This window comes from Dermacentor silvarum, chromosome 2 (genome assembly GCF_013339745.2).
Source record: "Dermacentor silvarum isolate Dsil-2018 chromosome 2, BIME_Dsil_1.4, whole genome shotgun sequence".
Lineage (NCBI taxonomy): Eukaryota > Metazoa > Arthropoda > Arachnida > Ixodida > Ixodidae > Dermacentor > Dermacentor silvarum.
The window spans coordinates 200,919,188-200,990,514 of record NC_051155.1 but is presented as its reverse complement, the minus strand read 5'-3'; the positions used below and the strand labels follow the sequence as shown (position 1 = coordinate 200,990,514).

The window sequence follows — 71,327 nt, the reverse complement described above, 5'->3', positions numbered from 1 at the left end:
AACCAACGTATTGTTGCCCTGATAGACAACTTTGTTGGCGCTCGAGTTTGTTTTCTAATGGTTCTCTCCTACGCACTTATCAGCTCGAGCTATTAGTAAACGTATTTCCACCAAAATAAGGCATCGAGATAAGAAGCGTATATAGCGAGGAACAAAATTCATATCGATGCAGTATATAACAATATTCTTACATTAAGCGTCTAATAACATTCTTACATTAAGCAAGACACGCTCACGTGGGGGCAAATGTACTAAGAAAGACACGAGTGTGTTCCCTTCCAGTACAAACGGTAAGTTGGCTTCCTAACATCACAGAACTTACCTGCGTGGGCTGGAAATAGGACCACTTAAATAATACAATCACCGATTAAACATAAGCCGACTGTTGCACAAGAAGTTCGATGACTACGTGCAGTCATAGCTAAAGTTTCATTTCCAGAATATATGTTAGCGACCATGTTCTGGACACTTCTCAACCACAGGAAAGCCACTCTAGCATTAATAAAAAAAAAGACACCGCCCAAGCACTCCGTACAGATGGTTAACCAGCGAAGCTGAAACATGCGGCCCCGGTGTTTAGCAGTGGGTTAATCCCGACGCTGTATTGAAGCGTTTCTCAATTATTGGTTACATGTTTGTGTTTCTAGTGGAACGCAAGCGCCAATGGCGGGCGGATGCTGCTAACCACGACGCCGAGCTAACTCGAGATATCGAACGCATGCGACAACGGTGAGCCGAGGAGCCGGCGTTGCGGGCAGAGCCGGTACGACGCAGAGAACGACGTCACTAACGGCGCTGCCAGTGGCGCGCGCGCTTGGGTGCTACGCAGAGAACGACGTAACTGACCGCACAGCCAATGGAGACGTTTAGCGAAACATTGGACGAACGGTTTTTCATTTCGCCTAGCCATTTACAGCTTTCGCTGTAAAAATACATCAGCATAGCTCTTCACATCGTTAAACGAGGATTGTCGTTACCCGAGGTTTTTACCAACCTCGGGTAACTTGAGAAGAAAGGCTTTACCTCCTTCGTTCCTTTTAGTGAACTTTGAAGTAAGCTATGCATAGCGTCTTGATAACGCAGTTCTTTTCATCTTTCAGTGCTATATTTAGGGAATTTTTTTTTGTAAAGCTTCTATACGGTATATTTCAGTTAGTTGTGCGGCCGAAAGCGAAATGCTTTAAAGGTGGGCATATTAACTCGGTAATAGTAAGGTGAAAACGTGCGTGCATTCCCCCATCCTCTTTAGTTCAATTGAAGTTCTTGTTATGTTTTTATAATTTTTGTACAGCCAGGAAAGCGCTGAATTGGAACATTTATGGCAGTGCGCAACTTCTGCTGAATACAGATCATATAGTGACGTACATAGCTTTTATTAAAAAATGCGACTCATGTAAGGAACATGTATTTTTAAAACAAAGCTAATATATGGACAAGACAAGGACACAATACACAGTGCAGGATATCACGTGCTGCCTAATCGGGCTTCTGAAAAGACGTTTGTGATGCGCAATGCTAACGTGCATCGTGCTGCGATGTATGGCGGTGTGCCACTGCCGTAGCCCGGGTGTCCTGTCATCGAAATTGAGTCAATGACGATTCAAGTAGCTAATTGATGGTTTTCGAAAGTATACCTTAAGAACGTCGCTGATATATTGGGCCCTATGATAGGAGACACTTTGCATCATTTTTGTCTGTACAAAGAAGGCACACCCAGCATCCATTGTGGATCCTCCAAAGCTTCCAAAGCATTGGAACGCACCTACACCCACTTCACGTTACTTCGAGCTATCGTCAACGTGACATCCTGTTTACCACCAAGGTGAGATTTAACGCAGCCTCAGCGAAAAACAAGTTAGGTCTTTAAAGAAAACGTGATCCAAAGTCAACGTTCTACATCGTTGATTTACTGGTCGTTCGTACAAAGCCATTTCATATCTTAGTATTTGCAGCCTCTTGCATTCTTTGAACGGTGCAAATTTTCCCGACCTGTTTTAATGCTAGATGTCAGCTTTATAGGGAACTCGCCGGCGAGCTATCTTTTTCCAGTCTGTGCACCGTAGAGTGAACGCGAGAGATGGCAAGCACGTATTTTTTTTTTTTTCGCGGCATTTCTGCCACATCCAGCTGTATAAGCCTGCATCGTGTACACAGCACTTCGATTAAAGCGCATATATAGCAGCTGTGATATTGCAGGACATCCTGTTTCCTTCAAGCCAGTGACCTGACCATGGAAGTTATCAATCTCGAAAGGTGTTGACCGATTGAAGGAAGACTTCAGGTTCAACGTAGATATCGTACGTCTAGATTGCTCGCTATTTTTGGGTTCCTTTAAGATATAATGCGTATAATGCGTATGTATAATGAAGTGTAAGTTGTCGTTTCAGTCACATACCCAGTGGTCCACTCGGTAAGCACACCAGCATGTACCTCGGGGCCCCGAGCTAGTCGACAACTTCAGTCGCTGGGAACAGCGAATATCGGCGCAAAAATAGATAGATAGATAGATAGATAGATAGATAGATAGATAGATAGATAGATAGATAGATAGATAGATAGATAGATAGATAGATAGATAGATAGATAGATAGATAGATAGATAGATAGATAGATAGATAGATAGATAGATAGATAGATAGACAGACAGATAGATAGATAGATAGATAGATAGATAGATAGATAGATAGATAGATAGATAGATAGATAGATAGATAGATAGATAGATAGATAGATAGATAGATAGATAGATAGATAGATAGATAGATAGATAGATAGATAGATAGATAGATAGATAGATAGATACTGAAGTAGGCTAAAAATGCTAATCGAATTTAAGAACCGATGGCCGTTCGAAAATCTCGTTACCTGTCCCATGCATACCTTGGCGTCTCAACGGCACAAAAATCAAACGACGGGCACGCTCTTTTTTATTATTATTCACTGCACTGTTTTATTATTCATTCACTGTTGAACTGTACTAAATCTATCAATATGGACAAACAGTAGAAGGCTGGACACTCACTTGAACACCATAATCCGGCTTCAGCGGGCGTAAGCTTACCAAAGTGCCGACGGGAGGGCACAACTCTCGGAACAAGGCCGGAAGTCGCACAGATGCCTATATATAGGCTGCATCGCCGCACTCGCAGCAGCACTTGCCTTGCATAGTGCAAGCTGAAGAGACTGTGCAGCGCATACGAACGCGAGAACCATGCCTGCAAAGCGTGTCGTACTTTGGAAAAACGAATCCGTTCATGCTCCTTCCAGCGAAATATCTGCGACGGGTTCGTTCCGGCCAAGCTTGTCGGACAGTGGTGATGAACACGTGCGAAGGTGTTCCATAATCACGGACTTCAGTACGCGTCGGCGGTTTTTCACGCTCCCATCACATCATAGACGGCGATGCTACGCTCTCGACTCCCCTGAATCATCGACGACGCTCTCGCGGGTTCCTCGGTACGAGTGTCGCCTCTCCGCGGCCAACATTGCGAATTCTGACTGTTCCTCGTCAATATGCAGCGACTCGTCCATATCACTGCAAGTTCCCAGCGACGCGAGCGAGCTTCTAGAGGAAGACGAGACGGCCCGTTTGCGGCAGGCGTTCGAGCTGTTCGACCACAACTGCGACGGCCTCATCACCGCCCAAGAGCTGGGCGCCGTCATGCTCACCCTCGGCTACGAAGAGTCCAGTGTAGAAGTCGAACGCATGGTTACCGAGGCAAACACATCCGGAAAGGACAACGTCGACTTCTCGGAGTTCCTGGCGGTGCTGGTCCAACAGCCCGACGCTCCCATTGAAACTATTCAGGCAGAAATCGAAGTAGCTCTTCAAGGTGAGTGGTACAGCGCGCTCTGTTGCTGTTGTCTCATAATGTAGTATTCGGTATATATACAAGTTTACAACGTGGTGGCATCTCTAAAGCCGTTCGTACAGCCCAGTGGCTTGTAGAAAGACTATAGCGGCACCGGTTATCAGGGCTGCGCTGTTTGCATTGGGCATTGTATATACACACCTCCTCCTCTTATCATCATCATCATAATCATTCATTAACCCTTTTCCTCCCCGTCCCTTTTCCCCAGTGTAGAGTATAGCAGGCCAGAGCAAGTTACAGCTCAGGCCGACCTCTCTGCCTTTCTGTAAATACATTTTTCTCTCTGTAATCTTCGAAAGCTTCAAATGCATGTTCTTATTTTTTTTTACAGAATATAAGCTCTACATCAATATAGTCAGCCTTTCTGTCACGGTGCTTTGTGTGTCCCATTCTCACTTTTCTCTCTCTTTCTGTGTCCTGTGTCGGTAGCGCTGTTTCTAAATAATATGGAAAAACACCAACTCGCCCAATCTGCCGTTCTTCTTCAGTTCAATACTAAGCTACTTGAGCATTCATGTTGTTTTATGACAAGGAAGTATGATTTCCTGTCCGTCATGACTCTTTTTGTGTTTGAGCTTTACAAATAAACATTTCAGCAACCATCTTTCTTCCTTATTTCTTTTTCCTTTCCCGCCAGGTTTTTGACAAGTATGGGCGCGGCTACATTACAGCTACAGACCTTCGACATGTCATGTCTTCCTTGAACGAGTCTGTCACGGACAGAGAGTTGGACTCCATGATGATCGCAGCCGACAAGGATGGGGATGGACTCATCAGCTACGAGGAGTTCGTAGCTCTTTTCTCACCGGATCAAGTCGTTGAAGAACCAGCATAAACGAACATGGACATTCTCTCAGTGTCATTTAACAGTAGTGAGATACACATATAAGCCTGAATTGATCTTGAGGTATTTGATCAAATCTAACAACGGGGGTGTCTCTATAACGTATCTTTTGAGCTAAGTTGTGCGACGAGTGATCATCTTAGCTAGCAAAATGGCGTTTACTGTACATAATTGAACCACGGCCATTTATTTTGAACGATGTACGCATCGTTTCCTAGGGCTGCAGAAAAATAAATTGCTTCAGAAGTGCATACGCTCTTTTCTGTCCTAGCGAAAACAGATATCTGCATATCTGCTTAGAAGCTCAAAGAGCTAAACCTATCCTGCAGATTATGCTTATGACGTCTCATTTCCACCTGTGCAATCATAACGGCGTATACTGTTCAATTTTCTGACGTTATTGTTGCGGTCCGCCGAGAACGAGCCGCTTGTTCAACATGACCGTACAAATATTGTGCCTAATATATACTATATTAATCGTACATATATTAATATATTAATCGCAAGCGCCATGTAACTTAACCTTTTTCTCATCGCTTACATTGCGCCAATGTTAGAATTTTAATCGTTGTTAATATTGAGGATTATCCGCTCGACTCTTTGTCACTCCGCCTAGTGGGTGTTAGTCAAGAGTTTCCATGAAAATGACAACTTTCGGGGTTTCTGTGCCGTATCACTCCCACAGGCACGTATGCACCGCCATCAATAAATTCATTTGCGAATTCCATCAATTTTAATGCTTTAATAATAATTTATTGTTAATACTATTGGTCATTTATTTCTTCGCTCCTATTTTCTTTTTAATTATCCTTATTACTGCCCATTCGGGCTGACCGTTCAAGTAAAATCTATGTCTGCTCTTTTCGCCTTTAATTTATTTATTCCTACTACCATGTTTTTTTATTCATCATTCTAGTCATGAGATCAGCCTAACTCTTAGCCACTAAGTGCTACTCATCATCATCAAGCCCCCTCGCGTGTAGGTGCCATGATTTAGGCGCTTCAACGTCCCCAAGAACAACATGCAGACCGTCGAAAACTACCGCGGTCAGCCCTTCGCCGCCGCCAAGTCAGCCACGCGGGAGCCGCAGAGGCAGCAGCCGGGGCCGTTGAAAGAGCTTCGAGGGAGCGGCTGGCTTACTTCGTCGTGGCGCTGTGGTGGCGACGGCGACTTACTAGCCTGCGGCACGGTGTGTGCGCTGATCGTGGTCGTGTGTCTGGTGCTGTCGGTCACGCTGGGCTTTCTGATCACGATGGCCGTCATGAGCGGGGGCGTCGTCAACGGGGTCGACGTCGGCGCGACCGCAGTTGCCGCCGTCGACGACGTGATAACACGGCAGCCTTTCGCCAGCGCGACAGGGCAGGCGCCCAACGGAGAATCGTACACTCGAATCAAAGGCGCCGCACTCCAGAGCATCGGTGCAAAATACGGTAAAGTATGGTAAGAATAGGGCGCTTGGTTTAAAGTTCATTCAAGTGAAGCGTACATCTAGCAGCTCAGCGTCGTGAGAAAAATTATGTAGAGTTAGGTTGCGTCTGAAGACATTTATTGGTTAAAGAGCAGTGTCCTTTCAGGTTGTAGTCGTGGCGAGATCCAAACGGGTACGCCAGGTTGTTCTAGATGTGGCTACAAGCTGAGGCAAGCTATCCCGTTCACGGTCAACATGGCGGCCACTACACGTAAACCGCAGCTGGTCCTTGTGGTGGAGTTTCAAGTGCACTTCTAAGTGGTAACACGACATAAACAACGACGACAATTATGTTTTTTTTTCTTTATTTTCTTACATAACAATGACAACAATGACCCTGGAAATGCCGAGTAATTTCAGGCGACAGGTATGGAAAACTAATAGTATAACTGACTGTATTCTGCTGCGTAATATTTTTTTAATTACAAAAGCGCTTCGACAAGTTATATGGTGCATACGTGACAAAAATTCATTCAGATGGATTGTTCGCTTACTTAATGTTCGCTCAGAACGGTATCGCATATCAGTGACCCTAATGAAAACGGAAGATCCTGCACTTAAGGGATACTTTTCTGCTCTACCGTGCCGAATTATTCTAATCATTAGAATAGAAAGCTGGCCGAGTCGTGAATAGAGACCAAATTTTTAGGCACTAGAAATGCGAGTCCTATCGCCCAAAACAGGCACTTAATCTAATTTTAGGCACGATAAGAGCCGAAATAGGCACTATGAAATGTTCCCAAAAGTACGGCGTGTTTTATCTATTGACAGGGTGAAGCCCAGTTGTACGGTAAAAAAAAAAGACGGATGTAGCGGTCACTTCTGAAGTCTGAAAAGCAGCAACCATATTTTGCAAGCCATCGCTTCACAAGGCATTGCTGAGCGCATGAGATGCTGCTTTTCTGTAAATCCACATACTGCAGACAACACGTTCTGGCACAATGAGCAGGTAGTGTATACTTAATAGCCAAACTTTTCTGCTTACAATGGTGTATCAAGTGGAGCAAGCACGAAAAACCAATCATGCGCCAGGAAAGCTTCTAAACGGTTTATGAAAGAAGCTAAAATCCGTGCCTAATGGACTGAAGTCAACAAATGTTCAAGTAACAAAGGAAACGTTAAATAATATAAGTTTACAAATCTTTGTAACAGTTATAATAGTAACGTATGATTATCATCTGTAGGTTTTTGCTTTCATGATCATGCCTCCTATCACTCAGAATAAGCTCGTAAGCTCAAAAAGAGCGTTAAATATTGACAAAGGTGAATGGAGCCATTGTGTCTTTCCGTATGTTGTGACGGCTTCCCGCACTCTGGAATTCTTGAGTGTTCACCTGTAAGAACCTTCGAAATAGCTTAGACTAGAAAAAAATGCATACGTATTTCTTGTCTAAGACAAACTGCATCTTTGCACAAACCGTTTTCGAAATCTGCTGCCACACACTAGGAATTCATTTAACTCGTGTTTTGGTGGGGTAGCTGCATCACGAATCGTGTACTGTTCACAAGAACTATTCCCAAGCCACGTTTTGGAAATCAATATAACTTAATTCTTCGCGCAGTGTTTCTCTTTTCATCACACGTTGGGACACAGGAGCGTGTATCTCCATACACACACTCACTTAAATTTAAGAAAATCTGGAGATGGTGTCGTAAGGGACGGAGTTTATTGCTTTAAGTAGGCTATCATCTGTCGGTTGTCTCTACACAATCACAAAAGGAGCGGAGGCGCCAAAAAAAGTGGACCGCGTTAACAGCAGTCAACAGTATATTTCTAGTGGACTCAGCACGCCTCCGCCTAACACACGCCATCTACAGTCAACAATATTCCCAACCTTCAGTCTGCAGTACAACTTTCTCAAAATGCTGCGCCTTTCTCCCTCAATTATCTCCTGAAGTGTAACACGGAGTTGCGAGTCCACTGCCAGAGGAGGAAACTTTTGCTTAAAATCTTCCTGGCATTGCTAACCAGTGTTTCGCATGTTTGTGCACCTAAAATAAATAGTGTCACACAGATGGCGAAAGGGTCTCCAAAGGTTGACTAATATTGACAAAGCAAGCGCTAATTTGCTAGATCACAATTCCGGGTTTGTTGCTATCAGCAACAGCATCGGCCGGTGCTGCCATCCCTCGTGGAAGCAAGTAACTGAATAAGCTTTCGAAACGTCAAAATCGCCCCCAAAAATATTCTCATGAGGTAAAAGCAGGAATAGACATATCAAGGCACAAAGGACAGGAAAAGTTATAGGCACGATAAAGCCAGTGCTAAACGACTTCTTAACACGTAATATGTGCTCATACAACAAAAAGATAAGGTATTTACGCGTGGGAGAAAATGTGCATTTGCTTATAATTTGGACTCTAGTCATAAGTGATTTATATTTGACGCTGCGCAGCCTGAGACAAGGACGAAAGGGAGGACGACACACTCAGACGCAGACTCACGCCTAACGTTTCCTGAAGAGAAAAAACGCGAGAAAGTGCCTCTTAATTTCACGTTAAGCTAACACAATAATTATTAACATGTACTACAATGCTAGGAGCATTGGTAAACCATATCAATCCGTTTAAGCGGCACGTGCTTCTCAAGTATGCAAACACTGTGAGCGATGAGGATGCTTGACCAACGCATGCGCCGCCTAGTCATCTTATGTGGAGCGGTTATGCGGAGCCTCCCCATCCTATAGCGCCCCCACTGCCACTGCTCCCCTTCGAGATCTATCGCTTCTACGATATATAGAATATATAATTGCACTTTCAACTTATTCTCTTCGTCACCCCGAGCTAACGAGTGTACTTCACGCCGTCCACTTTTGCTACGTAAAATTAATACTAATTATGGTCGCCAAACTATTGAATTCAGCGGAACTATAATATAGCTTTACTATTAATTTAAAGGTAGCCCCGTCTCCTCACTCTTTCCTGGCACATATAAAGAATTCACTCCATATAAATTTATTCATTCCATAATAATTTTGTAGCTTACCTTCATACAACGCTTGACTGATTCCCCACCTATAATGAACTCCTTCTGTATTAGCGTCATCAACTTATCGCATCACTTATGCTTATATTGTTAGATAACAGCGACCATTTTATAATATGCCATATTACTTGTTTATGTCTGACCATACTTGCGATTTTATTAATAATCTTGAAATATCCTTGTTACCCCTTGTTGCCGTTTAAAGTGTTTCTTCGTGGTACTAATATCGTTCGGGACCCTTTAACAATTTTGTTGGGTCCAGAAGAGTGTAAAACTGCAATGTACTCTAAAAATACTACAATAAACTTCAAACTTCTAGCTTAGTGCCTTCATCGCTGGATAAAACTTTAGCATCCTGCCGCACAAGCGAACTGCAGCTATCATCACTCGTTACGCCGGCAGTAACAGCGATTACTTGCCTTGAAAAAGAAATTCTTTAATTGGCTATTTTTACAATGATCCGAAGCCATTGTTGCGCATATGTACGATCATGTGATGAATACGCGTATTACAAATTAATATTCTGAATTTTATTTGTCCGGGAAATGCTAGGTAAATTCCAGCGTTCTGAAGTCTAAATTGGCTTTTTTGCAATACTGTTAATGCTGCGTTGAAGCAAACTTCGAAAGATGGTCTTATCTCTGTCGCTATCACGCAAAAATTGCGCTGTATATAATAGTATAGTAATGTCCATCTACCAAGCCTTGGCACGCCTTTCATCATTCTGCATCTTATCAACATTCTGCCATTTGCGACTGCCACAGTACGAGTTTACAACTGGAAATATTGTGTTGGTCTTCAACGTTATTGAGTTACCTGAAGAAAATGCGTGCATTGCGTCCTGGTGTGCCAGCAGCGTCTGCTAGGCTATTCCAATGAATTCGGCAAAGCTGTTTGTCACCACATCTGTACTTTGAAACCGCTTATTTTAACCATTGTGCGCTCAGGAGCCCGTGTGCGCATTTCTGTTTGCGTTGGAAGCGGATGAGCAGCGGCGGCTATGTAAAGCTTACCAAAATATAGCCCAACACAATCTGCAAGGACTATAGTGTGCTCTATGCGCATGCGCCTGCCATCGCTAGTTTCATAGCAGCGCTCCGCGACACGAAGCGCTGCTATCTTAAATAATCTTACTCCCGTAAGATTATTTAACCTTAAGGAGAAAATAATGCAAAATGTTATTAAGCCTAATAATAAAGATTAGGCTTCTGTAATAACGAATTCGTCGTTCGTAGCGAGAACACATCTTTTGTAAGCGAGAAAGTGAAAATGAGAATAGGAGTGGCACCACCAATTTTGGACTATGGTATCTCTCATGTGACGTCAGCACAAGCTGATTCGTCGTCAAAATCAAGCAGCGTGAAACGGACCAAGGGCAATGACTCAGACAACACGGACGCTCAATTGGAACTAAATGTTTAATTACACTGACCAGATTATACACACACATACAAAGGAATGTGTTGCATACAAGACATGCGAGGCGCATCAGCAAATGAATGGCATGAATGGCACTTCTATGTTGTGCAAGGTATTTAGACGTTCGGCTTACACACGAGGCAGAATCCTTATGCATGTGGTATGCCTCAACTAATTCGCGTGTCATTTAGTTACTATTTTGAAACAAAAGCTTGGTTTCCTGAAACAGGGCATCTCAATAGCAACGTTTACAATGCGCGGTCAGATTTGAACACGCGGGGAATTTTTTACAGCAACGCAGTGCTCTCAAAAGCACACATTAATGTAGTTCACTTTCCCGCACGATAAAGGTATGGCCTATACGATACCCACAGAACATGAAACAAATTGCCGGTTTTACTCGATCCGCATGTGGGTGCCGCACGGCGGCGGCACGCTGGCGTTCCGCCGCGCTGGTGCGGGCCGCACGAAGTTCACCGTGAAAGTTCGCTCCGTGTGGGCCGGGATTTACTCTGGAGCCAGTGAGCTCTTGCCGAACGCACACTTGATATCTTGATTGTACACCACCTATACCTTCCGCGAAGCAATCACTATTGTTTTGTTGTATCTGCTAAGAATATTTAAAGTGGTACGTTCTGTGTCTTGCATCTTACTCTATTTCTTCTCAGTATTTTCGTGCTTTTTTTTCAGAACTGCAACGGAGGGCTATCATGCACGGGGCAGGGGCAGCACCGCCAGTGAAAGTCTTCAGCAGAGGCAAGCTCTACTACCGTGCCGCCTACCTGGATGAAGATAACGGGTACCTCTACGTGGGAGCCATGTATGTACTAAATGTTGCTCTATAATATAGCAAACTGTCACCACATGCATCCTAAAATAAACCGTACCAATGCAGATACAGTCATATGAATTCGCTGCAGGGGTAAATGTATATCAACTGCTGCTGCACTGACACGAAGCCGTTTGTTTGTTGCTTGACTATAAATTCCACTTTCAAACAAAGTTTTGCGCCGCTCGCAGGGATTATTTGTTCAAGCTCCAGCTAGAGGACATCAACATTGGCGTCCTCAAGGTGGGTTTTTTATGCGCAGATTGTGAGGTATGTGCAGCACACTATAGTTGCGTCTCATGGAGCTAAAGCGGACAGTGTTTCTACGCCCACAATGCGTTGGCTGAAAGAATCTTTCTTGAGAATTATAAGCCTAGCATAGCAAACACAAAGTAAGTAGCGGCCTACAACATTTAGTTCGATCAGATCTGTTGCCTAGAAAAAAATGAAGTTTATCGCCTTTCATGCGCAACTTTGTGTGAAGAAGAAATATGTGTTGAAATTTTACTCAAAGGCAAGATATACTTCCGGCTATTGCTTTTCAAGCAATAGATCAAAATTACAGCTACAGATCATATCTGCCATAATTTTGTGTGTGAACTTCACAACCGCGCTCTTGAGCCAGCGGGGCAAAGCTTATAGTTTTTGGAGTTTAGCCGGGCTCAAACATTAAAGAACACTGCTTCCAACGTTCCAACTCCTGGTAAAATCGACCTTTTTGACAAGCTAAAGCCACAGTGCCTCTTTTCTTTTCGCTCTCTAAATTACTTAGAACAGATAGTTGGGTGGCTGCAATAATTTTGAGTGAGTGGCATCACAACCGTATGCTTCGACATGGCGTGGAGGCCTCTCGCCTGTTGGGCTGTAACGGTGAAGTAACACAAGGAGCGCTTAATTTCAACTGGTGGGTTCACAGAGAGTCTCGGCCTCTCGCCTGTTGGGCTGTAACGGTGAAGTAACACAAGGAGCGCTTAATTTCAACTGGTGGGTTCACAGAGGTCTCCCTTCATCTTTGAACAGCGAAACGGGAAACAGGTATACCGTACTTACTCGTGTAACGCCTGCCCTCAGGGAAAACCTGCCCTTCCACATCCATGCCCACTTCGTACAAGCATATGCACACAATTTCAGGTCCACAGTTGCAGGTCCAAAAAGCCTGCTATGCAGCCAGGAATATTTGTATGCTATCACGTTCCACAGGCAAAGCTTAAGCGTCCTCCAATTCTGATGGCGTTTCGCTGTACTTTGGCTCTAGGCAACATTGAGGCGAATGTTCAAAACCAAGCCCTTCTAAATTTTGGACACGCGCGCGCCTCGGGGCAACAGCAAACAATTAATAAAATGAAAAAAGGTGCTAGGGCCTTCACACTTTGATATAAGACGGCTTAAATTTCTTCTGTAAACATGTCTTCCCTGCAATTCAATTGTGTTTAAAAGTGAAGCCGACTATAAAGGGATCAGTGTAAGCTTGGTCGTTGTAAGCTGGCTTTCCCACGTTCTGTGTTGCAGTGAAGCCTATTCATGAAGCCTATTCGTATGATGCGAACAGAGCCCAACAACGCTATCGCGTTCCACTCTTAAAGGCGAAGCTTAAGCGTCTTCCAATTTTTGAACAACGGTACGAGCATATTTACTGTCCTGATGGGTGGTCATTGTGACGGTGGGTATGAACAAATTCTCGTATCACCTCTGTTATTAAATACGTCCCTCACCTAAGACAATGAATGGCTCATACCCCTGTAAATAAAATAAAAATTTTGACGCGGCCTCCCCATTGCGACGACAGAAGAGAAGTGAAATTCTACACTGGAATGATGAGCGGCAACGGAGTCAGTGGTTGAAGAAGACGACGCTCGAGCCATTGCTGATGGTGATAGTTTTTGTCAACGGACATGACAAATGCACGGAACCCTAGCCAAAACACCTTCGCTCTAAAACATTTGGAACACGTTCATGTCTGTTTCACGTTGAAGAAAGGGGTACGTCTCAGTTAATCTGTCAGTTCAGAATCAACGCGTTGTGTCGCATAATCTTTGTCCTTGTGTCCTTGTATTATCGTTAGTGTTGCACCCTGTGATGTTACACAACGATCGCGAAGCCTACCTTTCCCTATCAACTGTACTATCAGAAAGGGTGTCCGTGAATAAGTACTAGTATTTATTCGGCATAACAGTGAGCCCAGTATAGTATCAAACACTGCTCGGATAAAGCAACCTAATTTATCATTTATAATTAAGGTGCGATGATTAGACGCTAAACTGCGCGTTCTTGCGCGGATGCGATTCTACAGGAGTTGTACCTGCCCGCGCGACAAGACTGGGTGCGACGCTGTAAGACCAAAGGGGTGCATCCGGTGAGTAAGACAATGACGCACCAAGGAAACCTTTTAGACTGCTATGCAATCGCCGTGTTGTGTGTTTCTGACCTTCAAACGATAACGAAGTCGGGTGCCAGAAATAATACTAGTGTACCGATAACAAGCTCAACTTCGTGCCGCTTAATTAGCATTGGCCTAGATTTCGCCATCCTGTGCGAAAACAAAATTAAGGTGCCATATATTGGCTGCCATGACTGTTCGTGGTAACAGTTATTACTCACCGTTTTATATGTCGTTATTGCAAAGACGGGAAGTCAATTTTGCGCATGCACGAATGTGTCGCGAATATGCGTTGAAATTTCTTTTGCAATTTTTTAATTTCTTTTCCATTTCTTTTAAATAAATTCGGGAAATTCTTACTGCATTTCAGCGTTGTGCTGTCCAAATTAGCTTTTTCGCAGTACTCGAATGTTGCAGTGAAGCAAACTTTGAAAAATTGTTTTACGTGTCGTTTTCTTTATTTTCTTTGTTTCTTTTTTTTCTTTTGCGTGAAGCTTACATACATGAATACGAAAATACATGTACGGAAAAAATACCAGAATAATAAAACAGCAGGACAAGTGCTGTCGTCGTGTCGTAAGTTGTAATTGTGCCCAACATGGTATAACCTGATGTAATACAAGAAAACAGGTTCACTCCAGGGGACATTGCAATGACCTGCTGAAAAGTTAATACGCTTCTTGAAAAGCGACCTCCCGATGCAGATTGATAAGGCCGAGCTAGAAGGCACATCTTTCCTTGAGCACCATCAAACAACTTATTCGTACTTGAATGCATAAATTTGAGCTACTATACGTTAACTCAACCAGCTGAATTAACTCGTGTGAACTGCAAAAACTTGTACTTTAATGATCCTTTTCAGTCTCGAATCACTAGTGCACGGTTGTCTTTCGACATAAAGTTACCCTAGGTCAAATATAGAAAAAATACCGAACAGACACTTCAAGCTAATATGCGAGAGATTTTATTGCGTGATTGTTATTTTAATACTGTTGTTATTAGACGTCGTCACAAGACCTACGCTTGTTCGTTTCTAACATAGTTCGCATTGGGCTGCCTTTTTTCAGGCTCAATAAACTATTTTAAAAAATATTCGAAAAGTATTTTTCTACCTGAAATTTTTGAATAGCGTCAAGTGTTCTGATGACCCTAAAAGTGAAGTTTTTGAGATATTACACACAAAGCAAAATTTGTATGGTGCGAGCAGCATTGTGATCATATGGAAATAAAGGTGTGGGCTTTGTATTTATAGCAGTATTGCTATGCAAAATTTTTATTGGTACATTTTTGCGGACTCTTAAAATGTGATTCTGAATGAAATCGCATGGGCCTGAAACGTTTAGTTGTACTCGTTAACTATGTCAGTAGTAACGACCCACGAATTATCGACCCTTTCGCGTGAAAACCTTGTCATACGATTAACTCGTCTGCAACTGCTTTCATCGTAACGTCAGCCGACGAGGCCTTCTTCCAGTGCTTAACTGAGAACGTGGTCAAACTGAGCAGCACGATCAGTGGCGCAGATGGGCACGGAAGTGGACTGCCGCAACCACATACGCGAGGTGCACCCGATCCTCGGTGGCAGCGCCCTGTACATCTGTGGGACCAACTCCTTGGCTCCCACCAACTGGCAAGTGCAAGTAAGTGCGCCTCACGACGGCGGAGCCGTAAAGAAAAATTCAGTAAACACCTTCACAATTCTAGGTTATGGACGAAGTTTCATAACAAATAGCGCCAACAAATACTGGACGAAGTATACAGTCGGGTCAAGGCAATTCAAGCTGAAATTTTCTAGCAAGGTGATGCCTTAATTTCTCTTTCCTTGTTTTCTTTATTTTTATTTTTATTTATTCCTTAGCAGTCGTTGACCTGGATTCCTTTACGCTCTCATTCACGGCGTGTAGGCGTTCGATTCAAACTTTCCTTTAGAAACGAAGACAAAAAAACCTTGCTCATCTGCAGCGACCCAACTCAATTTTCTTCTTCAACTGCCCGTGAACAAATTTCACCTTGCAACTTGCGGTTTCCTTTACTGGAATCCAGAGGGTAACATGTATGTCGAAGCGCTTGGGAGTGACACTTGAGACTAACCTAGAAAACACGTACGCGGTTTTCAGGAATGTTACAGTCACTGTTTTGAAGTATTTTCTATTTTGGGGGGTTACAAAATAGCAAAGTTGGGAAGTATTGTGGCAATGCATATACAAGTGGCATCACTCAAGATACAATTCAGCAGGTTGAATTCGAGCGCATTACATCTTGGGCCCTTCATTTTCGGTTTGCGTATAAGTTGATACGCGAAAGGTACAAATCAACTCAAAAAATAATGTACTGTGAAAAACTCAACAATAAGGACAGAAAAAGCGATAGGATAGAGCGCAGATAAACGAAATTTCTTGCACAAAACGCCAGAAAGGCAATATAAAGGCATACTTATCGCATTCGCTATCTGTAAGAAGCGTTTCATGCAATTAAAGTTGGTAGTCGGCGCCCTAAACTACCTCTCTTTTTGTTCTTCTTGGTGATTATTGCGCACTACGTTACTTTTTCCGTATGAACCAGCTAGTCCGCAACAGAGTACTTGTACAAATCAAGCATTGCTTTTATGGTTTATTATAGGGCAGAGGTCAAGTTCTCTAGAAAAGAAACCTGTCCGGAATGCGCGTTCTTAACAGCTGTTAGAGCGATGAAATAGTTGGCAATAATCAGAAACCATTTACTGCGACACATCACTTGCTTAATTTCACAAACAAGCCATGAAGCGGTGCTTAACCTTTTTGTTTCAAATGACCCGTTTCCTTTGTATTCTAGCTTTTGTTAGTCGATATGTTAGCCTTCTAGTTCATTTTGGCCTGGTGAAAGGAACAAAACGCGGTGACGCAGTATGAGTCGCAGTGAATTGCAAAAATTTTTTAATATTGGTCAGTCGAATGGTAAGCTTGCTACTCAAAGCTTTATGCACCAAAATGCGTTGAAACATACTAAAAGTGCAATATCTCAACTGCGGCTCGCTGAAGTGTATGCTGCATTCGTAAGAGTGGGCTCAGGCACATATTTCACCAGTATTATCCTTTGGATGCTAAAGGGCTTCCATTGTGCATGTATCTAATTATACATATTGGTAGCTTGGCATACAGGCATCTTTTTTGACGAAATCGACTTTAAGGCAAACTGTTGGAAAGCCGCCTGGGCTCACATAAATTAGGAAAGTTAGACTCTGCCTGAAATCGAAGGTGTTTACCTATATTCCGTGTTTAGCAAATCAGGAAGCAGAACTAATAAACACCTTGTCCGCGGCTAACCACCTTATCTACTGAATGTAAGGATCGCAGAAGAATTAACGGCACACATTCGGCAAGCCTTTCTTCTTGCTCTGCTATTCCTCGTTCCTAGTTGGCTGACGGGAGCCCGAGTCTGTGAATTGCCAGAGCATGACCAGATTTTTAGCCCGCCACGGGTTAAGTATGACATGCAGCGTCATGTGACGTGCGGTTCGCAGGCTGACGACCTGACACTGCTTCCAGTGGAGAAGCAGGTACGCATCGAGCAAGACAACAACACAGGCAAGGCCATCGGGTGTCCTTACAACATCCGTCAGAACACCTCGGCATTGTGGGTTGGTGAGTCGGTCGCCGTTCAGATGTATACGAGCGCTTCTTTGAAGAAAGCGTGTTTTACTGTGTTAAGCCCAAACGCCCACTACCAGCGCTGATATTAACTATAAGCTGCCCTTACCTGAGCCGTCGCCATCCGCACACACCCCCGATCTAAACCGAAGTCATCCCCATTCCTAATAAAGATTATTTATTCATTCATGCAGCTCTTGTACACATCAACAGTAGTCAAAGGAGTGATTGAAAGTACCGGATTTTATCGTCTATTTGGAATATTAGACTTCATCAGTGAGAAAGTGTGCCATCTTCAAAATGAAAAATTATTTCTGTGACCAAAGGCAAGAGAAATGAAAATCAAAAACAAAAAAATTGCTCAAGGCGTTGGTTTTCTTAATTTTAAGGGCCAGAAGTATATGGTCGCTGAAGCAAGCAATACGTGGCCGTTACTTCAGTTACTCGTTACATGTGGCAATGATTAACTGAAGACAGCAACGTCACACATCGCTAGCTGCCCCCTCTAACGTGTCGTCTAAATTTGACGAAATTGGTATCCTGACATCAGTGGTTCTTTCTTCCTTTAGGATTAGACTCTTTACAGGCGAAACCAACCAACGTTGCAGGGTTAGGTGGTGCGAGCTGGCTACTCAAACCGCTGTGACAAGATATTCATCAAAGTTTCGTAGTCTCTCTTCGTCAGACCACCGAGTGACTGTGCGGATGACGAAGGAAGAACGATGTGTAAATGATAGTACCTTAAGGCCGATTATAAGTAAAGATGCCAAAAAATTAAACCTTCACGCACACTTTGTAGCACTTACATAGTTCCATCTTGTTAAAAACACTATTGCCGACCTAGTGCCAATAGGGACCCAATCACCGTTTGTGTTGAAGGTTTTCAGTCTAAACCGCGCCTTGTATCTCTAGGGCTACCGGGGTTATATAGAAGATAAACATCCGTTTATTAATGCGATTAGCATTCTTAGGGTACTTCACCCACTTTTCGAGGGCTGTCTGTCTATTTATATATCTACCTATTTATATACATATGTGTGTGTTAGTATGTGCCACTGGGTACGGGCCGCTCTTCAGTGGCAAAAAAAAGATATTTGATATTCCTCCGGTGCTAGGGCGGAATCTAACCCGTGTATTATCTTATATACTAATACCCGCGTATTATATATATATATGGGTTCTGCCGCAATATTCTTTTAAATAAGAACACTCTGGAAACAAAACATTTTCTGAATTATTTAGGGTGTCAAGAAAGCGTAGACAGAACTACTAAAAATTGTGACTGTACTTTGAAAGAGTAAACTTTACTTAATCGCTTGTGCGAATAAGATTGCCCTTGGTTTATAATTACTTTTAATGGGTTTGCTTGCCCGAGTTCTAGAACATGTAACATGGGCGTCGCTGAGAACGTATAACAATATGACACGATTTCCGTGCGTTGCTTTTATAAGGGCATAAAGCAATCACTAAGGGTGCACCTTATGCCCCGAGTGGACGAACGCATAAAGCAGCACACACGTGGCAACAGTGCTCTTCATGCTCTGCTTTCGGCGTACCAGTCGCGGTCCTGAAAGCTTTCTTCGTATTCCTTTTTAAATTCTTTAACAACTCAAGAATGGGTTCGTAGTGTCGAGGCCGTTCACACTCTGTATGTGTGTCCCTTCGTGCAGAAGACGAGCCCGAGAGAGGTACTTCGTTCGTGGTCGCCCTAAGAGCACTGGACGAGTACGGCAACACCTACGTGCTCGCGAGGACGGAAATCTTCGACTCGAGAAAAGGCTCGCGCGTTCACCGCGACCTGAGCACCCAACTGGGTGACATCAATATACTGAACGGTAAGTTTACCCCCGCACCCCACCGCGCTGCTTACTCCGCGATGCGCTGACGTCAGCTCGCCGGGGTCCCGTCGTTGTCTGTCAGGAAGGTTTAAAGTATGGTGTACCAGTAGAGTTGAATGTCACTATTACAATCCCTTATTTCGCAAAAACCAATATGCATAAAAACCCCTGAATGATTGATTGATTGATTGATTGATTGGGTTTAACGTCACAAAGCAACACCGTGGCTATCAGGAATGCCGTAGCGTAGGGCTCCGGATCAAGTTTGACCACCTGGGGTTCTTTAACGTGCACCAAAAGCACGGTACATCAGCGTCTTTTGTAGGATGCCTCGATGCGCGCGCCTCCGCTAGTATTTTGCATTTCGCTCCCATTGAAACGCGGTCGCAAATGGGACGGAAGAGGCTCAGTGACAAACTGCACAATCATTATATCAGTATGACACACACGTTCAACTTAGCAGGAACTAACAAAACACACACAATCTCAAGAGCACGTGACTTTTGTTTTACGTTCTGTTTTCACGAATCAAAAACAGGCTAGCCCAAGTTTGCGTACAGAATTTAAAGGCTAACGTCATGTTAGCTAACGTCGTGTCTCAAATATACATTTATTTAACATCTTGAGAACTTCGGTACTTATTTAATTATTCATTTCCTATTTATTTATTTTATATATACTATCACTTACAGTGCAGATTATTACAAAAAAGGAGTGACATAACTAGAGCACACTGCAGGAAAAGTGACAACAAAACTCGTAATTTTATACAAAAATGATTTGGCTTATACCTACGCGGTTATATTATAGAAAAAAACGTATTATTGGTAACAGTAATTATACAAGACAGAGGATCACAGGGAGACACAGACGAAGTGACGAACACTGGTAGAACAAGAAACGTCGCTGCAGCAAACGTTTCGACGAGTAGACCTTTCTTCGTCACGGTGACAAGTAGTCCTGGCGAAGACAAGTCCACTTGTCGAACGGTTGACTCCAGTGAAATTCCTTGATCGACCACTGCTGATAGTAGTAAGAATGCGTCGCACTAGCACAGAGCATCATGTAAAATCAGCGCAGCTTCACTTACTTAATGTCGCGAAGACTGTTGAAACAGCGAAGCTGGTGGCTTCAACTTGGCTTTTACTTCCCGATGAGTGTATTCGTACCTTTGCCGCGACGTCGCCTCCCTCACTCGAAACTCGGGGTCTTTGGATCTTCGCCTTCTCTTAGCCTCGGCTTCCTTTGCTCGGAACTCTGGGTCGGCACGTCATCATTGGGCCCAGGCTCGAGCAGCTTCCCGTCGTCTTTCCTGCCGCGCCGCTTCTTCTTCCGGAGACAGTTGCTTCTTCGTCGTCGCCATACTCGTCGCCGAACGTCGGAATGCTCTGCGCCGACAGTGCACGCTTTTATACTGCTCGGTAGACCCCCTCCCCCATATCTCTCCCCGGAAAGCGTCGCGCCACCGCTACGACGCCGTCTCTCTCTCCTTGGCTCCACCCACCTGTCGCTCGGCGCGTGCTCTCCCTCTCTCATCCTCGCCACTCTCCGACCACCTGAAGCTGGCGCGCGCTTCGCAAAACTGATCAACGCTGGGCAGGGTTCAACTTCGGCCTTAAACATCTCCGCTGTTAATATGTTACGCAAAAGAGCGAGCTATTAAAGTGTATATACATTAATGAAATCAATCAAAGTTGACATATTAAAGTGTATATACATTAATGAAATCAATCAAAGTTGACATTAAGAGAAAATAATGGAGCTGGGCAGGCCATGTACTGCGTAGGGTAGATAACCGGTGGACCATTATAGTTAAAGAATGGGTGCCAAGGGAAGGGAAGCGCAGTCGAGAATGACAGAAAACAAGGTGGGGTGATGAAATTAGGAAATCTGCAAGCGCAACTTGGAATCAGCTAGCGCAAGACAGGGGTAATTGGAGATCGCAAGGAGAGGCTTTCGTCCTGCAGTGGACAAAAACATAGGAAGATAGTGATGATGATGATTAATGAAATACTCTTCATATGTGACAGGCAGGTAGATTTCTTTCAAGTAGCGAAAGAAAATTATGCTAGATAGATAGATAGATAGATAGATAGATAGATAGATAGATAGATAGATAGATAGATAGATAGATAGATAGATAGATAGATAGATAGATAGATAGATAGATAGATAGATAGATAGATAGATAGATAGATAGATAGATAGATAGATAGATAGATAGATAGATAGATAGATAGATAGATAGATAGATAGATAGATAGATAGATAGATAGATAGATAGATAGATAGATAGATAGATAGATAGATAGATAGATAGATAGATAGATAGATCCCCATGGTCAATGGCCAGGCAAGACATGTTTCGGAAGGAATATTCAATCCGTGTCGTCCCTGCTACTCGAATGCCGCAGATGTCACAACCGAAGTTGGAAACGCGCACGTGTCGTTCGCGATTTATTGAGGTCAGTTACGGTGAAATGGCAACACTCATCGCTGAGCCTCACCGCTATACAGCTCCCATCTTGTTGCTTGCAGAGCCCAGCTCCGCTGGCGCGTTCACACTGCGGGAGCACGTGTATTTCGTGTTCCGCGAACAAGCCGTGGAGCGCATGGCCTGCGGCACCCGCACCGTCTCAACTCTGGCACGACTCTGCAAGGTACTGTACGTGCATTGACTCCGGTATCGAGCTCGAGGTCTGTGCCTCCCCTTGTACCGGAGGCAGCCGTGTTAATTGAATCAGCTTAGTGTGCATGCCACGTTTAGATGGAACTGACACAGTCTCCCCGAAAATCGGTACTTCTTGATAGGTACTAGAGTCTGTTACACGGTCATGTGACACTTCAGCATAAGCTCAAACAATACAGAATGTCACGGTAGGACTTTAAGTGATCAAACTTTATGTGGTCAACGGAGGTCGAAAAAGAAATGTCGCTCTAGCCACCGTTTCACAAGAAGACTTGTCTTTGACAGGGCAGCAACCACTGTTGATCGCTTGAGTGGAAGCTGCAAGACCAGCACTGGCCAAAACTGCTCGGGACTCGGTGCACGAGACTTGAAAGACGCGTTTCGCAATAACGCGTTCGTTCTCATGGCTGCGCTCTCGACTTGGTGGCGCCACCTATACACCTTCGACCACAGTGCCACCTTAGAATGAAAGTGACTATACAGAGAAACGAAGAGGCACAGACCTCATCGGCTGTTGTTTTGGTTACTTCCATTACTGGCAGATGTGAAAGAGGTATCATAACCTTGACGAACGAAACAAGGCGCCCAAAAGGACACGAGGAGACATGCAGAAATAACACCATGGTGCTACGCTCCTGTCCCCGTTATGGTGTGTTCGCGGTTTTTAATTCGTCGCAGACGAACCAACAATTCTAAGCCTCTACTTTACTAATGTGATAGCTAGAGCGTCGAACCGAAAAATATACCGGTTCGCTTCGGGTATAACGCGTTCAGATTTCGTCCCGGGCCACTTTTGGTCCGGAGAAATTAAAATTTTGATGGTTCGCGAACCAGTTGGCAAAACTTAAGCGGTTCGCAAACTGGTTCGGTGCAGTGCATTTTATACTACCCTATGGCAATAGGCTGCATGTAGTATTATAACTTGGCCGCATGGCACATGCGCAAGTTTACCAAGAGGAGACAGAAATTACAATAATAAATAAAAAAATAACAACTACACCCACAACACAACGTAAGCGGGAGAATCTTCATGTACATAATAAATACAGAGATAATTAGGGAGAAACCCAGCGTCAGCGTAAGGTCTGCGTAGCTTTCACACTCATTATTTTGACAACAGCCGAGTCAGTTCATTTTCGTTTTTCTTCAGGTTTTTACGACACGAGTGGTGGTGAGTGAACTGTGGCATGTGACCTATCGTGTCGAAGACAACGCAAATTCACATTGTATTACATAAATTACAACTTCAAGTTTATAGTCTGTAGCAAAGAAAGACACCAGCATTCGACATTTCTCTCAGTTTGCTGTTTCTTTAGAAGTGAGGGCATTGATGCTTCTGAACTATGAAGAAGGAAGGTTTGTGCTGAACCATACGTCTATTTTTCTTGCACATATGCACGTGGCGCGTAGTCTTGCGCTGGCTAAGGGCAGACAAAGAAATCAAAAGCACGCACATTGTGCCCCACGAATGATTTCCACAACTCGAAGAGCGTTGTTTTCTACTTGGCTAAGCACCAAACGTACGTTGAACCATGACACGTAACAAAAGCAAATTTCGCGTGCCATTTACAGCAGTGTTATGGTTACATTAAGTCATGCAGCTGGGTCACTATATCGTAAAGCTATGTCAATCTTTTTCTATTTCACTTCGGTCACTAGCCCTCCACGATTGGTCAAAAGTTTTCGGGCCGCCTCCACTTCGTCTGTCTGTCACGCGACGTCACGAAAGCCATAAGAACTCCCCATCTGAAATGATGTGTACACAAGGATTATGCATGATTACTCTGAACAAAAGAAAAATAATTATTTACGATTCTAAGCCTTTTTCACCATTAGCCCTCTTATATCGGTCACGTTTTTTTTTTAATTTTTTTTTTAGACTGCGCCCACTTCGCCTAGAGCTCTGTCACACGACGTCACAAAACCTCGAGAGCTCACCACTTTAATGTGATGCATTAATATGCAGAACAAAGCTAAAATGTGTTCATGATAACCTGAGGCTGCCCTTTTCCGAAAGGAATAGATGACTGCCAGCCGATCGCTCTGGCACCTGCTATACTCAAGTTTACCGGGGAGAATGGAATCACCTGCGTATAACAAACATTATTTCATGGTAGTATAATGTTATCGAGCCTTTTCGGCACGTGTACCCCGTCGCTCTGCCAACTTTTCTTCGTTTATGATTCATTATAGCGGCATTTTTAGCGTTCCTAGGCACGCCACCGTACATTTTCGACCAGCCACAGCAAGCTAATAAGGGGAAGCGAGCCAATCGCAATCGACCGCACCACCCTTTCACGTTCACTTTCACTGTCCACTTTCACTGCGCTAGCTCGGCCCCACAGAAACTCTCTCCACTTCTCCTTGTTCCTCGCCTCTTGTCAGCCATATATATAGAACGGGTACCAAGAGAAGGGAAGCCTAGTCAAGGACGGCAGAAAACTAGGTGGGGTGATGAAGTTAGGAAATTTGCAGGCGCAAGTTGGAATCAGCTAGCGCAAGACAAAGGCAATTGGAAATCGCAGGGAGATGCCTTCGTCCTGCAGTGGACATAAAAATGTTTGGAATAATCTGCATACGTGATCTCAGTAGCAGTTACAAGTGCTCGAGCATTTTACGCAATCATGTTGCGGGATAACGAATGCACTCCAAAATCTTGCGATGAATTGGTTCCTCACATTAAAGCGCAATTCTATTGCCAAGCTGGCTTATTATGTGGTAGTTTCCATAAATGTTTGGTAAAACTACGCGTGCGCACTGCCAGACGACGTGGCCAGGAGGGATTTGGAGAAGCTTTTCTTCTGGTATTGTAGTCCACGGCGAGCTGGGTTCGCTCTTGTAAGCCCTAACTGACGCTGACTACGGCAGAGAACACTGAAGATGCGCGGGAGATTAAAACGAGCACCAATTCAAGAAAATATAATTCTATTGGTGCCGCAGGGTGAGAAGGAATCACAGCACTCCTCTATGAGCTCAAGAGCACAAAAACAATGTTACAGCCATCGGGGAAGAGAATTGGCTCGAGGGTCACTAGTAATTTAATTTACAAAAGAAGAACACTAAATCCAGTTTGATCGTAAATGATCTATACGTGTGTTAGGACAACATACATTATGCTCCGTAGATACCTGCAGCACGTATGCTGATGCAACAACGGAAAAGAGAGAGAGAGAGAAATAGACGGATGTAGCTCCGCCGATGTAGCCACTTGATGAAGGGACCGAGCAATAAGGAATCTGAAGCGATAAGTTACGAGCGATAAGACAGGCCGCGTCTTTTATTTGCATTCACGAGGCAACTGGCCTTATATGAAAATGACGCTATATACCTCCAGTGGCACTGCAACTACTGCCGAACACAAACATATTTCATTAGACTTAGAGGTCAGAGGAGACTGTTTCACCCATGGAGTTCAATTCGCACAAAGCAAGAGCTTCGTCCAAGGGACGTGCCGGCAGAAGTATGATGACGGCCGACTGAAGTTATACAGAAGTAAACCCTATGACGAACTGAAACTGCTTTGCGTGCTTCACGTGCAGCTAAACGTCTCGTCTTCGCGCTTGCGAGCAGAACGACCTTGGGCACGGGATCAGCGAACGCCGGTGGACCTCATTCATGAAGCTCCGTCTCCGGTGCCTCGACACGGCGAACCCCCGAAAATCGGACTCGCAATTGTTCAGCTACGACGAAATACGTGAGCAGTGTCGTGCTAAGCTCTTCACGAAACTACGGTGTGCACTATATCTGAGAAGTACAGCCACAGTGAAACTTAACACACTCTAACTGCCACGTGCAGTCCTTGCCAGTTGCGGAAGCACTGAACGCGTGACCGCGACTGTCGTCGAGCCGCGTATTTGGTGCCGTCATGTGTCTGCCAACGGCCATGTCGGGTCTAGCATGCTGATTCAACTCAAAACATCAAACTCATGCAGAGCGCTGCAAACGATAAAGAGGGCCGATGAGGAACTAAATTTCTATAAGAGAAGTAAATAAAATCTGACCGACAGAAACTTTCGCGAGGACACTGGAAACGTTCCACAGCGCCTGTATGGGAATAAATTAAATATGTGGCGCGCATATAGGCAGCACAGAAATTAACAAACTGCGGTGAAGGACACTATGATGGCTAGTAAATGAGTGAATATTATTTTGAAGTTGTTGCTGCGGGCAGAGAAATAAGATTTCAAACTGAAAGTTTACACAGTTAATGTTCAAACCGTTTACAGTATTAATATCGACATGACTGTACATCGCAAAAGACGAGGACAGAAGGAAGGACACAACACAGGCGCTGGTGTTGCAGTCGTGTCGATATTGAATCACCAACTCGCCCAAGCTTCCACTTTATCGCAGTATTAATATTGAACATTGCGTAGCATAGCTGCTTGCTCCTTGGGCTAGTCGGTTCATACTTAAAACAATAACCCCGGCGTGAACAACGAACGTAAGAAAGGTGACAGGAAGAAAATCACTTGAAATCGAAAATTGCTTTACGGGATCGATAATATTTATTTAAGCGTGTTAATTGGAACTGGATGCACTCAGTTGCGGCGGAGGATGTCATATCACCTGAGCAGCGCTCGTCGCGGTAACATGCTTAGAAGGCGCATTGCGTAGTGGTAGCATGATACCCTATTTTGGGGAGAATGCGACAGCTTCGCTGTTCTTTGTTGCATAGGTCATCTAATTTTCTTAAATGTCGCATTTCTTTTACTCTACACAGTACAAAGAACAACAAATAAAACTGGGCTGGAACTCGGTAAAAAAATACATGTCGAGGCATTTTTCGATTCATAACGAATCATGACCTTTTTGTTTTGGTTTGGTTTGTTTGTTTGTTTGTTAGTTAGTTAGTTAGTTTGTTTGTTTGTTGTTTGTTTGTTGTTTGTTTGTTTGTTTGTTAGTTAGTTAGTTTGTTTGTTTGTTTGTTTGTTTGTTTGTTTGTTTGTTTGTTTGTTTGTTTGTTTGTTTGTTTGTTTGTTTGTTTGTTTGTTTGTTTGTTTGTTTGTTTGTTTGTTTGTTTGTTTGTTTGTTTGTTTGTTTGTTTGTTTGTTTGTTTGTTTGTTTGTTTGTTTGTTTGTTTGTTGCGTTGTTGCATTGTTGCATTGTTGCATTAATGTTCTTTCTTCACAGGTGACGCTTACTTGGTTCCTGACTTGGAGGGTGGCTTGCTGCTCGGTGTCTTTGTCACTGTCACGTAAGCCGAACTGTACAATGGCGAAATTTCACTCGGGCTTTAGTTATGCTCCATGGCCGACAGACATGCAGGTATGCAAGTATGCAATGGCTCTCGATATGAGTGGAATATGCGACAGGGACCCCTAAGTTGTTAGTGTCAGAATACAGCAGTTAGATGCCCTTCTATTCAGGAATGCGGGTAAGCTGCCATCTCTTGCTTGGGAGCACCTGTAGGCCCCTTTTTAACGCGATAGCGGGGCCCCATGTCGCAGAAAATTCGGCTTCGGCGTGGATGTCGGCGTCCGTGGCGGAGAAAATCATCCCGAAACCACCCCGACCGCGCAGGCCCTCTGCGTGGTGCAAGGTGTTAGTGCAGGAGAAAATCATTCCGAACCACACCGACCGCGCAGGCCTTCCGCGTGGTGCAAGGTGTTAGTGAACAAAAATTGAATTTCTCATAGTGAAATCCGTCAGAAAAGTGGTAAAGTACAACTTAACTACAACCTACAGACATGGTGGCGTCGGACTGTTATTTCAATGCACGAGAAAACGTGATTCTGTTACGAGGAAATTTAAACACAAACCCCTTTTGCCAGCATTTCTACCATACTAACAGCGGCGCGCTCGGGTAGGCTACTTGCGAAAATCTTATCCAGATGGCACTCGCATCCTCGGCAGTTCAAATTAGGACTTGGCCTGCCTAATGCGTCGGGGCAATAGCAATCAATTGATAAAATAATAAGGAAAGGTCCTAGGGCATTCACATTTTTATATAAGATGACTTATATTGCCCCTAGAAAAACATCTTTCAAGCAATGCATTTCCGTTTAAACGTGAAGCCGACTTTAAGGGGATCGGTGTAAGCTTGGTTTTGTAAGCTGGCTTTCCACGTTCTATGTTGCAGTGAAGCCTACTCAAAGAGAAATGCGATGCGAACGGCTCCCGATAACGTTATCGCGTTCCACTCTTAAAGGCGAAGCATAAGCGTCCTCCATCTGTTTCAACTTTCATTGTCTCTAATAAATTCTAAATAAGATATAATAGAACTGAAAGAAAAGTCCGCTGCTGCGCAGCCGCAATAGCAGGCGTCATTCAATTCAAATAGGGTTGTATATTTACATTAAAGTGTCATTTATTGTGGAAACAACTAAGCGAAAGAAAATAACATGCGCACTCGATTGCGTACTCTGCCGTTGGTTGTTTTTTTTTTTTTCGTGCAGAATTTTCATTAATCCCATGTGGCAGATATATAATTCTACTCAGTGAGCTTGATCACTGAAGGAGGTGGACATTACTTGCACAATAAGTTCTAATGCATAATCAACTAAACAACAAAAATCAGCAATCACCATTTTAATTAACCTATTTAAGGCACATGCTGCAATTTACGAATTGCAGCCACTGAGTTCGCAAGGCTTATCCACTAGCTAGAAATTTTGCGCAAGAACAACGAATGGACCGAACTGGAGAGAGCGCACGCAAACAGTACACGGAGTACAATGTGTGTGCCCCGCTTCGAGTAATCCAGCTCATAGACTACAATTACGCTATCTGCCACAGCAACGTTTTTTTTTTTAATTATGTATGGTCTTAAACGTATGGCTTGGTCAGCGACCGGAAGGTCACCGCGTAAAACATTTATGGTGCTTATGCAATAGCTGACTGGTTCACGATTTGACTAGTCCCGGTATGTGCCCCTGTGAATCGTTGATCAGTGAGTCCCCAGACACTCCAGATATTCCCCAGGGCCCGTACTCACGAAAAGCTCTTGCACTAGAATTTTTCGTAAGAGAAAATTTCAGGCAATACTGACTCTGGACATATTATTGGCGAAAGAGCCCGGCCAACGACAAAGAGTACTTACGAACGAGAAGCTTTGTGAATTAAACCCCAGATTCATAGCCCGAGTCCACCGTCAGCTATCGGCAATGAGCCCGCTCATTCCTTCCGGTTCTCTAAATATATGACTAGTCAACTCGAGTCTGAGTACCCGAGCTCGGTCGACCGCTATAGTTGACTGGACGTTGAGAGACACCGTGCCAGCGCATTCAGCGTAGCTTGTCACCCGCAGCCACCGCTACCCGCAATCGGCCGTATGCGCCTTCCGAATGGCCGACATCGGACGCGTGTTCAGCAGCAGCGACTTCTTCGAGCCGTACCGCGGGGACACGTACGCGGTGTGCAAGAGGGCCAAGAATGTGCCCACCCAGCGTCCGGGCACCTCTTGTCCGCTGAACTCTCGGACCTTGGGCTTCGAGGGGCCTCGCTTCCTGGCCGATCACCCGCTGCTCGCGGACCAGGCACCGCAGCGTCACAACCGGACATTCTTCGAGCGCCGGGGTGTCGTCTTCAGTAGTCTGGTGGCGTTCGAGCTGCAAGAAGACTGGGGCACTTGGCTCGTCTGTTACGTGGCCACAGGTGCGCGGGAGCCATCTGATTGTTCGTGACTGAAAACACGGCGCAAACCACCGAAGTGCGGAAAGGTAAAAAAAAAAAAAAGTTTGCGGTTACAAGAAAAAGACTACAAACGCGAACTTTGGTGATTTGTGCTGCATTTTAGTCATGAACCTCGGCCATATCACCCAAATTACTCTCCTTATTTCAATTGTTTTTCTATACAGGCATTAAGCAGTTACAAGTGTTGTTCTGGTCAGTTTAGTCAAGCACGTGACAGAGACTGAGCCGAGAGAGGCCGGCAGCAGAGCGTGGCTCAGGTGGGCTGACAAAGTGCGAAGCTTAAAAAAAAAACTCACGCGAAGTTTACCAGTGTGTAACGTGAATGCTTAAGCGTTAGCTTTGGTGTGGGCTGGCCGTTTTCGTTCCCACTCTCTAGATCGCCGAATAGCTTAGGGTTATGATGGCCCTCCTTCCTCCATGAAATTTCACTGCCGCTACGCTCGGCAAATGAGCGTGCTGCCACCGACTCACCATAAGGAAAGGCGCGACGTGACCGCACCACGGCACCACTTTCACGATATAACCGCAGGCACAATTGGTGGGTTCTGCCGCCCGTCATGATGATGAGGATTCACTGGCATCCCCTTTGAAACGGGCCGGGGACAAATAGTCGCCTAGCCGGCTTGAGTTATTCAGGTATATGCTATACAGGTTTTTCATTCTAGCATTTTTGTATACATCTTCTTAATCTTTTTTTTTTCGCTTCCTCAAAACTTCTCTATCTGCATTGTACCACTACGTATGCGTGTAACGGATCCAGTCGTATCAGTCTCTTTCCTGATTTTTTTTCTTTCTCACCAATACTCTAAACGTCTCTTGCTTATTGACCAATTGATGTTTCCGTCCACTTTAAATCCGAGCGCTTCTAGAAGGTTTGCGTTACCTACGGGTCTCACTGGTTTAATTCCTTCGGATTCCATTAGGTTGTGCTGAGTAGTCTCCGGAATTTCGCTGCAGCATACATATGCGTCGTATAGTTGAGAATACTTGCTCCAGTATGTTTTTGTCCTTAATAGCAACCGGCTCGAGCCTCAAATAGCAAAGCACTTCCCTTCGTGTTATAATAGAGACTTTTCCTCCTAATTTTTTCTTCTCATTCTTGTAAATATCCGTGGTCTTTTTTGTTTCCATTTTTGCATCCAATTCACTGTCTCTGTTTCTTTCACTTTCTTTCTGATGACTCCTGGTTGACTATTTACACTTTCAATTGTCCCTCTACTTGGTTGCCAAGTTTCTTTACCTCTTCCTCCATTCTGTGCCCACGCTTTTCAGGTACAGATACTTGTGCACTTTAGCCGCCCATTAATTTTGATCCATGTTCCTGAGTCTTTGTTCAAAACTAATTTTGCCCTGCGCTTCTCTCACTTTAAAAGAGGCCCATGCCATGTCACCCTGCACTGCCTCATTTGTGGTTTTGCCGCAGGCTCCCAAAGCCAACCGGCCTACCGATCTTTGGCTAACTTCCAATGCCGACAAGATATCCGATTTTAAGCAGAGAATTGCATTTGTGAACGTAAGCGCTGGCACCATTACTCCTTTCCAGGTTCGGCGCCCCACCTCATATTTATTGAGGCCCCAAAGTGCTCTATGTTTCATAGTTGCTGCGTTCCGCTTCCCCTTTATTTTCAGGTTATCTTGGTGGTTGCTTGAGTAAGTCAATCCTTCGTGTATGTATACGCCTAGGTATTTATATTGCTTGACTATGGGCATGAGTTGCTGTCGCGCGTAGCCCAACACCATCTGGTGGCGTTGCACGAAACCGAGCTTTGCGTCAAGTAACCGAACACTCTTCTCCTATTAGTGAAAGCACCTTCTACTCGCACAGGCATCGAACAATCTGGGCGCACTTCTAATGTGGTTTGCGCTGCGGACGGCGACGCCGCCAACGACAACAACGGCGTAAAACTGAGGAACGAGCTAAGCTAACACTTTAAAAAGGCAGTGAGTGGGTAATGAGTGCTCGCTCTCACTGAGAGCATGGCGCTGCACTGACAAGTAGTATAGAGACCAATGAGTGCCAGTGGTCAGTGGGAGCCTGTGAGAATACTTGTTGCGCTATATTGAGAGGAAGCCTTAGCTCGAGCCCAACTCCGATGCCTCCTATTCAAATACATGTAAAACGCAGAAGCGCTTTTGTGAGATAACCACTGAGCCGATTTTAATGAAATTTGTTGCATTTGAGAGAGAAAGTTAAATTCTAGTGACTGTTGGAAGTGGAATTTTCGATTTAGGGCCTGAATGTCTTTAATATAATTTTCAAAAAATGATAAGTTCGAAAAAAAAATAGCAGCACTAAGTTAACAAATTCGTAGCTCTGCACCTAGAACAGATATCGCAGCTCTCAACTGCGTCCATTAGAGCAACCAAAGTGGACGTTCTCGCTTTCCAGAGGACGGTAGCGTGCTGAAGCTGGCCGAAGAACAGTCCACCGGTGACCGAGTGCCGACTTCTGGCCACCTGGTGGACTCCTTCCGAGCCACTGATGAACCGATACGAAAGATGCTGGTCTCACTGGTGGTATATATTCACTCCAAAACTCTGGTTCTTGCATGCTTTGCATCCTTTCTGCAGTTGTATTCCTTGGCTTTATAACTTTTCTCGAGCCAAGTCTGTCACCAACTTTCTAGTTCACTTGTCTCCGTGTAAACCATCGCGACGTGCTTTCAGGAAAGGCGTGGATTGCAATTGGAAATTGCCCACAAGCCTAGGATTAACAGGAACGCCGCGTTTTCTTAAAAGATAATGGCATCATGTGCTGGAGCAGATCAGCGTATATATCTATAGCACAGAAGTATCACATTACGATGTGCAAATTTCGCTTACTTACAAATAATTTCATGGCGCAAATAATTGCCTCTGGACTTGACCCAAATGCGCCGTCAAAAAAAAAAAAAAAAGAAGGAAAAAGCTTTCGCGTTGTAGTGACGGTGAAGAAAACAGTAAAGAAAACTGTGATTCACGAATGTAACTCTTTATTGGGCGAACTGGTGCCCAGAAAAAACAAAGAGCAGTCAAACACAACGATAGCGGAGAGCATAATAATATAAACGATGTCACGTGGTAGTGACGATGAATAAGTACACCCATGGTACATCTCTCAGTATTATACTGTCAGCCTCTCTCCAAAAGCGGCCGGGCAAGACAATCGCATGTCTAGTATGACCGTAACTAAACGCAACTTCACAAATGTGGCCCTAACACACACATTACGTTGAGGCTGACATGTCAGCCTCAACGTAATGATTATACGAGAGTGGTATTCACAGACGACCACTTTCGGAGACATCACTTTCATTGGACGCTGATTGGCTAAGCCAGCGGGCAGAACGCCCGCGATGCGTCGCTCCATACGTCACCATTATGCAAAACTGATAGCACATACCAGGAATTGGTCTACCGAGAAATGGTGAGGGAGTTGTTTTAGTAGACGTGCACCAAGCGCTATATATTTTAATTATGCGCAGCACCGCAGCTTGTACGTGTTCTTTGACGGCGGGATCAATCAGTACCGCCTGGATGCCTGCGAGGGACGCCATAGGACTGCGCGTCTTGCGTGCAGGATCCCTTCTGCGGGTGGAACGGCGCCCGTTGCTTACCTCACAGCAGCGAGTACGTAAAACAAATCCATTTCCGCGAAGTGGATATTTTCTTTACGTCATACATTTGAGTTCCAGTCAGAACTTTGACTTGATTGTCTCGGCGTAACAGCCAAAGAGGACATCGGGCAGCGTCAAGCAAGTTGATTTCATAAGTGGGGTTAATGAGCTTTCTTCGGTACGAAAAGACACATGAACTGAAACGCAACATAACAAGCTTTGTTTTAGAGGTAGTCACGGGGTGGCGTGAAATGAAAATGCAAAATTATTGCGCATGCCACGACATCTTATAACTCACCGCATCGCTGAAAGTATTGTGGCGCTGATATACAGCCACACCAGAATTCTCGAAGTGTGTGTGCGTGTGCGTGTGCGTGCGTGCGTGCGTGCGTGCGTGCGTGCGTGCGTGCGTGCGTGCGTGCGTGCGTGCGTGCGTGCGTGCGTGCGTGCGTGCGTGCGTGCGTGTGTGTGTGTGTGTGTGTGTGGTGTGTGTGGTGTGTGGGTGTGTGTGTGTGTGTGTGTGTGTGTGTGTGTGTGTGTGTGTGTGTGTGTGTGTGTGTGTGTGTGTGTGTGTGTGTGTGTGTGTGTGTGTGTGTGTGTGTGTGTGGTGTGTGTGTGTGTGTGTGTGTGTGTGTGTGTGTGTGTGTGTGTGTGTGTGTGTGTGTGTGTGTGTGTGTGTGTGTGTGTGTGTGTGTGTGTGTGTGTGTGTGTGTGTGTGTGTGTGTGTGTGTGTGTGTGTGTGTGTGTGTGTGTGTGTGTGTGTGTGTGTGTGTGTGTGTGTGTGTGTGCGTGCGTGCGTGCGTGCGTGCGTGCGTGCGTGCGTGCGTGCGTGCGTGCGTGCGTGCGTGCGTGCGTGCGTGCGTGCGTGCGTGCGTGCGTGCGTGCGTGCGTGCGTGCGTGCGTGCGTGCGTGCGTGCGTGCGACACTCTTTATTAATTGTATATTTGACGGAATTTGGGTTTTAACTTTTTTTTTTCGCATCAGCTCGATCGTCTTTTATTGCTGCTTATTCATATGAAAGTATATATTTCTTCGGCAACTCCAGGGGCATTTTCCTACGTTTATATGCGATGGCCGCCCTTCGCATTTAGGGCGAATCATTCTATATCAACTTCCCCGAGGTTGCTTGAGTGGTCTTCATTTACCGGGGCCGGCCTTCAGGCCACAGCTGGTTGCGTTATGAGCCGGTATTTCGCCGTGACGTCATGCGATCTCTGCTACCACGTGGCGCACCTGGCTCAGCGTTGTGAGTTAGAACGCCAGGTGGCGACAGGCTGCCTCCACTTTCGAGAACGCTGGGATTACACGAAGAAGAGGTACTGCTTAGAAGGAGCAAGTTGCGGGAAAAGAAAAGATTGGCGAGCGAACTAGTGCAACTAAAGATTAAACGTACAAGTTAAAGTTGCATGACATTCGCAAAAAAAGATAAAGGCGCCGCAAAAAGATTCTGGAACCATGTAAGAGCACTCGTAGCTCCAACTAAAATTTTGCAAATGGCTATAAGCATACAGTTTCACACAATTGCTAGAGCAAACTGTGGCGCTAGTGTCTGCGGGAGCTGCAAGCAGAACAGATCAGCCAGCAGGGGATTGATGTAGGTATAGTACACGGATTTGCCTAAACTTCGTCCTTCTGGCTTTAAATGGCTTCGTGACTTTGCAGAGTGATCATTTTTTAAGAGAGTAATGCGTTGTAAATATCTGAATAAGCACTATTAAAATTGTCCAACGGCAGGATTCGAACACAGGACCTCTAGTACAGAATCCCGATTAAAAAAATTATGGGGTTTTACGTGCCAAAACCAGTTCTGATTATGAGGCACGCCGTAGTGAGGGACTCCGGAAATTTGGACCACCTGGGGTTCTTTAACGTGCACCTAAATCTAAGTACACGGGTGTTTTCGCATTTCGCCCCCATCGAAATGCGGCCGCCGTGGCCGGGATTCGATCCCGCGACCTCGTGCTCAGCAGCCCAACACCATAGCCACTGAGCAACCACGGCGGGTAGAATCCCGATATTCAAACCATTACGCCACAGACGCATGGAGAAGCGCAACCACTGCAATTAACAGCGATTATGCGTACTTGCAGAGTTTCATTACCGTCTGCATTAAGTATAAATTCGATTTAAATTTAGGCCAATTTAGTCCCTGATAAACCGTAATAAAAAGTCGCAGTTTCGCCCGAAAGGCGAAGCATAGACAGCGATAGCAAATTAGTAGAGAGCTATAGGAAGCAAGGATAGTAGTTTACTGGGCCGTGTAAAGTTGTAAACATTCGCTTACTAACTAAATAGACGATCATGGTGTCACGCGCGCACATGTAACATGAACACATCTCGCTCGATGACCGCGAAAACTCGCTGTGAAAACGCCGGAGTGAGAAAGCGCGCCAGCAGCAGTGGGCAAATTGACCTTCGCGCTGTCTCTCGTCTCGCTTTAACGTGAACTAAACGTCGAAAGCAAAGCGCATACGAAGCTACCGGCACTTGGCGCATGCACTTTGTCCCCATCGCAGATCCCTTTGAAGATGAGGCCCGCGCGGGCGCGCACTTCGCCCACATCGCAGATCGCTTTCAAGATACGGCGCCCGCGGAGCCGCGCTGTGAGCAGCAGCCAACGGAGCAGAATGCAACCCCCCTCCCTGTCCCTCTCCGTCGCCTCACACCCGTGCCTCGCGCGCGAAACAAGACCGCGCGCTTCCGGCCTGCCTTCCTCCCTCGCGTGCGCTACATTGAGCCGCCATTGCCGGCTCACCCTCGTACGCGTTCACTCGCACACACAGCGTACGGCATGCGGCGACGATTTTATCGCCGTTCGACTTTATACGGAATCTCACGGCGATGACGAAGACGACGATTGCGATGCCGACGGCATAAATGCGCTTAGAGTCTCCATATAATTGCTATCGCAATAAAATGTTAGGCAAACGTTAAGAGGCAGGAAGAGAGCTGTGCTGATCAGAGAGAAAGGGGGGTAGTCGCTATCCTAGCTCACATTAAGAGAAAGGAATGGAGCTGGACAGACCATGTAATGCGTAGGGTAGATAACCGGTGGACCATTATAGTTACATAATGGGTGCCAAGAGAAAGGAAGCGCAGTCGAGGACGGCAGAAATCTAGATGGGGTTATGAAGTAGGAAGTTTGCAGGCCCAAGTTGGAATCAGGTAGCGCAATACAGGGGTAATTGGAGATCGCAGGGAGAGGCCTTCGTCCTGCAGTGGACATAAATACAGGCTGATGATGATGAAATCGTAAGAAACGAAGCGCTAAGAATGTCTGACGATGGAGAGTTACAGAAACGTCAAGAAAGAAATCAGGAGGAAATATATGTATGATAACGCAAAGGGGAGTGCCTTGCTATTTAAAGCCCGAGCTGGCTGCCTGAGGATAGAAACATACCGGAGCATTTATGAACCACAGGATGAGGCATGTGCGAAAAAAGCCCGGAAACGATTCGGCACATCGTAATGGAATGCCAAGATATTCATCCAGCAAGCCCGCAGGAAGTGGCCACCTTCCAGAAGCGTTGGGATTCAAAGAAGATGGAAATATTAACGGGTCAGCAGCCGAGATGACTAAGAGACGATTAGAGTATTGGTGGAAACAAAAGCAGGGAGCAGATTGATGAAACTGGAGTCATCGCAAGTGCAGGTAATGGTACAATATAGTGATAGAAGTTTTAAATGCGAAAGTTAAGATTGGGACCAGATAGGCAAAAGACTAGATAGTGATGTGGTAAAATTGGGAGGACGCTTAAGCTTCGCTTTTAAGAGTGGAACGTGATAGCATTCAAAGACTGACTGCTACCATGGAGTAGCAGTCATGGTGAACCATGACTGCTACTCATGGTTCCCGAAGACTGCAGCTTATGCAACCGTAATGGTTACTGGCAAACGCTGGCGGCGAATGCTATGCACGTAGGAGAGCTTCCTGGTGGAAACGCGGCCTCATGCGTGGGCCGATCCCGGAGATATATAGTGCACAACCGCGCCAAAGAAATTACATCATTTTCAGGTTACCCGTATTTGTTTCGCACTTTTAATATTTCAGTCTGAGAAGAATAAACATAAAAGGCATGCGCTGTGGGTGTTTTGTTTCATTGCATTTGTTTGTGGATTGGCATTCTCAAAATTCCGAGGAAACGTGGTTGGGGATGGTTTTCTCGGCCGCGGGCGCCAATGCCTACGCCGACGCCGGATTTTCTGCGACACGGGGCCCTAAACGCTATCGCGTTAAACCCTGATTAAATGAAGCAGGCTAAGCGACTTTTTGTTCCCGCCCCGTTTCAAAGGGGATGCCAATAAACATCATCATTTCCATGTAGGCGCAGCAGAGGTCTCCCATGAAAAAAATGTCACAGTTTCGCCCTAAGGGCGAAGCAATGAATGCGATAGCAACACAGCAATGTCATACGAAGTAAGGTGAGCGGCTTTGGTAGTAATATGAATTGTAGTAAACATGAGCTGATTAAGTAAGCAGGTGTGCTGCGGCGTAAGTAGACCGACATGAAGAGAGACTCGATGACCACGAGAAGGCGCGTGTGAAACGGTGGTGTTGATGGGAAGCGCTGCCCGTGGGCAGCGCGTGCGAAGGGACACACCTGTAGCGCTGCACTGCCGATCTGGGCAGCATTGCATGTGTAGCGTGCGTTGGAAAATGTGGCCCGACTATTACTAACTGTGGTGTGAACAAACAAACAAACAAACAAACAAACATGAATAGATCACACTGAATGACTGCAGACAACGACTGTCAAAACGCTGGCAGCAAGCGCATATACGGCGCAGCGGGCGAAGGTACGTGCGGTCTATCGCTTCAACGGAAACTGAGCGGCGAATGCACAGCGCATAAAGGTCAGAGCCGTGTGGAAATAAGAGACGGTGCGAGCGAGCGACGAGCGCGGTGTTGGCAGAGTAGAAATGCCCCCCCCCCCCCCCTCCGCTCCCTCCGGCGCTCGATTCCCGCTGCCTTGATTGCGCGTGGAAGATTGAGTGCGTTCGCTCTCCGTGACAGCGTGCGTCCCCGCACGCTTCCGCTCGGGCATACGGCGCGCGGCGAAGATTTTATCTATACGGAACCTCACGACGACGGCGACGCCGACGGCAGAAATCCGGTGGAAGTGTCCATATAATTGCTATCGCAATAAAAAGAATTCTGGCGTTTTGCGTGCCAAAGCAACGATTTGATTATGAGGCACGCCGTAGAGGCGAACTCCGCTTTAATTTTGACCACCAGGGGATTTTAACGTGCCCCCAGTGCACGGGACACGGGCGTTTTTGCATTTCGCACCATCTAAATGCGGCCGCCGCAGCCAGGATTTGATCCCGCGACCTCGTGCTTGGCAGTGCAAAACTATAGCCGCTAAGCCACGGCGCCTGAGGGGTCTCACACAAATCTGTCGCTCAATAAGTGAAATGACGTGTTCAATGGTGGGATCTGAACAAGGGTCCCCCAGCGCAACAACCAAATGCTCTACTAATTATGAAACAGACGCACACATGGCACGAGACACCTTCCCACGTTCAAGCAAGGGCTTTGAGGCGTTTGGCGCGTGGGTCATGACTAATGACGTCACAAGACAACTTCCTTCCCTCGGGCAAGAGCCCGCAAAGTTCCACCCATCCTTCTCTGTGGCAGCTAGCTTCGCCTTTGAAATCGGTCCAATTTACCTGGTACATTACTTTCGGTATTGCCCAATGTCGTGAGGTGTAAACCCCATGCAAGCGATCTTGCGCGCGACTGCGACAAGCGACGCGATGGAAATGGCTGTCACGTCCACTCGTCGCCTATACAAGTCGAACCCCACGTGAGCGACGACATTGAGCGACGTCTCCCGGTGTTGCCGGTATGAGGACAGCAAGTACCCACCGAAACTGGTGTGACGCATGCTTTAATAATTTGTGTTGATTTGTTTTGCTGCACATAGATGTATAAAATGTTTGTGGAGGTCTTGCAGTAGGTTTTCTTTTTATTCTTGGACGTTTCAAAATACAGTTGTTCGCTCGTTCCATGCGACAACCGGTATTATGTCAATTATGTAAATCCTGTTCCGGCTTTGCGCTGTTGGCTAGTCGCTCGTGGCACTTTCGGGGGACGAGCGATGAATTCTAGATTTCCAGAACCAAGCAATCCGTTCGCACGACGGCCCGTTTCGTCGCTCTATAAGCCGTCGCTCGTCTCTCTCACGCAAAAAAAAACCCCCCACGTGGGAATTGAGCTTAACGGGTTTGGCGAGTGCAAAAATGAGTCGTCATGCCATCGTCATGGTCACCCTAAACACAACTGCAAATCCTACGCGGACACGTTGCACCATCTAGTAACACTTGGAAGAACCCCAAACCATGCAATATATCCAGCTATATGTGCTTAACAATTCGAATTACATTCATTACCACAGTGTGTGGGATTTTCATTGTTATTTCAATAGAAATTATATGGACACTCCAGGCGAATTTCCGCCTTACTCGTCGCCGTTGGCGTTGCCGTGATGGTCCGTGTATTTCTGTGCCGAACTGTGTTGTACTGCTGATATTTCTCGGTTAAACCCGAATTTCCAAAAATGAATTTGGCGTTACTTTTTCAATGTTTCTTTTTACCGAAAACGCTTAATCATATAACTTTATTTTAGCGCACAAAGGTACTTACTGATGCGGGAAACGTTTCAAATCTTAACTCGTAATTTCATGCGCAAGATAGTTAGTTTCTTTCTAGCACTATTTTGTCATGCTCGTCTCCGCTCTCGAAGCATTTAAACACAAATGTTAGTAGATGTAAATTGCTAATTTAACCTACAATTTAACAGAATTTGCATTTCTTTTGTATACAACGTGCCACTCTTACACCATCTTTTTTTTTTTACTTTCCAGAGCCACCGCTTCCACTTCACGGGTGTGCTGAAGATGAATGGCGCAACCGGATTTGTTTTCCATAATTGCAACTTGCGATATTTTATAAACGTTTGTTACCACACTAACCATGTGCATAAACATGACATGTCCTCGCCGTGTAAATGGCACTTCAGTTTCCCACCCGTCTTAATTTTGTCACCACCGTAGCTACAGCAGAATTGAAGTCTTGTACAGTTCAGCCTGCGCTCGATGCATGCCACGAACTATTAGAAGTACCTTTCACATGGTACGGTTATATGGTCACTCGGTAGTTTTTAATGCCTGTTATTTTGCAAACAAATGTACTTGTACCGTATTTGCACAAATATAATAAGCATTTTTCTTTTTTTATTATTTCCGGTCTCATAACGCGCCTCGCTTTATATACGGGCTCGTGACACGTGATATAACACATTTTCGTCGTGAAAACGGCGCAGAGTGTCTTCGCCGCGAAGACCCTCTAGTGCGCGCTGCCGAAAATGGAGCTCTTATGGAGCCGCTCCTCCATCTTACGCTGTGACTGCATGTGCTGCGTGTGCCGCGCAGGCCTGCGACGTTTTACTCCAGAGATCATGCAATGCATCCCTCTTAGTCCTCCGGTACATACATCTGTCAGTGGGAATTCCCACTCACACATGCACCGAAGGCACTAGAGGGATGCATTGCATGACTTTCGCCTTGTCAACATAACCAGCTCTTTCGCACGAGCCACCTGAATCCATTATTACCGACTCTACTCCAAATCTAATGAGTCATTTCATCCTGCTGCGTAGATGGTAAATATGCTCATCAAGATATACATGCGTTATTGGTGCATTTTATTCACATGAAAAAAAAGATTACGCAAAATATGCGTATTCGCAGCTTAAGTACAACGAGAAATTATACGCAACATTTTATTAACACAACAAATTCTGTCGTAATAGCACAAAAATTACACGCAAACAAAACATTCCCAACTAAAAATCGCACAAAACATCAAACGACACTTGGGGGTCCCGGGCTGTCAAACGTAACTGTTCCACCACCACCTGTACAGGACAGCGGGGCCTCTTGTGTTGGCACTCCGCCTTTTCTGTTTCATCATGACGAAAAAGAATCGCCTCTGGTCGCGACTGGTGGCTAGCCTAAAAGATGGCGTAGTCGGAAATCTCCAAACATTCCGTGTCACTGGCGGCTGGATCCCACGTCTGCCCATGTTCCGGAATACATGTACGTCACTAAACGGCGGGAGCTGAAGCACCTGGCTTACATGTGAAAGCACTCGTTGAATCCTTCTTCGTCACACATCGTGATCGAGTCAAACACGTTCAAGAACAAGTAGTCGTAGAGGTCGTGAAAACTTTCTGCTTTTGCCCGAGTTCTTGACGTGCCCATCTCGAAACACGAGCGCGTGGCGGAGCCTTCAACGTGGTACCGCGATGGGGCGTCCTGGCCATTCGGCTGCCAGTGACCGAGTCAGCCTTGGCACTTTCGCGTAGCACGAGGCCACACGGAGGGTATACGTGCAGACAGCCGATGAGTTAATGGCCGCAGTGCAGTGTTCCGGGAAATTAACCACTCGCACGGCGCCATGCACCAATGTCAACGCGTACCCAGTGCATCAGCGTGACGGCCACTGTGACGTAGGTCTTCTTCACCAGACCGTAGTTGGCTTCCGGCTCAGAATTTGCCCGCCAACGCTCGATGAGCGCCAGGTCCCGCTGCTCGTCGCCGCTACCGTCGGCCATCGTCGTGTGCAGTGTCACGACGGTACCAGCGTGTAGCTCTTCAGTGCCGTTTTCTTCGTCCTGCTCCACGTCGAACTGCATCAACTGAGCTGACTGCGCTGGCTGCTGGATTACGCCGACGTCGCATTCGCAGAGGACGGGCTTCTGTTCTGGCTCGGGCACTCCGTCGTCGACATTCGAAGACGAGTAGAAAGGTTGGAAGATGGAAGGCCGTTCACGTTCGGTGACGAATGATCCGAGTGACCAGAGCATCTCGCGGAGGAAGCCTGTGCAAGTCGTCGGCAGATGTTGCACCACAATGGCCGGCCACCGCCCGAGGCTCCCGCTGCAACCTTCCTCGGTCTTCTGGTCAGGACGGGCTTCGTCGCTCTCCCCGCGTCTGGGCGTTGCGGTGTTCTGAGTGCGTTGCTGCTGATTCTGCATCGGGTGGCTTCTGCCGCTGCCGGTGGCGACAGCGCAGCGCTGGCGTGATGCCATCGTGCTGACACCAGCACACGTCTCCACTACCTGCCGCAAAACAAGAAAAAATGCACGAGTCATAAGACGTCATGCATGTCGCGTAGCTAATTACTTTTCTTAAATTCAGCTTCAAATATCCCTGCGTTAGAAAAATACGTGAGGTGATACTGCAATAGGCTATGTAACACTGTACGTTACGCACAGCTACAGTTCACAAGTTTGCACACTTCTTTCCCTGTTCACGTCCGGGCTTCTACCACAGTTACGAGCCGTGTGAAGACGTGGATTCACGGTCAAAGTCATGGCTCGAAGAAAAACAACCGAATCACTAAGAACATCCGAGATAGTCTATTTGTTCAGCGCAATGCCGAACCGCGCACCGTGAACGACATTACCTCGATCGGCTACCGAGAGCTGCCACTCCCAGGGCTAGATCAAGTATACATAAATACCCAAGTTAGTGGACGGATAGATGGCCGTCGCTGTAGCACAATCGATAGGGCCTTGCACGCGTAATGCGAAGGTTGTGGGTTCGGTCCCCACCGCTGACAAATTATCTTTTCGCCTACCTCCATTTCCCTTTTTCTTCATTATTTTCAATATGTCAATTTCCACTAAGCTAATTACCAATAAGACTTCCTTGGCTTCATTGCCTGCTGTCTTTATAAGGCCGTGCTTATCTATGAAGATCACTCTTTGAGACTCAACGGCAATTTTATTACCCAGACTAGTGCGACCATTACATGCTTTCTTTTAGTGCATCATGAAGCTCCCCATGCGTCAGTGGTACCGTGTTTTGTATTAGTTACATCGTTTGCACATATTACCTATCTATTCCTTTTTTTTCTGCCCAACTTCATTTATCAGTGTTAATTCACTTACTTTGTTCTGTTAGTTTCATTGCCCTGACCTCACATATTCGAAGCGCCCCCAGCTGCTCAACACAGCGCACTTCATTTCTCCATGCTCAATTTGCTTTTTAAACAAATAAGAAGAACTTCTTCTTTTTATAAAGAACTAAATAAAAAGAACTACTACTTTTTTGCAGAAAAGTCCGGCTTTCAGGATTCCGCTATCGCTGTCGCATCTTATGCTATTAGATGAGGTGGTGCGCCAATTACAGACTACGGGGGTCCCTTCTAATTACTCAGAACATTTTGCGACTACTGCCATAGACTAAGAGCTAAAGGCCTGTTGTCTCATAAGTTATCTTGACAACAGCGATAATGCAGCAACAATGTAGCTAACTATACATGCCTAAAGTCGGCAATTCTAAAATGTCAAACGCGGGAGCAGATGCCTTAACTAGAAGCGCGGGCACTGAACTGGTAAAACATTCGAGAGGGGACGTACCTTCACAAGCACACGCACGTCACCTGTATCACGATCGCGGGCAGAGACGAGCAAAGGCGTGTACGCGCTTCCAGCGGCGAGGAGTCTCTTTCGACACGAACCTGCAGAACAAGACAAGCTAACGTTACATACAAGCCATAGTGTACGTCTGCTTCGTTAAGCCTTACTTGGCTAAATGACATTTCAGAGCACAGCAAAGTACAAACGTGGGCCTGTGTGTTTAGCGTAGTTAACATTTTGGAAGGTGAGAGCTTATATACGTCGCCCAAGAGAAAGTTGTCGCAGTTTCACCCGAAAGGCGAAGGATCAATTGCGATAGCAAATTTGTAGAGAGCTATGCGGAGTAATCATAGTAGCTTTATCAGCTGTATAAGGACTCGCAGCAGCACCGGCAACACGCATAACTGTTGTCGACGCCGTCGGCGTTTTGCCCGCGTTCGCACAAAACGCGTGCGGCGTTTGGCCTCTGGGGGCGGCTCGGAGGTTTTCGACCACATCAGAACGGGACACTCGTCGAGCTGCGTCGGAAGTCTTTACCACCTTCTCGCCTCACAACGTTTTTATATAAATACGCACTTGGTGCCGCAGCTAAACGTCGCCTCCCTTCCCTCCCCCTCCCTCCCGTCCCCCCACGGCGTTTCGCGCGTCCGAAGAAGGCGCGTTTGCTCTACATATATGGTGATTGTAAAGGAGGAAAGAGACGCCTACTTCTGCAGCCCTTAAGGGAGCCGTGCTCCCTCAAGGGCTGCAGAAGATAGCGCCAACCTTTCCCTTTCCCTCAAGAACCACTTATCATCACGGCGCAGAACGCGCGTTTGTTCTCCGCCGTGGGTTCACTCCCCGTGACAGCGCGCGTCCCTCGCGCCCTTTCACTCGCACATACAGCGTTCGGCGCGCGGCGACGATTTCATCTCCATTGACGTCATACGGAACCTCACGGCGACGACGACGGCGACGCCGACGGCAGAAATTTGCTTTGGAGTGTCCATATAATTGCTATCGCAATAAAATAAGGACTGCGCAACGTGCATGTCCTTTTCTTAGTGCTTCGGTAGGCACTAGTCTTCCGAAATCTGAACTAAGCAAAGTATATTATTGGCTAGATGGCATTTGACAGAACAGCAAAATACGGCTCGTCAGTGCCACGTCCACATGCGGCAAAGTTAGTTGACATTTGGGACAAAAGCCATATATAGAGCTCCAAGCAACCATCTATGACCAAGTTTATCGTGCACTAAATTGATTTTGAGAGCTTCCACTAAGACGAGGCCATTGACAAAGACCATAATGTCTATACGCGTATACGCTAAGCCTAGTCCAAAGAAGGCTCGATCGTTGCGAAGGTCGGAAAACCGGGCATCGTAAACAAGTGACGGCAAACAGCCTACATTAAATTTCAATAAAATAGTTCGGTAAAACAATCGACATAAACCGTGTCCAATGTTGAGCGGACACGGAGTGGACACGCGTCTCGGTGGAGTTACTTCCGCAGACGATCACTTTAAGCCTACTATGTAAGCGTCGCGACCAACTCGCCAAAAAAAAGCAACCAATATAGACATCTAACCTCAGTCTCACCGCTCAGATGGCAGGGGACGCCGCTACAGAGACGCGAGAGAAGAAGAGCACTACTTACCGGCCGGGATTCGCAATGTTCCACGGAGCAACTTGAAATGCTGCCGACGGGGCTAGCTACGTACACGTCCGCTTCTGGAACGCCAGCTCAGCAGCGCGTGAACATATTCCGCTGCACGTACTGAAATAAGTGCACGCGCCCACGCTGCGAAATCTCCTCTTTGCTTTCTTCTTTCCAAACTACGAGGAGCAAACCTCCAGCGGGAAAATAATCAAGCTCTTTTCGCGCTGGAAGACCTGACTGCTCAGCTCGAACCTGACAGCACAACTCTGGGCCGTCCAGCGAGCCGAAGAAGCCGCTTCGAGACAAGGTCTCGAAACCGCGTCCGCGGCGGGTGCCCAGACCCACTAAAAAGACGCCGGACTCGAATTTGAGTGATTTGAAAATAAAGTTTAGGCTCTTCTTCTTTCGAGAGAAAAGAAAGTATGATCAAACATTTGATATTATTTTCACAAAGCTGACGGTGATTCTCCAGCTAATATTTAAATCCCCCCCCTTCGAAACATTACGGCCACAAAAACGCCTTTAAATACGCAAACTGAAACCGATTCTCCAAAGGAAGGAATTGCATATACGTAGATAGGTAGTAGTAGTAGTAACAACTTTATTTATCCTTTTTACAAGGAAAGGGGCAGCGGGGTAGAGGGGGGAAGGGGTCTACTCGAGGTAGTCCTCCGCTACCCTCTCAGCCCACCCCAGGATGGCCTCCTGAACGTCGGGCCTGGAGCTGCGCAAGGCAGCCCCCCACTGCTCCTCACTAGTAATTAAATTATTAAGGGGAGGGGGTAATGAGTGTTGAGGGCATCCCCACATTATGTGGTCGAGATTGGCCTTGGCCGCTGAGCAGAAGCGGCAGGCCGGGGAAGGGTAGAGAGAAGGGTGAATGACGTGTAGAAAGTGAGGGGAGGGAAACGTGCGAGTCTGTAGCTGCCGCCAGAGGATCTCGCGTTTACGTGGAGAATTACGTGCCAAGGGAGGAAATGTCAGACGATCGAGTGTATAATGTGCACAGATGTCGTGGAATGTGAGAAGGCGATCTCGCGCGGAAAGCGGCTTCTCGAAAGCAACGATTTGCGACTCACCTAATGCCCGCGCCCGGTCCGTTAATCCTCGGGCGCTGGCGTGAGCCACTTCGTTGCCGGCGAGACCCGCGTGTGCTGGGGTCCAAATCAGGCCTACGTCTTGTGTGGGAGGGCGAGAGAGGGTTAGGGAAAGGGCTTGCCTTGACACCCTGCCCGCTCCGAAATTGCTGATGGCTGTTTTTGAGTCGCTGACAATGACGGAGGAATTTGGAATAGTGAAAGCCAGGGCTATGGCCGCCTCCTCCGCCTCCTCCGGAGAAGAAGCATAGACAGAGGCGGCCGTAGCTAACTGGCCATGCGAATTTATTACTGAGAGGGCATATTTGGAGCCAGTGCTATATTCGGCGGCGTCGACATAGAGCACGTCGGTTGAATTGGAGAATTTTCTGTGTAGGGCCTTGGCCCTTTGCCTCCTGCGTGGGATGTGATGTATAGGGTGCATGTTTTTAGGGAGTGGTGGAATGTGTAAATTCGCGTGTATGTGGTGTGGAATGGTGTGTTTGGGGTGAGTGAGAGATGGTGGAGAAATGCCTAAGGAGTTGAGAATGTGTCGTCCGGTTTTCGACTTGGAAAGGCGGGTTTGTTGGGAGGTGAGATGGGCTTCGACGAGCTCGTCGAGTGTGTTGAAGGTACCGGTCTGCATGAGCCGTTCTGTGGACGTGCGTAGTGGGAGGCCTAGGGCGAATTTATAGATTTTGCGAAGGAGGGTGTTGACCTTGTCAGTCTCCTTTCTGAGAAGGTGTAAGTATGGGAGTGTATAAGTTACCTTTGTGATGACAAAGGCGTGTATTAGTCGGAGAAGATCATTTTCCCGCAGACCGCCGTGTCGGTTGGACACGCGGCCGAGCAGTCTGAGAGTGTTGTCGACGGTGGATTGGAGTGTCTGGAGGGTGTGCGTGTTGTGTCGATTGCTCTGAATATGCAGACCGAGAACCCTGAGCTTATCTACCCTGGGGACATGTTTGTTGCCGAGGAGGATGTGGATGTCGGGAGTGTGTCTACGGTTGCCGGTGTGGGCAGGAAGGAGAAGGATTTCAGATTTCTCGGGGGAACAGACGAGACCCATGCGTCCCGCTATGGCCTCCACCTTATCGGCGGCGGCCTGCAGTACGTCTTGAATCTCACCGTCTGAGCCACCTGTGACCCAGAGGGTGATGTCGTCCGCGTATAGGGAGAAGTTCAGCCCTGGGATGGTCTTAAGGGAGCGTGCCAGGTGGAGCATGGCGAAATTGAAGAGCAGGGGAGATAGCACGGACCCCTGGGGCGTGCCAAAGCTCCCAAGGTGATAGGTAGGGGATTGCTCCGCGCCAATAAATATTGTCGCGGTGCGGTTGGAGAGGAATGCGGCAATGTAATTGTGGATCCTTTCGCCTACCCCAAGAAGGTTTAGCTCCCGAAGTATGACGCAATGATCCACATTATTAAAAGCGCCATGAAGGTCAAGACCCAGAATTGCTTGTGTGTCGTGAGTAGGGTTAGGTGTCAAGATGTCGTGCTTCAAGCGAAGCATAACGTCCTGGCACGACAGGGCGCGGCGGAATCCCACCATCTCTGGTGGAAAGAGGTTGTTGTCCTCAATATATTTATTGAGGCGGTTGAGGATAATGTGTTCGAAAGTTTTGCCAATGCATGAGGTGAGTGAGATTGGTCTGAGGTTTGACGTGTTTACGGGTTTGTGGGGTTTGGGAATAAAGATGACTTTGGCATCCTTCCACGAGGATGGAAGGGTGCCAGTGTCGAAGCAGTGGTTGAAGTATGTTGTGAGTGCCTTGACAGAATTGTCGTCCAGGTTTCGGAGAATTTTGTTATTTATCTGGTCGGGGCCAGGAGCGGAGGTCGTGCGGAGGTTAGCCAACGCGTGGCGCACCTCGGCTTCTGTGATCGGTGTAGCAAGGTCCGGATTAGGTATGCCGATGTAGTGGGGAATGGAGAAACGACGTGCGGGGGGAAGGTGTTTTTCTCGAAGCTCAGCAAAGAGTCCCTTTAAGTTGTCTTTGTGAGCGTGTAAGAGTTTGCTTATGTGATGGTTGTGTTGTGTGCGTGAGGTGGTGGGATCTATGAGGTGTCGTAATAGTTGCCACGTCCGCTTACTACCCAGCTGACCGTGCATGCTATCGCATATTTGGCCCCACTGTTGGTTAGTCAGCTGGGTGGCATATGTTTGAATTTGGAGATCGAGCTGAGCAATTCTAAGTCTCAACCTTCGATTGTGGCGGTGCTTTTTCCAGCGTTTCAGGAGAGATGCCTTGGCTTCCCACATGTGTAGGAGCCTGGCATCGACTGTGGGTAGCGGTGTGTCGAGAGGGAGGGTTGTGGTGTGTGCCTGTGTATCGGCGTGGAGTTGTTGGACCCATTCCGTGATGTCGGCAATGTCGGCAGGGGCGGACATTTGCCTTGCATCGCGGAACTGGTCCCATTTAGTGAGATTGAGGGGCTTTGGTGCGAGGACTTTGTGGCGGAACAGTAAGGTTGTTTGGATGATGTAATGATCGCTGCCGAGGTTGATTTGTAAGTTAGTCCAGTTGGCGTGCGGGATTCTGTGTGTGAGTGTTAGGTCGGGGGAAGTATCCCTGGAAACGCTGTTACCAAGTCGTGTGGGTATGTCAGTGTCGTTATGGAGTGTAAGGCGGTGATTTTGTATGTGTGCCCAGAGGGCTCTGCCCTTGGGTGTACTGCTGGAATGACCCCATAATTGGTTAGGGGCATTAAAGTCTCCTAGAATTAGGAGGGGGTGTTTACCGGCAGCGGAGAGGGCATGAGCGAATAGTTTGTCGAATTTGTGATGTTTGTCTTTAGGGCGACTGTAAACGTTCAGAATGTATAACGCCGGAGTGCGAATTTTGCGAGGAAGAATTTCGATAAAGTCGTGCTCTATGTCAATGTCTTCGAATTTAGAGTGGGTGGCGGTCAGATGTTTAAGTATGAGTACGGCTGTATTAGGTTTGGTGTTGCATTTTGCTTGCATGATATTGTAACTAGGGAATTGCACGGTTCCATGGGTTTCCTGTAAGGCGATGACGGCAGGCGGATTGTTGCAGCTGGCAATGTACTGTTGAAAGCTGGCTTTCTTACGGCCAAACCCTCTGCAGTTCCATTGCCAGACTACGAGTTCGGAGCGGGCAGGACTACTCGCCATCACTCGGGAGTGCGGGTGGGGAGTTAGTTGGGGGTGGAGAGTTAGTTGGGGGTGGAGTGATGGCTTGGGTTAGAGTGGCTAGTTGTGCCATAACGGACTCAAGAAAGCGGTCGAGTTTGTCATTAAGGGCGACAAATTGCGCGGTGCAGCTTTGTTGGAAGGCCATGAAGTCTTGTTGTAGTTGGTGGGCTTTGGATTCAAGAGTGGTTATTCTATCGTTAAACCCAAGGAGGGTATCGTCTAGGCGATCTTCCGTGCGCGGCGTATCGGGGGTTTTGCGTTTGTTGGGGGGAGAGGGTGTCGTAGGTGGCTGAGATTCAGGAGCAATATCCATGGGAGAGGGTGGTTCGTTGGACGTAGGGGTAGGTGATGGGGGTGATGGTGTGAGAGGTTGCGATGATGGGAGAGTACAAGGTTGAGAGGGGGAGGGGGAGGGTGGCTGGGTGGACTGAAGCGACAGTTTTAGCTGGCGAATCTCCTCCTTGAGAGTGGCGTTCTCTCGAAGGAGAGATGTTTCGAGATTGGAGGGCTGAGATGGCGAGGAGCAGGTGGAGGCTACCCTAGCCCAGCTTACCTGGGGTGGGGGTGCTGCTTGCTTTGAGGGAGGTGGCGGTGGTGGTGGTAGGGCGGGCCAGGCTTCGCCCTGGGAGGTAGAGTGTGGCCCTGGGGTCTTGCTGCTGCTCCTGGCGCGGGCTTGGGCAGGATCTATGGCCGGGAATGAGGGTGCTTGTTGGCTCCTTGCCTTGGAGGGAGTCTGTTGGGGCTTGTAGCGCTGCTTGCACAGCTGGGAGCCCGTAGTGTGTGCACCGTTACAGACGATGCACACCGGTTTGCAGTCGTGGTCCATGGAGGGGTCGAGGGTTCCACAATTCGGGCAGCGTGTGTCTGTGGAGAACGGGCACACGTCCTGGCGATGACCGACTTTGCGGCAGCGAGTGCAAGCCTCGATCTTCTGCCGGTAAGGGATACAGCGGAGGGCACAACCCTCGTAGTTGATGTAGTAGGGGACGCGCTTCCCTTGGAAGGTAATCAGGATGGACTCGGTGTTGCCCAATCGCCTGGCGGATCCTACTGTCAGGTCAGGATTGTAGCTGATGAGGGTGGGGAGAATGGCTTGCTCGGGTGAGTCGATGGGTAGGAGGATGACGCCGCGACAGGTGTCCGAGGGGTCAGCTACGTGGGTGGCCACCTCGTAGGTTGTTCCGTAGATAGGTAGGCTTTATTGCTGCCGATATGGAGTGGGTCAAAGCCAAAGCCAAAGCAAAATAATCGTAGTATATATATATATATATATATATATATATATATATATATATATATATATATATATATATATATATATATATATATATATATATATATATATATATACAGCAGTCATTGCAGAAAATGTCGTACTACTGCACTATAGTGTAGAAACTCCATAAGTAAGGTGATGCAGATTACATTGTGGTGAAATTCTCTGTTCCATGTTCTTTCTTTCTTTTTTTACACTTAATAATCGTATCGCACCTGCATTGCATTATAATGTAACGCTGCAATTTCTCAAACGGGCATAAAATAAAGAACACGCAAAAAAAAACAAGGCAGCACTTTCTTAGTGTGTTTTTTTTTTTTTATGTGCCTCAGAGAAGCAGTTCATAAGGTGCCGTAGTATGGGTGTTTAAAGGAATGCCAGAAGAAAACACGCATTCAAGCGGTTGACATGACACTAGCACACATGCTCTGGGAGTGCGGGTCGATATACCCTAAGTTCAGCAAGGATGAGTGGGACTCGCTTCTGCGTAGCCCCGCTCTAGACAAGCAAATCCTGGCTGTCCGGCGTGCCCGCGACCGGGCCGGTGGGCTAGACCTGCCGGTCCCGACGTGGGACTAGCCGGGTGCGCGACGACTTCACGTCCTCGCCGGACCTGTAATAAAAGTTATTTCACTCACTCACTCACTCAAGGGGGCCACACGTGCATTGCCGAAGTATACAACGTCCTTGTACATTTCATCGTCACGTGGCTGTGTTATCATGACGATGACGACGATAACTATGATTATGATGATAATATTGGCGGCGTCTTCCAAAAATGGCACAGTTACAACCCTATGCGACGTAAGGCGCTTTTCTTTTTCTTTTTAAAATAGGTTTCCGTGTTCTAAAGTTTCCAATGAGCAAGGAATCGAAGAATAATGTTCAATTATGCGATGATTTCTGCGTAACAAGGTTAGTTCTGCTACATGCAGTCCACAAGCGGGCCGAAAGTCTCAATATTCAAGTGGGAGCACTGCCAAACAATAGCCGCGACGCTAGCTGCATTCTCGTTTTCATAAAGTAGAGATAGTAAAATTGTCAGTAGCATGACGTCTCAACACGAACTGTGGCCTCTTCGTTTCTAGAAAGGGATTTTCGCGCATCCCAGAGCCGTCACGTCACTCTAGTGGGCCGACTGCCGTAAAGTTCCAATAAGACGTCGGCAAGCGAGCAAAGACACTTGTCGCTTTTGTTTTCGTCGCTTTGTGGTTTGCAACAAGAACTTCCTAGAACTTCCTAGTTCTAAAAGCAAATGAACATTTTTGGATATTGCTATATTAGGAAGCTGCATGCAAGGCCGAGAAACAAAATCGCGAGTGCATGATGACTGTGTGGAGTGAGCAAAATGGTCCGAAGCCACTGGGTGACCCAGAAGGGGATTCTGTGACAAAGGGTGCAGGAAGCGCACATAAAAAAAAACACGAGAATACAGTAACACAATGTAATGCACGACATAGGCAAACGATATATTGAGTACGCACTTTTGCAAGTCATGCGAAGATTCCCACAAATTCTTTCATGAGAGGCTACGGGTACGGTCATCTGACATTGGCGTCGTGTGAGAATCCTGGAACAGCCACTTGAAATCAAGTGAGTGTACCGAAACAAAGTCAGTGCACACAGAATCACGCCAATACAAGACTAAAAAAAAACTGCAATATGTGTACATCTCATAGGGGCGATACTTCTCCGTAAATCGACAAGCGAAAAGGTCTGAAAGGTGTTTACGCAAAGTGTACGTGGTTCTAGCAGAGAAATCGAAGTATTAAGCGAGATGGCTAATATGGAATAAGTGAAATCTTGTTAATAGCTAGATGCAAACGCCTACGACAATACCACCAAAGAATTAAACGCTGAATGAAGTGAAGAAATAATTAATCGTTGTGCTGTAATTCTTCCATTGTTTTTTTTTTATTTCTTTTGCTTCCTTGGCACTTCAGTCACAAACTGGAAAGAGCAGAATTACATGGCGATTAGCACCGCTTCACGCTGCAATTGGTAGAGCAAGATGCGCCTAAGGACAAAATCTTATAGGATTTCCACAATGGGCTTCAACACAACGACCACATGAAAGATCGCTAGCGCTGAGTTGCATTTTCTTCATATTACCATAACGCTCGTGCTAAATTATTTTCGATATTTGATTGCGTTCCCGATTTCCATTGGATGGTGCGGTCCTAAAGCGGGCTGGTTCCGACCTCTGCCCCCTTGTTGGAAACTGCAGATCAAGTGCGAAACCAATAGGATGGTCTCACTGAGCGTATGTACCTGCATGTGCGCAATATGAGACCATGGTTTTAATCAATTTTCGTGCTGTTTTCATGTTTATATTTATTCGCCTTAACATTTTTCTCGAGCAATAAAACCGGGGACTTAAATTCAGGCTGGCGCTCGATGAATCTAGGCTCTGTAGTAGGGTAAAGCACTGCAGGTAACTCGGTCGTTTCTGTTGCCTGTTCTTTTTTGCGAGTAAGTGACATTACACCGCATTAAGTGCGCGTGATAAAGTAATTACCTATTCCACTATGAAAGCCTTTCCGATGTATTTGTCACGAAAAATGTCTGCCGCTTCTCCACCTATTAATAATGAAACACGAAACAAAACAAGCGCAAAGTACTGCAGGATCGACTTAATGGCTTAGCTATAACTTTGTCTATTAGCTCTGCAGCATTTTGCTTTAAAGTTTTGCGAACTAGCGCCAGTTCACCATACGAGCAGTTCTCGCACTCAAGGCAAGGCAATCTCTATTGCAGATGCCTTCTGCAAGAAAACGTTCAAGAACATTCGAGCAGCGAGGGCTTGGTGCCTCTACGCCCCCCCCCCCCCCCCCCCTACATTTCTAGATAAAACATTTATAGATACCTAACTATCTATATACGTTGCATCTGGCCGTCGCTGGGGAGCATCAGTTGAGCGCATCCCCCTAAAGGCACATGGTATTTATTGCACGAGGCAGTCCTGAAAACATATCCCTAGTAGCCACGGCGACATCTCGTAAAGATGCGCCATGGGTTCTTTTTAAGCGATGCTATCTTTTCCTTGCCTCCCGAATTTGGTGTTGTTGCTGCTGTCTGCTGCAGGGACGGTTGGTATCTCGGTGGCTATAGTTGTGAATATATGTAAGAAACTGGCTTATATAACTCCTGCATGCTTACCGACGAAGTATAGCGCCATTAAGCGCACCTCCTGCTGTGCGTAATAATAAAAAAAAAATCATGAGTCATTCCACTTTGTGAAGGTGGAAGACCAGCGAAGCTATTTAGCACACGACACACAGGTGACACTGAATGGGGAGGCCGCCTATAGTGCTGACTCCCGAGGAGCAACGCGCCTACGAAGGGCGACGGCAGGAACAGAGAAGAGAATGAAATCGTCTCCGGGAGTGCGCACTACACGCGGCCTTCCCATTACGATGAGAGAACAGAAGTGAAATTCAAAATTTAAAACGGCGTCTTGTCTTACATACACGCGCGACGGTGCCACCGCCCCGGTAGAGCGGCAGGAAACTAAGCACGCAAGCGGTTAGAACGCCGACAAAGAGAGGGCGGTGCGAACGTAGACTTGGCCGACGTGTGTCGGCCTTTTGGGCTAAAATCCGATCCGATCTCATTGTACTGATGTGTTCTTTCTGATTGCTTTTGTCGTTCCACTTTTTTTTCTTTTCGTTTTTTCTGACCCTCTTTTCATTTTTCAAAAATATTGAAATAAAACATCTGTTGTTACCCTTGTTCTTGTGAGCTATCTGGGTCCTAGGTGTGACAAGGGTAGTTCAAGGGCGCGTTACAGGTCCACCACCATCCGGAATCAACAAGGGTGCGTGCCAATGCGCGTAGACCCTTTCTGCACTATCAACAGGATCGGCCCATATTTTTGCTCAGAAAAATGCCTGGAACCCTAGCCAAAAACAGGTTCGCTGTAAAAAAAGTCCTACGCACAATCTGATTACAGTTCCAGCGAATAGCAATCTCTTAAGCACACCGACCTCTTAGGATACCATATAGACTCCTCACACGTGTAAGGGCCGCACCCCCAACGTTGCAACCCAAAATTTGAAAAAATTTCCAATGGCGAAGCTGTCACGTTCGGTGCCCCAATGCTGCGCGGGCGCGCTTCGGAGAATTTTAGCGCGCTGCATACATCCGTGTGCCGTTACTAGATGGCGAGAGCCGGGGTGTGCGCAAATCGCTGGCTGCGCCAGCACCATTTTGAAGAAAAGGTGCGGTCCTGTGTAAGGGCCGCACCTCGTCAAAATTGTGAAAAAAAGAAGTGCGACCCTTACACGATTCTATACGGTTGTGCAATGTATTCGACGGATTCTTTGATATACGAAATTTTAGCGGTGTGAGAATATTCGAAATTTTGCATACGAATCGAATAGTTCCTGATCTTCGATTCGTTTTCGCATTCAATTCGAGAATGTACTATTCGAAGTTGTCGAATATTCGTTTCTTTCGAATACATAAGGGATAAAAGCCCTTACTGGAGACTCAAAAAAGAGAAAACGATGGGAGTGAGGACTGCGCCGAATGATAATAATGGGTATGTCCGGATGTCCTGACTCCCCCTTAAAATTTATGTGCGCCGAGCAAGCCTATGGCACGTGACAAACTCATGAAGTCCTTTTTCCCAACTGTATACTGTTCTTTTGCTGTGGAGCGACAATAAAGATTTACAACTCTGTAAATAGATAGACGGAGACATCACTCGCTCTAAGACGGTGTGCAACACAACCGAGCCCATGTTCAGCGACTGGTATCGCGATATCGATGGGCTTGCTCGCTCTCTGACACAGTACTGGCAAAGCCACGCATCGTAGCTTTCCAACGCAGCCGTGCAAATTGGCCTGCCGCAAACTGAAGCGACTATTAATTTACCGCCTTAATGTGGTGGTTCCATTCGTCGACCATGTTATACAGTAGATGGAGATCCCTCTTACCGAAAGATGACCGCGTTGGCCTTGCCCTGCTCCTCAAGCAATTTCGTCTGCCGATTTATACCAGCTCTAACAGAGATGATCTTCTGAAAGGCTGGCATGTCCGCAGCTTGCTCACTAAGCATAGAGCTGAATGAATTACCCAACTTTGTGGCCGGAAAGGGCTTCACGGAAGCGAACATGCACAGCATGATCAAGACAGCGAATGAATATGTCTTCCCCAACGTGAAAACTATTTTGCGAATTGGAGGGACCCTGCCGTGCGCAAGCGTCGAAGCCGAGAGAAGCTTCTCTGCACTGCGCCGAACCATCACATTCACGCAGTCTGCTATGACCTTTGAACCCATGGCGGGTCTCCTCCCGATCAGTGTACACCGAGCGATCGAGCAATGGGCATCGACGTGGAGGAAGTTGCAACCGTGTTCACCAGGACAAATTGCCGCAAGATGTTTCAGAGGTGCCTGTTAAGCAACGAAAGACAAGCTCCTCATCCAAAACAACTAATGCGTACTGTACTTGAAAACTGAAAAAAAAGGACGCCGCAGAATTTTAGTTTTTGTTATACAGCACTTTGTATTTATATCTCTGAATATTTAGTTGATCCCGCATGCCTTCCTCCCTGTAATAAATCAGTGCCATGCTTATCTGCATGCCAGCGTTTGTCTGAGGTGAACTGACATACAGCTGCATTATTGCTTTTTGTATGCCTCAGCAAACCAGGTGCGTCGGAGCCAGCACAGAATTAACGCGGCATGCTTTAATGTCAGAGCTTCCTTTTTTAAAAAACATGTGTCGTTGAACGCTCACTGGGACACGAAAAAAAAGTTATTACTGTTATTGATTGGTTGTACGCGTCCGTGCAGTGATCAACATCATCAATCATAATCTTAATGTCGAATCTCCCACGCTGCCCCTTAAAAAAACTGGATCCGCACCTGCACGAGGTTACACGTACGTTGTATGGTATGAAAGTAAACACAATTACCCGCTGCACTAAAGCTTCGTTCCACATAGATTCCAACGTGTACATTGAATGCGCGTGTGTTGAATGTGGCGAGGGAGTAGGACTAGCATCCACACAGAACAATGAGGTAATGTCAAGAAAGCTTCGCTTTAAAAACTGACATACATTGGACCACTCTAAACCACACAAGAGTAATTTCGTTCTACAGCGGCAGTATTAAATAGGTTGGTCATGATACATACATCATACATGTATTTTATTCCAACAAATAAAATAAAGGAACTCCGCAAAATTGAAGTGCGTTCTAAGCATAAGTATTGCCAGACAAAACGCACGTTAGTGCCTATACATAAAATTGTCATGATAAATAAATTAAAAATTACAGCAAACAGATACTACTAAAAATGTCATAAAATGTCAGACACGAATTGGGCGTCCCCGGCTGTCAAACGTGACCGTTTAACCAACATCTCTGTGATGGCTGCGCGGCCCCTTGCATTAGCGCTGAGCCGTTTCTGGCATCGGGACGACGAGAAACCACATGTCGCAGCATGGGGCTAGCTTGACAGATGGTGTGTACGGCAATATCGTCTCCGCACTGACGTCCAGGTCACACGTCAGCCCGAGCCGCAGGACACATGGACATTCCCCGACACGGCCAGTTGACGCACGCCGTCGAAGGGCCAGTCTTGTGCTACTTTTGCCTGGATGACAATGCAAAAGCACTCGTTGAATCCTTCTTCGTCCTACTTCGTGACCAGGCGTAACGCACTTAAGGACGTGCTGTCGCAGAGGGTTTGAAGCCTTGCAACCGCAAGTGACATAAGCGCGCAGCTGACTGCTGTCAACGAGGCACTGCCGTTGGACGTCCTGGCCAGCCGGCTGCCAGTGCCCGAGTCAGCCTTGGCAATTTCTCGCAGCACGAGGCCACGCGGGGTACACGTGCAGACAGCCGATGAGTTTATGGCCGCAGTGCAGTGTTTGGGGAAATTGACCACCCGCACTGCGCCATGCACCGATGTCAACGCGTACCCAGTGCATCAGCGTTACGGGCATTGCGCCGCGGGTCGTCGTCACCGGACCGTAGTTGGCTTCCGGCTCTGAATTTGCCCGGTGACGCTCGATGAGCGCCGGTTTCCGCTGCTCGTCACCGCTACCGTCGGCCGTCGTCGTGTGCAGTGCCGCGACGTCTTTGTCGTCGGTAACGGCGTGCAGCTCTTCAGTGCCGTTTTCTTCGTCCTCCCTGTGCTCCACGTCGAACTGCATCAACTGAGCTGACTGCGCTGGCTGCTGGATTACGCCTACGTCGCATTCGCAGAGGACGGGCTTCTGTTGTGGCTCGGGCACTCCGTCGTCGACATTCGAAGCCGAGTAGAAAGGTTGGAAGATAGAGGGCCGTTCACGTTCGGCGACGAATGATCCGAGTGACCAGAGCATCTCGCGGAGGAAGCCCGTGCAAGTCGGCGGTGCGTAAAGATGTTGCACCACAATGGCCGGCCACCGCCCGAGGCTTGCGCTGCAACCTTCCTCGGTCTTCTGGTCAGGACGGGCTTCGTCGCTCTCCCCGCGTCGGGGCGTTGCACTGTTCTGAGCGCACTGCTGCTGATTCTGCCTCGGGTGGCTTCTGCCGCTGCCGGTGGCGACAGCGCAGCGTTGGCGTGATGCCATCGTGCTGACGCCAGCACACGTCTCCACTGCCTGCTGCAAAACAAGAAAAAATGCACGAGTCATAAGACGTCATGCATGTCGCGTAGCTAATTACTTTTCTTAAATTCAGCTTCAAATATCCGTGCGTTAGAAAAATATTTTAGGTGATACTGCAATAGGCTATGTAACACTGTACGTTATGCACAGCTACAGTTAATAAGTTTGCACACTTCTTTCCCTGTTCACGTCCGAGCTTCTTACACAGTTACGAGCCGTGTGAAGACCTGGATTCACGGTCAAAGCCAGGGCTCGAAGAAAAACAACCGAATCACTAAGAACATCCGAGATAGTCAATTTGTTCAGCGCAATGCCGAATCGCGCACCGTGAACCTCGATCGGCTACCGAGAGCTGCCACTCCCAGGGCTAGATCAAGTATACATAAATACCCAAGTTAGTGGACGGATAGATGGCCGTCGTTGCAGCACAATCGATAGGGCCTTGCACGCGTAATGCGAAGGTTGTGGGTTCGGTTCCCACCGCTGACAAATTATATTTTCGCCTACATCCATTTCCCTTTTTCTTCGTTATATTCAATATGTCAATTTCCACTAAGCTAATTACCAATAAGCTTTCCTTGGCTTCATTGCCTGCTGCCTTTATAAGGCCGTGCTTATCTATGAAGATCGCTCTTTGAGGCTCAACGGAATTTTATTACCCAGACTATTGCAACCATTACAAGCTTTCTTTTAGTGCATCCTGAAGCTCGCCATGCGCCAGTGGTACCGTATTTTGTATTAGTTACATCGTTTGCACATATTACCTATCTATTCCTATTTTTTCTTTGTGCCCAACTTCATTTATCAGTGTTAATTCACTTGTTTTGTTTTGTTAATTTCATTGCTCTGACCTCACATATTCGAAGCGCCACCAGCTGCTCAGCTGCGCACTTCATTTCTCCATGCTCTTTGCTTACAAAAAAAAATAAGAAAAAAAGTGCGATATAGTAAGCTTAAATCGTAGTTACTTCTTTTTTACAGAAAAGTCCGGCTTTCAGGATTCCGCTATCGTTGTCACATCTAATGCTATTAGATGAGGAGGTGCGCGAATTACCGACCACGGGGGTCCCTTCTAATCACTCAGAACATTTTGCGACTACTGCCATAGACTAAGAGCTAAAGGCGTGTTATCTCATAAGTTATCTTGACAACAGCGATAATGCAGCAACAATGTAGCTAACTATACATGCCTAAAGTCGGCAATTCAAAAATGTCAAACGCGGGAGCAGATGCCTTAACTAGAAGCGCGGGCACTGAACTGGTAAAACATTCGAGACGGGACGTACCTTCACAAGCACACGCACGTCACGTGTATCACGATCACGGGCAGAGACGAGCAAAGGCGTGTACGCGCTTCCAGCGGCGAGGAGTCTCTTTCGACACGAACCTGCAGAACAAGACAAGCTAACGTTACATACAAGCCATAGTGTACGTCTGCTTCGTTAAGCCTTACTTGGCTAAATGACATTTCAGAGCACAGCAAAGTACAAACATGGGCCTGTGTGTTTAGCGTAGTTCACATTTTGGAAGGTGAGAGCTTATATACGTCGCCCAAGAAAAAGTTGTCGCAGTTTCACCCGAAAGGCGAAGGATCAATTGCGATAGCAAATTTGTAGAGAGCTATACGGAGTAATCATAGTAGCTTTATCAGCTGTATAAACTTGGACATGCAGCAGCACCGGCAACACGCAGAACTGTTGTCGACGCCGTCGGCGTTTTGCCCGCGTTCGCACAAAACGCGTGCGGCGTTTGGCCTCTGGGGGCGGCTCGGAGGTTTTCTACCACATCAGAACGGGACACTCGTCGAGCTGCGTCGGAAGTATTTACCACCTTCTCGCCTCACAACGTCTTTATCTAAATACGCACTTGGTGCCGCAGCTAAACGTCGCCTCCCATCCCTCCCCCCCCCCCCCCCCCCCCCCCAGGGCGTTTCGCGCGTCGGAAGAAGGTGCGTTTGCTCTACATATATGGTGATTGTAAAGGAGGAAAGAGACGCCTACTTCTGCAGCCCTTAAGGGAGCACGGCGCAGAACGCGCGTTTGTTCTCCGCCGTGGGTTCACTCCCCGTGACAGCGCGCGTCCCTCGCGACCTTTCACTCGCACATACAGCGTTCGGCGCGCGGCGACGATTTCATCTCCATTGACATCATACGGAACCTCACGGCGACAGCGACGACGACGGCGACGCCGACGGCAGAAATTTGCTTTGGAGTGTCCATATAATTGCTATAGCAATAAAATAAGGACTGCGCAACGTGCATGTCGTTTTCTTAGGGCTTCGGTAGGCACTCGTCTTCCGAAATCTTAACTAAGCAAAGTATATTATTGGCTAGATGGCATTTGACAGAACAGCAAAACACGGCTCGTCAGTACGACGTCCACATGCGGCAAAGTTAGTTGAGATTTGGAACAAAAGCCATATATAGAGCTCCAAGCAACCATCTATGACGAAGTTTATCGTGCACTAAATTGATTGAGAGCTTCCACCAAGACGAGGCCATTGACAAAGACCATAATGTCTATATGCGTATACGCTAAGCCTAGTCCAAAGAAGGCTCGATCGTTGCGAAGGTCGGAAAAGCGGGCATCGTAAACAACTGACGGCAAACAGCCTACATTAAATTTCAATAAAATAGTTCGGTAAAACAATCGACATAAACCGTGTCCTATGTTGAGCGGACACGGAGTGGACACGCGTCTCGGTGGAGTTACTTCCGCAGACGATCACTTTAAGCCTACTATGTAAGCGTCGCGACCAACTCGCCAAAAAAAAAGCAACCAATATAGACATCTAACCTCAGTCTCACCGCTAGTGCGTTTCAGATGGCAGGGGACGCGGCTACAGAGACGCGAGAGACGAAAAGCACTGCTTACCGGCCGGGATTCGCAATGTTCCACGGAGCAACTTGAAATGCTGCCGACTGGGAAAGCTACACGTCCGCTTCTGGAAGGCCAGCTCCGCAGCGCGTGAACATATTCCGCTGCGCGTACTGAAATAAGTGCACGCGCCCACGCTGCAAAAGCTCCTCTTTGCTTTCTTCTTTCCAAACTACGAGGAGCAAACCTCCAGCGGGAAAATAATCAAGCTCTTTTCGCGCTGGAAGACCTGACTGCTCAGCTCGAACCTGACAGCACAACTCTGGGCCGTCCAGCGAGCCGAAGAAGCCGCTTCGAGACAAGGTCTCGAAACCGCATCCGCGGCGGCTGCCCAGACCCACTAAAAAGACGCCGGACTCGAATTCGATTGATTTGAAAATAAAGTTTAGGCTCTCCTTCTTTCGAGAGAAAAGAAAGTATGATCAAACATTTGATATTATTTTCACAAAGTGGACGGTGATTCTCCAGCTAATATTTAAATCCCCCACTTCGAAACATTACGGCCACGAAAACGCCTTTAAATACGCAAACTGAAACCGATTCTCCAAATGGAGGAATTGCATATACGTAGATAGGTAGGCTTTATTGCAGCCGATATGGAGTGGGTCGATACAGAGCGAAATAATCGTATATATATATATATATATATATATATACAGCCAACGCCTCCTATATAGATACAGCAGTCATTGCAGAAAAGGTCGTACTACTGCACTATAGTGTAGAAACTCCATAAGTGAGGTGATGCAGATTACATTGTGGTGAAATCCTCTGTTCCATGTTCTTTCTTTTTTTACACTTATTAATCGTATCGCAACTGCGTTGCATTATAATATAACGCTGCAATTTCTCAAACGGGCATAAAATAACGAACACGCAAAAAAAAAACAAGGCAGAACTTTCTTAGTGTTTTTTTTTTTTTTTTTATGTGCCTCAGAGAAGCAGTTGATAAGGTGCCGTAGTATGGGTGTTTAAAGGAATGCCAGAAGAAAACACGCATTCAAGCGGTTGACATGACACTAGCACACATGCTCTGGGAGTGCGGGTCGAGATACCCCAAGTTCAGAAAGGATGAGTGGGACTCGCTTCTGCGTAGCCCCGCTCTAGACAAGCAAATCCAGACTGTCCGGCGTGCCCGCGACCGGGGCCGGTGGGCTAGACCTGCCGGTCCCGACGTGGGACTAGCCGGGTGCGCGACGAGTTCGCGACCTCGCCGGACCTGTAATAAAAGTTATTTCACTCACTCACTCACTCAATGGGGCCACACGTGCATTGCCGAAGTATACAACGTCCTTGTACATTTCATCGTCACATGGCGGTGTTATCATGACGATGACGACGATAACTATGATTATGATGATAATATTGGCCGCGTCTTCCAAAAATGGCACAGTTACAACCCTATGCGACGTAAGGCGCTTTTCTTTTTCTTTTTAAAATAGGTTTCCGTGTTCTAAAGTTTCCAGTGAGCAAGGAATCAAAGAATAATGTTCAATTATGCGATGATTTCTGCGTAACAAGGTTAGTTCTGCTACATGGAGTCCACAAGCGGGCCGAAAGTCTCAATATTCAAGTGGGAGCACTGCCAAACAATAGCCGCGACGCTAGCTGCATTCTCGTTTTCTTAAAGTAGAGATGGTGAAATTGTCAGTAGCATGACGTCTCAACACGAACTGTGGCCTCTTCGTTTCTAGAAAGGGATTCTCGCGCATCCCCGAGCCGTCACGTCACTCTAGTGGGCCGACTGCCGTAAAGATCCAATAAGACGTCGGCAAGCGAGCAAAGACACTTGTCGCTTTTGTTTTCGTCGCTTTGTGGTTTGCAACAAGAACTTCCTAGAACTTCCTAGTTCTAAAAGCAAATGAACATTTTGGGATATTGCTATATTAGGAAGCTGCATGCAAGGCCGAGAAAGAAAATCGCGAGTGCATGATGACTGTGTGGAGTGAGCAAAATGGTCCGAAGCCACTGGGTGACCCAGAAGGGGATTCTGTGACAAAGGGTGCAGGAAGCGCACATAAAAAAAAATCACGAGAATACAGTAACACAATGTAATGCACGACATAGGCAAACGATATATTGAGTATGCACTTTTGCAAGTCATGCGAAGATTCCCACAAATTCTTTCATGAAAGGCTACGGGTACGGTCATCTGACATTGGCGTCGTGTGAGAATCCTGGAACAGCCACTTGAAATCAAGTGAGTGTACCGAAACAAAGGCAGTGCACACAGAATCACGCCAATACAAGACTAACAAAAAAACTGCAATATGTGTACATCTCATAGGGGCGATGAATGAATGAATGAACTTTTATTTCCCTTTTTAAGAAAGGGGAGGGGCAGGGGGGGGGGGGGGGAGAGGGAGGCCTGTGTGCTCCAGTCTTAGCACCTTGTGCTGCCAGACGTCCGCCTACCAGTCGTGGTAGGCCTCCGCTACCTCCTCAGCATAGGGGCGATACTTCTCCGTAAATCGACAAGCGAAAAGGTCTGACAGGTCCTTGCGCAAAGTGTACGTGGTTCTAGCAGAGAAATCAAAGTATTAAGCGAGATGGCTGCTATGGAATAACTGAAATCTTGTTAGTAGCTAGATGCAAACGCCTACGACAATACCACCAAAGAATTAAACGCTGAATGAAGTGAAGAAATAATTAATCGTTGTGCTGTAATTCTTCCATTGTTTTTTTTTAATTTCTTTTGCTTCCTTGGCACTTCAGTCACAAACTGGAAAGAGCAGAATTACATGGCGATTAGCACCGCTTCATGCTGCAATTGGTAGAGCAAGATGCGCCTAAGGACAAAATCTTATAGGATTTCCACAATGGGCTTCAACACAACGACCACATGAAAGATCGCTAGCGCTGAGTTGCATTTTCTTCATATTACCATAACGCTCGTGCTAAATTATTTTCGATATTTGATTGCGTTCCCGATTTCCATTGGATGGTGCGGTCCTAAAGCGGGCTGGTTCCGACCTCTGCCCCCTTGTTGGAAACTGCAGATCAAGTGCGAAACCAATAGGATGGTCTCACTGAGCGTATGTACCTGCATGTGCGCAATATGAGACCATGGTTTTAATCAATTTTCGTGCTATTTTCATGTTTATATTTATTCGCCTTAACATTTTCCTCGAGCAATAAAACCGGGGACTTAAATTCAGGCTGGCGCTCGATGAATCTAGGCTCTATAGTATGGTAAAGTACTGCAGGTAACTCGGTCGTACGTTTCTGTTCCCTGTTCTTTTTTGCGAGTAAGTGACATTACACCGCATTAAGTGCGCGTGATAAAGCAATTACCTATTCCATTATGAAAGCCTTTCCGACGTATCTGTCACGAAAAATGTCTGCCGCTTCTCCACCTATTAATAATGAAACACGAAACAAAACAAGCGCAAAGTACTGCAGGATCGACTTAGTGGCTTAGCTCTAACTTTGTCGATTAGCTCTGCAGCATTTTGCTTTAAAGTTTTGCGAACTAGCGCCAGTTCATCATACTAGCAGTTCTCGCACTCAAGGCAAGGCAATCTCTATTGCAGATGCCTTCTGCAAGAAAACGTGCAAGAACATTCGAGCAGCGACGGCTTGGTGCCTCTACGCCCCCCCCCCCCCCCCTTACATTTCTAGATAAAACATTTATAGATACCTAACTATCTATATACGTTGCATCTGGCCGTCGCTGGGGAGCATCAGTTGAGCGCATCCCCCTAAAGGCACATGGTATTTATTGCACGAGGCAGTCCTGAAAAACATATCCCTAGTAGCCACGGCTGACATCTCGTAAAGATGCACCATGGGTTCTTTTTAAGCGATGCTATCTTTTCCTTGCCTCCCGAATTTGGTGTTGTTGCTGCTGTCTGCTGCAGGGATGGTTGGTATCTCGGTGGCTATAGTTGTGAATATATGTAAGAAACTGGCTTATATACTCACTTGGTATCTCGGTGGCTATAGTTGTGAATATATGTAAGAAACTGGCTTATATAACTCCTGCATGCTTACCGACGAAGTACAGCGCCATTAAGCGCACCTCCTGCTGTGCGTAATAATAAAAAAATCATGAGTCATTCCACTTTCTGAAGGTGGAAGACCAGCGAAGCTATTTAGCACACGACACACAGGTGACACTGAATGGGGAGGCCGCCTATAGTGCTGACTCCCGAGGAGCAACGCGCCTACGAAGGGCGACGGCAGGAACAGAGAAGAGAATGAAATCGTCTCCGGGAGTGCGCACTACACGCGGCCTTCCCATTACGATGAGAGAACAGAAGTGAAATTCGAAATTTAAAACGGCGTCTTGTCTTACATACACGCGCGACGGTGCCACCGCCCCGGTAGAGCGGCAGGAAACTAAGCACGCAAGCGGTTAGAACGCCGACAAAGAGAGGGCGGTGCGAACGTAGACTTGGCCGACGTGGGTCGGCCTTTTGGGCTAAGATCCGATCCGATCTGATTGTACTAATGTGTTCGTTCTGGTTGCTTTTGTCGTTCCATTTTTTTTCTTTTCGTTTTTTTCTGACCCTCTTTTCCTTTTTCAAAAACATTGAAATAAAACATATGTTGTAACCCCTGTTCTTGTGAGCTATCTGGGTCCTAGGTGTGACAAGGGTAGTTCAAGGGCGCGTTACAGGTCCACCACCATCCGGAATCAACAAGGGCGCGTGCCAATGCGCGTGGACCCTTTCTGCACTATCAACAGGATCGGCCCATATTTTTGCTCAGAAAAATGCCTGGAACCCTAGCCAAAAACAGGTTCGCTGTAAAAAAAGTCCTACGCACAATCTGATTACAGTTCCAGCGAATAGCAATCTCTTAAGCACACCGACCTCTTAGGATACCATATAGACTCCTCACACGTGTAAGGGCCGCACCCCCAACGCTGACAACCCAAAATTTGAAAAAAATTCCAATGGAGAAGCTGTCACGTTCGGTGCCCCAATGCTGCGCGCGCACGCTTCGGAGAATTTTAGCGCGCTGCGTACATCCGTGTGCCGTTACTAGATGGCGAGAGCCGGGGTGTGCGCAAATCGCTGGCTGCGCCAGCACCATTTTGAAGAAAAGGTGCGGTCCTGTGTAAGGGCCACACCTCGTCAAAATTCTGAAAAAAAAGAAGTGCGACCCTTACACGACTCTATACGGTAGTGCAATGTATTCGACGGATTCTTTGATATACGAAATTTTAGCGGTGTGAGAATATTCGAAATTTTGCATACGAATCGAATAGTTCCTGATCTTCGATTCGTTTTCGCATTCAATTCGAGAATGTACTATTCGAAGTTGTCGAATATTCGTTTCTTTCGAATACATAAGGGATAAAAGCCTTTACTGGAGACTCAAAAAAGAGAAAACGATGGAAGTGAGGACTGCGCCGAATGATAATGTATGGGTATGTCCGGATGTCCTGACTCCCCCTTAAAATTTGTGTGCGCCGAGCAAGCCTGTGGCACGTGACAAACTCACGAAGTCCTTTTTCCCAACTGTATACTGTTCTTTTGCTGTGGAGCGACAATAAAGATTTACAACTCTGTAACTAGATAGACGGAGACATCACTCGCTCTAAGACGGTGTGCAGCACAACCGAGCCCATGTTTAGCGACTGGTATCGCGATATCGATGGGCTTGCTCGCTCTCTGACACAGTACTGGCAAAGCCACACATCGTAGCTGTCCAACGCAGCCGTGCAAATTGGCCTGCCGCAAACTTGAAGCGACTATTAATTTACCGCCTTAATGTGGCGGTTCCATTCCTCGACCATGTTATACAGTAGATGGAGATCCCTCTTACCGAAAGATGACCGCGTGGGCCTTGCCCTGCTCCTCAAGCAATTTCGTCTGCCGATTTGTACCAGCTCTGACAGAGATGATCTTCTGAAAGGCTGACATGGCCGCAGCTTGCTCACTAAGCATAGAGCTGAATGAATTACCCAACTTTGTGGCCGGAAAGGGCTTCACGGAAGCGAACATGCGTAGCATGATCAAGACAGCGAATGAATATATGTCTTCCCCAACGTGAAAACTATTTTGCGAATGAGAGGGACCCTGCCGTGCGCAAGCGTCGAAGCCGAGAGAAGCTTCTCTGCACTGCGCCGAACCATCACATTCACGCAGTCTGCTATGACCTTTGAACCCATGGCGGGCCTCCTTCCGATCAGCGTACACCGTGCGATCGAGCAATGGGCATCGACGTGGAGGAAGTTGCAACCGTGTTCACCGCTAGGACAAATTGCCGCAAGATGTTTCAGAGGTGCCTGTTAAGCAACGAATGACAAGCTCCTCATCCAAAACAACTAATGCGTACTGTACTTGAAAACTGAAAAAAAGGACGCCGCAGAATTTTCTTTTTTGTTATACAGCACTTTGTATTTGTATCTCTGAATATTTAGTTGATCCCGCATGCCTTCCTCCCTGTAATAAATCGGTGCCATGCTTATCTGCATGCCAGCGTTTGTCTGAGGTGAACTGACATATAGCTGCATTATTGCTTTCTGTATGCCTCAGCAAACCAGGTGCGTCGGAGCCAGCACATAATTAAAGCGGCATGCTTTAATGTCAGAGCTTCCTTTTTGAAAAACAGATGTCGTTGAACGCTCACTGGGACACGAAAAAAATTATTACTGTCATTGATTGGTCGTACGCATCCGTGCCGTAATCATCATCATCAATCACAATCTCAATGTCGAATCTCCCCCGCCACCCCTTGAAAGAAACCTGGTGCGGACGAGGTTACACGTACGTTGTATGGTATGAAAGTAAACACAATTACCCGCTGCACTAAAGCTTCGTTCCATAGATTCCAACGTGTACATTGAATGCGCGTGTTGAATGTGCCAAGGAGTAGGACTAGCATCCACACAGAACAATGAGGTAATGTCAAGAAAGCTTCGCTTTAAAAACTGACATACATTGGACCACTCCAAACCACACAAAAGTAATTTCGTTCTACAGCGGCAGTATTAAATAGGTTGGTCATGATACATACATCATACATGTATTTTATTCCAACAAATAAAATAAAGGAACTCCGCAAAATTGAAGTGCGTTCTGAGCATAAGTATTGCCAGACAAAACGCACGTTAGTGCCTATACATAAAATTGTCATGATAAATAAATTAAAAATTACAGCAAACAGATACTACTAAAAATGTCATAAAATGTCAGACACGAATTGGGCGTCCCCGGCTGTCAAACGTGACCGTTTAACCAACATCTCTGTGATGGCTGCGCAGCCCCTTGCGTTAGCGCTCAGCCTTTTCTGGCACCGGGACGACGAGAAACCACATGTCGCAGCATGGGGCTAGCTTGACAGATGGTGTGTACGGCAATATCGTCCCCGCACTGACGTCCAGGTCACACGTCAGCCCGAGCCGCAGGACAAATGGACATTCCCCGACACGGCCAGTTGACGCACGCCGTCGAAGGGCCAGTCTTGTGCTACTTTTGCCTGGATGACAATGCAAAAGCACTCGTTGAATCCTTCTTCGTCCTACTTCGTGACCAGGTGTAACGCACTTAAGGACGTGCTGTCGCAGAGGGTTTGAAGCCTTGCAAGCCGCAAGAGACCTAAGCGCGCAGCTAACGGCTGTCAACGTGGCACTACGGTTGGACGTCCTGGCCAGCCGGCTGCCAGTGCCCGAGTCAGCCTTGGCAATTTCTCCCAGCACGAGGCCGCGCGGGGTACACGTGCAGACAGCCGATGAGTTTATGGCCGCAGTGCAGTGTTTGGGGAAATTGACCATCCGCACTGCGCCATGCACCGATGTCAACGCGTACCCAGTGCATCAGCGTAACGGGCATTGTGCCGCGGGTAGTCGTCACCAGACCGTAGTTGGCTCCCGGCCCTGAATTTGCCCGGTGACGCTCGATGAGCGCCAGGTCCCGCTGCTTGTCACCGCTACCGTCGGCCATCGTCGTGTGCAGTGTGACGACGGTACCAGCGTGTAGCTCTTCAGTGCCGTTTTCTTCGTCCTGCTCCACGTCGAACTGCATCAACTGAGCTGACTGCGCTGGCTGCTGGATTACGCCGACGTCGCATTCGCAGAGGACGTGCTTCTGTTGTGGCTCGGGCACTCCGTCGTCGACATTCGAAGACGAGTAGAAAGGTTGGAAGATGGAAGGCCGTTCACGTTCAGCGACTAATGATCCGAGTGACCAGAGCACCTCGCGGAGGAAGCCCGTGCAAGTCGGCGGCACGTAAAGATGTTGCACCACAATGGCCGGCCACCGCCCGAGGCTCGCGCTGCAACCTTCCTCGGTCTTCTGGTCAGGACGGGCTTCGTCGCTCTCCCCGCGTCTGGGCGTTGCACTGTTCTGAGCGCACTGCTGCTGATTCTGCATCGGGTGTCTTCTGCCGCTGCCGGTGGCGACAGCGCAGCGCTGGCGTGATGCCATCTTGCTGACACCAGCACACGTCTCCACTGCCTGCCGCAAAACAAGAAAAAATACACGAGTCATAAGTCGTCATGCATGTCGATGTAGCTAACCATGTGTTCCTTGCGTAGCTTCAAATCTACCTACGTTAGATACACATGCGGAGTAGTGTGTGTAGCAGTGTATGCCATGTACGATCGAGACTTCACACTTCAGGCTTTTTACCCTGTATACGCCCTCGATTATACTACTGTAAAGAGCCATGTGGGGACTCTGTCGTGGCCACCAAGAATAACACTGAGACCACCATATATGTACGTGTTCAGGCAAGACTATATTCTAGATTTACCCATCTGGAAACTCCGGGCGCTCGCACCATCGCTCGGACCACATCGCGTCATGCTGCGTCGCGTGCCATAAGTGGTACTCCGAGCGGCTACCGAAATGCACCCCACAGCATCTAACTGAAATACTGAACAAAACTGACATCACAGTTAATAGAGATGCATCTGAATAGACGGCAAAGCCATCGACAACAGTTCTGCTATACCACTAACTAAATACGACACAGCACCACGAAATGCAGCTACTGAGTAAACTTATCTGCAATGACGTGCACCTCCATTACCTTGACCTGTACGACGAATCATTGTTTTACGCATCATGAAACTCGGCGCACGAGGGTTGTGCTGTACGATATAATAATGCGATTAGCACTCTTCGCATACTTCAGCAACTTTGTGTACATATATATATATATATATATATATATATATATATATATATATATATATATAGCAAATAGAATGTTGGGCTAAGTGGTACTGTATAACTTGACGCATAGCGCAAAACGGTACACAGGACGACAGTGCTGTGACTTCGTCTTCTCTGTCCTCCTATGTGCCCTCGAACTTGCGCAATACCTCAATCATTGAAGTCTATACCAAATTACACTTGTACGACTACTTTAATACTAATCACACAAACGAAATGATCATCCCCACAATGTGCGTTCTGCGCGAATTTTTAGTTATTTTAATTAGTCACAATTGTGAGCTCCTAATCTTATATATATAACGTTGTACCGTGGTCACTTGCCTTGTTATGTGACCACCATTGGCCTGACCGCACATTTACGAATGGTCTCACGTCTGCTCAACTGAACGCACTTCAGTTCAGACCTTTAACAGCGAAGCTGTTCAAGCTAACTGTAAAAGTGCCGCCTGCTGCCGCAAAACCTCGCCGAGGCTATGACGTCACTGCGTTTCCTAGCAACCACCTCGCGGAGCGGTGTGTGCCTCGCCTCCTATCCGTGCCGTGCACATGTTGCCTTAACACACCCCCTAGACTAGAGAAGGCCGCAGCGCTCGCTCCGTGACGTCATGAGGTGGAGGCGGGTGTGTGTCGGCGGAACACGCGCAGAAGACGACAGCGCGCTCAAATTTGTACCCATACTCGCGGACAACTTTCTGTGGCAATGAAGGGAAAGCTACGGGCGCGTGGATGCTGCACATGTGTTACCGCGCCAAGTAGTCCGGCAGCGTTTGACAGTGCTTTTGGTTGCTCGGAACGGACGCTGAATCGACGCAGCTTCCACGTGCGACGGTTTCGCGTTTGCCCAGACGCGGAAGGGAAAACCCGCAAGATAAGTGCACTTTTACACTCAGTGGTGTGCTCTGCCTTATTTAACTGTTGCTAATAAGCAGTTTGTTTTCTCTTCCCCAGCC

At 46.8% G+C, this 71,327-nt stretch overlaps 4 protein-coding genes across 5 annotated transcripts; 2 read left to right on the top strand and 2 right to left on the bottom strand.

The window, feature by feature from the left end:
* The first annotated feature begins 3,105 nt into the window (after nt 1-3,105).
* On the top strand, nt 3,106-4,707 carry LOC119441200 (calmodulin). Its single transcript, XM_049663001.1, has 2 exons — nt 3,106-3,833; nt 4,544-4,707. Exons 1-2 carry the CDS (start codon nt 3,212-3,214, stop codon nt 4,705-4,707), a joined length of 786 nt encoding a protein of 261 aa, XP_049518958.1. The 5' UTR covers nt 3,106-3,211.
* Nucleotides 4,708-15,114: 10,407 nt separating this feature from the next.
* LOC119442446 (semaphorin-2A-like) lies at nt 15,115-40,386 on the top strand. 2 transcript variants are annotated; one of them, XM_049663133.1, is made up of 10 exons: nt 15,115-15,436; nt 17,296-17,416; nt 19,093-19,257; nt 21,799-21,920; nt 25,520-25,643; nt 27,083-27,146; nt 29,199-29,545; nt 31,974-32,101; nt 33,049-33,193; nt 40,048-40,386. In XM_049663133.1, the coding sequence occupies exons 1-10, from the start codon at nt 15,320-15,322 to the stop codon at nt 40,110-40,112; spliced, it is 1,398 nt and encodes a 465-aa protein (XP_049519090.1). In that variant the 5' UTR covers nt 15,115-15,319; the 3' UTR covers nt 40,113-40,386. The 2 variants fall into 2 exon arrangements, with proteins under 2 accessions (XP_049519090.1, XP_037563262.1); XM_037707334.2 differs by lacking the exons at nt 33,049-33,193; nt 40,048-40,386 and having other exon boundaries at nt 29,199-29,610; nt 31,974-32,084.
* Nucleotides 40,387-40,962: 576 nt separating this feature from the next.
* On the bottom strand, nt 40,963-61,330 carry LOC125943275 (uncharacterized). Its single transcript, XM_049662152.1, has 3 exons — nt 61,241-61,330; nt 43,611-43,711; nt 40,963-42,305 (listed from the first exon to the last, which is right to left on the bottom strand). The coding sequence occupies exon 3, from the start codon at nt 42,273-42,275 to the stop codon at nt 41,622-41,624; it is 654 nt and encodes a 217-aa protein (XP_049518109.1). The 5' UTR covers nt 42,276-42,305; nt 43,611-43,711; nt 61,241-61,330; the 3' UTR covers nt 40,963-41,621.
* LOC125943274 (uncharacterized) lies at nt 56,848-69,619 on the bottom strand. The gene is made up of 2 exons (XM_049662151.1): nt 69,391-69,619; nt 56,848-58,099 (listed from the first exon to the last, which is right to left on the bottom strand). Exons 1-2 carry the CDS (start codon nt 69,565-69,567, stop codon nt 57,560-57,562), a joined length of 717 nt encoding a protein of 238 aa, XP_049518108.1. The 5' UTR covers nt 69,568-69,619; the 3' UTR covers nt 56,848-57,559.
* Nucleotides 69,620-71,327: the final 1,708 nt, after the last annotated feature.

Bases quoted from the DNA above. Each gene is read 5' to 3' on its own strand.
- LOC119441200 (XM_049663001.1), top strand. From the start codon at position 3,212: ATGCCTGCAAAGCGTGTCGTACTTTGGAAAAACGAATCCGTTCATGCT. The intron at 3,834-4,543 runs GTGAGTGGTACA...GCTACATTACAG, and splicing joins AATCGAAGTAGCTCTTCAAG to CTACAGACCTTCGACATGTC.
- LOC119442446 (XM_049663133.1), top strand. From the start codon at position 15,320: ATGGGCACGGAAGTGGACTGCCGCAACCACATACGCGAGGTGCACCCG. The intron at 19,258-21,798 runs GTAAGTTTACCC...TGTTGCTTGCAG, and splicing joins TGACATCAATATACTGAACG to AGCCCAGCTCCGCTGGCGCG. The intron at 21,921-25,519 runs GTACTGTACGTG...GCTTGCGAGCAG, and splicing joins CTCTGGCACGACTCTGCAAG to AACGACCTTGGGCACGGGAT.
- LOC125943275 (XM_049662152.1), bottom strand. From the start codon at position 42,275: ATGGCATCACGCCAGCGCTGCGCTGTCGCCACCGGCAGCGGCAGAAGC.
- LOC125943274 (XM_049662151.1), bottom strand. From the start codon at position 69,567: ATGCAGAATCAGCAGCAGTGCGCTCAGAACAGTGCAACGCCCAGACGC. The intron at 58,100-69,390 runs GTGCTCTGGTCA...TTCCTCCGCGAG, and splicing joins GCACGGGCTTCCTCCGCGAG to ATGCTCTGGTCACTCGGATC.